Genomic DNA, 72,089 nt, shown 5'->3' with positions numbered 1-72,089 from the left:
CATCACTCCCAGCTGTGCCCTGTACAACTGCTCGTGTGTCCACCTGGCCAAAGTCTGTTCACAAGATGAAGCAGACATGTGGTTCTACTCAGCTTTCCCCATCCGTGGGGATATGTATAAAGGAGCCTATAGCAGGCAGAACAGTGGTCATCTCAAAGATATCCATGCCCTAATCCTGGAACCTGTGAATATGTTACATTACATTGCAAAAGAGACCTTGCAGGCATGATTAAGGTGTGGACCTTTAGATATTAAATTATCCTGGTTTACATGAGTGGGTGCAATCTAATCACATGAGTCTTTTAAAGTAGAGATCCTTTTTTAGCTAGGTCAGAGAGATGAGATGAAAGAAAAAGGATAAATTGAAAGTGTGAGAAAAATTCAACCCACTATTGCCGGCTTAAAGGAAGAGGGCCTCAAGCCAAGGAATGTGACAACTTATAGAAGCTGACAACAACCCTTAGCTTACTACAGTCAGCAAGAAAATGGAGACCTCAGTCCTACAACCCAAGGAACTGAATTCTGTCAGCAACCCAAATGAGCAGAAAATAAATTCTCTTCTAGAACCTTCAAAAAAGAATACAGCCTGCTGACACCTTGATTTTAGTTCAGTGAGACCCATATAGAATTTATGACTTCCAGAACTGTAAGATAATATATTTGTGTTGATTTAAGCCATGAAGCCTGTGGTAATTTATTATGGCAGTGGTATAAACTATCATGGAGCCTTCTACAAATGTCAAAGAACTGTCAACAAATCGAGGTGCTCCTGACATACACAATCCTGGGCATTTATCATGCTGGGCACAAGAAGCAGGAACATACACCCTATATCATCCAGTCAGATGCCACAGATTGCAAGATGCATCCCTACCTTATAGGTATGAAAATGTGGATTTTAAAATTGATGAAATTCTGTTTAAACTTGAAGACCAAAACAAATTCTGAAAAAGAGAGTAGAAGGGTACCAGGGATGACTTGAGGGGTGTCAGGCCCTGAGGATGGTCTGTCCTCCTGCCCCCAGAACTACCTTGCTCCTATTCTTCCTCTTCCAACTATTGAAGACTCCAGAACCTTTTCAGCCAGCAGAGGAAGATGGTAACACTGCAACTATTGTGTGCATTAGGTTTAATATCTTCCTCTCTCCCAATATCTCAACAAGCTGGTCAAAATCAAGAATCCGAAGCCAGGGCCAGCCTCTCCAGCATAGGTGGGGTTAATAATATAAGAGTCTCATGAAATAGACTGTAAATAAAAACAATTGAAGTAAAATGAAGGCAAGCTTCTTTAGCTACATAGAATAAAACAATTACCTATGAAGACCTGGTAGACAATTGAAATTTTGTTCTATCTACATGTTTTTCAACTTTATATTATGAAAATATTCAAACATGCACAAAATGCACAAAACATAGAGAGAATAACACAATGAACTCCCATATACCCATCATCCAGCTTCAATGATTATTAATAATGACCTGGTTTCATCTCTCTCTTCACAACTTGATTTTTTCCATGATGTATTTTATTTTTATTTTTAAATATTAAAAATAAAATTCTTTTGTTCTTTCTCTGTTTTTCTCTTTGTGTTTTTTTTCTTATTTTCACTGATATCTTGTGGCCAATAACTGGGAAGGATCCATGGATGTATTTTAAAGCAAATCCCAGATACCATGTAATTTCACCTATAAATACTTGAGTGTGCATTTCCATCAGATAAGGATATTATTGTCAAAAAAATTATTCCTGATGATGTGATGGCACTATGACACCTAACAAAATTAATAATGATTTGAGATGGACCATCAGGCATGAGGCTGCATGGCAGTGTTAGAGGAGAGAGACTAGCAGTGCAGTGTTCAATCCTGTATCAGTTTCCTATTGCTATAACAAATCACCACCTTTCGTGGTTTAAAACAACACAAATTTATTATCTTACAGTTTTGGGGGTCACAAGTTCAATACCAGTCTCAGCAGGCTAAAGTGCAGGTGTCAGCAGGGCTGCTTCCTTTCTGCAGGCTCAAGGGGAAAGTCTGCTTCCCTGCTTTTCCCAGTTGCTAGAGGCTGCCCACAGTCCTCGGCTCACAGGCCCTTCCTCCATCTTCAAAGCCAGCAATGTTGCATGCATCTCTCTGATCATTTGTTTGTGGGGTTTCCTATCCCTTTCTGACTCTCTTCTGCCTTCCTCTTCCACTTTTAAGGACCCTTAACCCTTTGCACTCACTTGCTTTTTTCTCATCATCCACTTGACATTATCCACACTCGACATCCAAGTGCAAAGGGTTGATATTACATTTAGTCCACTTGGATAATCCAGGATAATCTCCCTATTTAAGGTCAGCTCCAGCAACCTTAATTTTATCTGCAGCTTCAATTCTGCTTTGCCATATAACCTAACATAGCCACAGGTTCCAGGGACTAGGACATGAACACCTTTCCCACAGCCCCCTTCCTTAATAACATCCTCAGGTTTTAGGCCTGTGGTTGTGAGTAGGAGCCAGGAGAAGCAAAATAACAATGGGATCTGGGAAACCATGAGAAAAAGGGGTTTGAGTTCTGCCTCAGAAGCTTCGGAGGAAAATCCTCCATTGTCCCTATCATGAAGGAAAGAGATACGAAATCTTCACAGGAAAGATACAAGGAAAACCGAGAAACTCCTTTGCACGATTTACCAGTCTAGGCTGTGTTCAGAGTTTGTTTGGAGAAGGATGCATATAATCCCCTTCCTCTTTCTCTCTGAACACAGATTCATTATGTGAAATGGGCCCTCAGTGATGGGAAAAGTCACTGTGTAACTTTTAAAAATTATAGAAATGTAAATCAGTGATGACAACAAGCCTTTGGCCCGTCTGATAAGGTGGCTGGCACTCACTGCTGGCGGGCCTTTGCTGGGGCTCAGAGACAGAACAGCCATCAGGGTGACAGCAGAGTCCCCAGCGTCTCCTCTCTGTGTCCAAGAACAAAAGGCCACATTGACTCGGATGTGAAGTCTGCCTCTTCTGAACAAGAACAGAAACCCAAGAAAACATACTGTTGGGCAAGGTGTTTTATGACTTCTGTTTATTCCCTCTTTTGAAACATTAGGAAATGTCAAACTTAGTTTGGTCGGATTTATTAGGGAATGTGTGGAAGAGGGGAAAACTAAAAAAACAAAACAAGAACAAAAACAATTGTGGTTGGTTGATGCACAACTGTCTCTGGGGCATCGTTTCTGGGCTTGAACTGACTTTTTGTAAACACGGGTTTATCTCCAAGCTTTCCTTGTTCTAAGATAGCTGATTGCCAGACACTGCTGATGCCTGCACGCTCACACATCTATGCTTGCTGCCTGCTTGCTTGTCGTTCATGGCTAACGCCTCTTGATTGTGAGGTTAGTTTGCAAATACTGAAACTCCAGCGTTCCTAACTCATATATTTTCTGTATTCCAAAATTGTATTATTAGTGTGGTGCAACCCTCATGTTTAGTTTAATTAAACAGCAATGCTTTGCTTTTGTATTTCTTGGAGGGTGAGTGTGTGTGTGTGTGTGTGTGTGTGTGTATGTATGTGTATGCATCACACTTTTATTTGCATATGTGCATAAAGCAACCAACCTACCAAATAAACACTGTTCTACTTCTATACTAAAATGATTTTTTTTAAATTGTTCAATTATTTAGTGAATTTGAGTAAGACATTTGAGTGTAGGGCAAATTAGAGCAAGCAAAAAGTTTTGGAGCATACATAACTTTTTTATCTGAATGTTAACTTAGATAAACTATGGTGACAGCATGGATTATGCTTCTACATTTATTTGCTCAGCTTCAAAAGAAAGACTGGTGCAGCCTTTGCTCTGAGCACGATGCATTCAACCCGCTACCAACCGTGTGTGGGGCCATTATCAGAGGACCAGCATAGGAACCTCAGACACATACCAGGTTCCTCTCTCAGGGCTGCAGGCACCACATCCCCTCCTTTGGGCACTGGATGGCATTATCTTGCTGGGGTTCTCTTCAACTCCACCAAAAATATCTTTGAGACAGAGACTGATGGGAAGAAAGTGAGCGGAAATGGCTCCAATGGGATTTAACCCCAGAAGTTTCACAGTGTTGGTTGTGCTGTTAGACTTTGCTAAGAGCCTGTCCTCCAATTTCAAGCACTTCTCAGGACTTGTAACTATTCCTGAGTCTGGGACTCTAGAAAGGTTGAGTAACCACGCTGGGCACCTGAGGGATAATACAAAAGAAGTGGTGCACTCCTGCACTCTGAGCTCTACTGTCATTTGTTGCAAAAGTCTTCATTCTCTCCTATTCTTTTGTGGGGGTGAGGGTTGACAAAATATAAAAGTTCTCTCTCCTTATTTCAAAAGGAAAAATAGAATGCGGGAGGGAGAAGAAGGAGGAGAGAAGTCAGGGGGCTAGGGAGAAAGAAAGATCAATTCATCTTTGTTTGGGGAAAGCTTTAGGTCTATGACAACAAGCGTCAATTGTGGCAGGAGCCTCAGCCCTGCAGAAGGACAGCCAGCCCACATTAAAATCTGGGGAATTCGAAATGGCGTTTGTGGTGGCTTTCAGATTTCCACTGGTGATTTCTTTAAAGCCAAAGAGTTATAATTAAAATAGAAACGGATCCAATTATTTCTGCCTCCTGTCTGGAAGGATGTTGCTGGTAATGAGAATCACATGTCTAAATATCAGCTCCTTCTATTTCCAAGCAAGTTGCCCTATGAGAGAAATTCCTTCTTTTCACCAAAGCTCAGGAAACCACATTTCTCCCTCCTCCTTGGCTACCATGGTTTTGCATTGATTTTTACAAGTCCTAGCAATGGAGCTCAGTCATAGTAAATGTTCTCATTTCTGTCTCCTTATAAGATGTGTGAAGGTCATAGGACATATCTTTTTGTTTCAAAGAGACAGAGATTAGAAAAGTAAGAGTACTCACTCGGTCTTAAATAGGCAAGATGCACCTTATTTGGAAAGGTGCATCTTGGCTAGGTAGCTGGGCCATGGCTATCTGGTTGCTAAGTGAGAGACGTGGAAGGGGACTAGGTGACTCCCAGGTTGAGGGTAAGTGGCCATGGGAAGCCAGTCTTGGGAATGATTTTACCTACTGGGTGAGTGAGGCTCAGATAACATAGAGGCATCAATGTGCCTTCATAATGGCAGAGCCTATACTGAGGCAGAATGCCATAGTCACTAGGAATAAATAAACTGTATAATAGTGTTGTTGTTATCATTGTTACTCACCACTAATGATAGATTTAATCTGTGCAGTGCAGATTCATTCAAGCTCAGCAGGACATCCACCCCCCAACTCCTTCCACTGGCAAAGGTGGTTCCCAGTGTCCGGCTATACAAGTCTTTGTGTAGCTGAATGTCTCATGTGCTTATTAGTCATTTGACTATCTTTTTTTTTTCAGTGAAATATCTATAGAAATCTTTTGCTCATTTTAAAATTAAGTTCTTTGACTCTCTATCATTAAATTGTAAGTGTTCTTTATATATTCTAGATACAAATCCTTTATCAAACATAGAATTGCAAATATGGTCTCACAGTCTGTGGTTTGTCTTTGTTATTTTCTTAATGGTATCTTTTGAAGAGCATGAGTTTTTGTAATTTTGATGAAGTCAATGAATTTCTTCTTTTGGTAACATACTGTGCTTTTCATACCATACCTTAGAGTTCTTTACCTAATCCAAGGCCACAAAGATTTTTTTACAATGTTTTCTCCTAGAAGTTTTATAGTTTTTACCCTTGTTTTTAAGCCTATGATTCATTTGGGTTAATTTTTGCATATATTGTGAGGTATGAGTCTAAGTTCATTTCTCTGCATATGGATATCCAATTGTCCTGGCAACATTTGTTGAGGACCACTCTTTCTCAGCTGAACTACCTTGGCATCTTTGTGAAAATCAATTTAAGGATTTATTTCTGAACTCTAAATTCTGTTCCATTGATCTATATGCCTATCTGTATGCCAATACCACATCGCATTGATTACTGTGGCTTTGTAGTAACTTTTGAGATCAGGTAGTGTGACTCCTACAACTTCGTTCTTCTTTTAAAAAAAATTGTTTTGGCTATTCTAGGTCCTTTGCATTTCATATACATTTAGGATTGGATTATCAATTTCTAAAGGAAATTCTACAGAGATTTTGATAGGGATTCTGTTGAATCTATAAGTCATTTTGGAGAGAACTGTGATATTAATAATAGTGTCTTTCAATCCATAAAAATGGAATGTGTCTCCATTTACTTAGATCTTTAATTTCCCTTATAATATTTTATACTTTTTAGTGTCAAAGTCCTGCCTTTCTTAAGTTAAATGTACTCATAGGTATTTTATTCTTTTGCATGCATCTATTGTGAGTGGGATTTTCCTAATCTCATATTTGGACTGTTCATTGTGAGTATATAGGAAAAATTTACTTATTTATTTATTTTTTTAGAGACAAGGTCTTGCTATGTTACCCAGGCTGGTCTTGAACTCCTGGCCTGAAGCAACTGTCCTGCCTTAGCCTCCCAAGTTGCTGGAATTACAAGCATGAGCCACCATGACTGCAAAAAAATTGATATTTTATATATTGATCTTTTATCCTGAGACATTGACAAACTTAGTACCAGCATGTGTGTGTGTGTGTGTGTGTGTGTGTGTGTGTGTGTGTGTGTATCTATGTATACTAGGAAGATTTTCTACATATTAGATCATGCTATCAGTGAATTTCTTTAAAGTTTTGCTTTTTCTTTTCAAATTTGTATGCAATACATTTGATGTCTTTCTTGTTTTCTTGTACTGATCAGAAGCTCCAGAATTATGATAAATAAGAGAGGTGACAGCAGATATCCTTTGGCTTTCAACCTATTTGTATATTGTGAATTGAAAGTCTGTATCTTCTAGACAATATATAGTTGGATTTGCTTTTTTATCCAGTCTGAGAGTCTGTGATTTGGGCTGGAATATTTATTCAATTCACAATTAATGTAATTATTAATACAGTTACATTTATATATGTCATTATGCTATTTGTTTTCCATATCTTTTTGGTTCCTCTGTAGCTCCTTTATTCCCTTCCTTGTGTTAAGCAAATAATTTTGTACAGTAATTTAATTCCTTGGTTGATTTTAAGCTATAATTTTGAGTTATTGTCTTAACATTTACTCTAGGAATCACAATATACATTTTAACATATCACAATCTACTTCAAGCTAAAACTAACTTAATCTAGTAAAACACAGCAACTTTGTTACAATATTGCTCATTTCCTCTCTCCTCTCCCCTCACTTTTGTGCTATTAGTGTCATATATTACTACATTTATATATGTTATAAACCCAAAATATGCAGCTGATTTATATAATAGTATGCCATTAAAGAAATAATAGAAGAAAAGAAGGCCGGGCGCTGTGGCTCACGCCTGTAATCCTAGCTCTTGGGAGGCCGAGGCGGGCGGATTGCTCAAGGTCAGGAGTTCAAAACCAGCCTGAGCAAGAGCGAGACCCCGTCTCTACTATAAATAGAAAGAAATTAATTGGCCAACTGATATATATATAAAAAATTAGCCGGGCATGGTGGCACATGCCTGTAGTCCCAGCTACTCGGGAGGCTGAGGCAGAAGGATCACTCAAGCCCAGGAGTTTGAGGTTGCTGTGAGCTAGGCTGACGCCACGGCACTCACTCTAGCCTGGACAACAAAGTGAGACTCTGTCTCAAAAAAAAAAAAAAAAAAAAAAAAAAAAAAGAAATAATAGAAGAAAAGAGAAATGTGTACTCCTTAAGTCTTTTATAATTACCTACATATTTACCATTTCTAGTCTCCTTCATTTCCTCTTGTAGTTTCAAATTATCAACTGGAGTAATTTTCATTCATCTGAAAGGATTTCCTTTAGTATTTTTTGTAAGGCAGTTCATTCAGAATACATTATCTCAGTCTTTGTTTATCTGAGAACGTCTTTATTTCATTTTATTTTTGAAGGATAATTTAGCTGGATATAGGATTCTTAGCTGATAATTTTTTCTTTCTGCACTTTAACTATGTCATTCCACTGCCTTCTGGCCTCTGTTGTTACTAATGAGAATTTAGCCATTATTTGTATTGTTGTTCTGGCGTAAATAATTAGTATTTCTCTTGCTGCTTTCAAGATTTTCTCGTTGCTTTTTGCTTTCAATAGTTTAATGTGACTAAGTGAAGATTTCTATGTGTTTTTTTCCTACTTGGGGTTCATTGAGATTCTTAGACCTCTAGATTAATGTTTTTCACCAAATTTGGGAAGTTTTAAGTCATTATTTCTTCAATTTTTTTTCTCCTGCCCTTTTTGTCTCTCCTTTAATTCTAAAACTCTCATTACACAGTTGGTATGACATTGCCCCACAGGTCTCTGAGACTTTGTTCAGTTTTATTCAATATTTTTCCTCTTTGTTCTTCAGAATGGATAACATTCTATCTGTCTTCAAATTCACTGATTCTTTATTATGATATCTCAGATCTACCTCTGATCCCATGTAATCAATTTTTTATTTTCTTATTATGTTTTTCAACTCTAGAATTTCCATTTGGTTATTTTAAAAAGCTCCATTTCTTTATTGCTATTCCTACTTATTGAGTCATTTTCATAATATTTTCCTTAAATTCTTTAAACGCGGTTTTCTTCAGTTTTCTGAACATATTTAAAATAGCAGCTTTGAAGTATTTGTCTGTTACATCCAACATCTGGGACACTCAAAGACAGCTTCCATTGACTTTTTTCCCCACCAATATGGATCATACTTTCCTGAGTTTTTTACATGACTCATAAATTTTTGTTAAAAATTAGATGTTTTATTTTATTTATTTATTTATTTATTTTTTCACAAAGGCTCTCTCTGTCACTTGGGCTAAAGTGCCGTGGTGTCAGCCTAGCTCACAGCAACCTCAAACTCCTGGGCTCCATCGATCCTTTCACCTTGGCCTCCTAGAGTGCTAGGATTACAGGTGTGAGCCACCACACCCTGGTCAAAAATTAGATATTTAAGATAATATAACAACTCTGGACCCAGTTTTATTTTTATCCTCTCAGAGTCTGGCTTGTTGCTACCTTACATTTGTTTATAACTTGCTCAGACTTGATTTGCAGAATCTGTCACCCTGCAGTGTGCATCTGCTGACATCTCTGCTCAGCTTTTTTTTAAAAAACATATATTTTTTTAAAAAACATATTTGTATTTTGGGGGTTGACTTCTGTGCGTCACCTCTGTGTCTGTATAGCTTAATGGTCATTCAATGATCAGCCAGCAGTTGTGTTCAAACACCATGCTCTGCTAGTGGTAGATCTGTGTTTGCATTGAGGAAATATATCTAAATTTGAGGCAGTTTTCAACTCTCCCCAGCTGTTACTTTAACACTAGGCCCTCTTGGGTCTCCTAATATATGCACAGGCTCCCAGATAGCCAAGGATATGTGGAATGCTTATCAGCTTTCAATGGTATCTCATTTCCAGGATCTTCCTGCTATATTTTTGGCTAGTCGAATACTACTTATCTCAACCAGGATTGCAACTTCATGCTAGGAGATCTGTAAGCTGTTTTTCTTTGCTGCTGGCTGTGGGTTTCTACTCTTCACTCCAAATGAAATGAAAGCCAGTCCTGTCCTGGTAGAACAACCACGCTCACTGGGCTGGGCTGGACAGTGGAAGCAGTCTCAGTAAGAACACCATATGTTCCCACTGTTTCTATCTGAATCTCCAAACTTTTTTGTGAATATAAGTTTCTCTCTCAGCTCAGGAGTTTGAGGTTGCTGTGAGCTAGGCTGACGCCACAGCACTCACTCTAGCCTGGGCAACAAAGCTAGACTCTGTCTCAAAAAAATAAACAAATAAATAAAAATAAATAAGTCTCTCTCTCTCTCTCTCTCTCTCTCTCTCTCTCTCTCTCTCTCTCTCTCTCTCTCTCATTTCCAAAAGGAAGGCTGGGGGTGGGGAAGCAATCTAAGCTTCTCAATTTCTCAATGGGTTGTTTGCCTATGGCAAATTTCCAGAGCCCTGAGATGATTGTTTTTGACAATTCTGTCCAGTTTTATAGTTATTTAGAGGGGAGAGGATTTGTTGATGTCTTCACTTCTTCATAACTAGAAGTCTTATCTACATACAGTATATTTCCAAAGAAATGCATTTTATTATGTTAAGCATGATATCTTATTAATTTAGATATGAGTGAGTACTAATAAGTACAGCTAAATTTAGAAAAACTGCAGTCCATAATACTGTGGCTTTGACATTTCATGATCAGAAACAGAAAAGCTTTTTCAAAGGGCATTTTGAGATAATTCTTAAGATCTCAAGTCTTTGATTTGAAAAATCTATTTATCTGCATAGCAAGAGTCTCATATTTTCGCAGCAGGAAATTATTTCAAGCATTGAATTTAGCAACAAGCATAGGAGTGACCCAGAGTCTAAATTAAAGAATTCCAAATTTATTCTTGACCCTGGTTGTTGTTGAGGCATAATACAAATATTTCCCTGGTGGCCTGTGAGAGGTCAAGGGAATTTTGAGGTCATGATTTATATATTTGCCCTTCTCTTTTAAATGGATTCCACTGTAATGTCTGTGGCAGCAGGAGAACATAGCTGTCTCCCAGAGGGCCAGGACTGTGCCTGTGTCAAGCCTTCAGCCAGACCACTTTTCCTGGGTCCTTTCCAGCCTACTGCTTTGGCCCCTGGTTCTAACAAGGACTTGGCAAGAGGGGCTGCAGGATCAGCGGACATCTAGCCCTGGCCTCTGAGGCCACGTGGTCACCTGGGGAGACTGAGAGCTCTAGGACCTTGGAAGCAGAGCAAAGAGCCATCTCTGCAGAAGATGAAGAGGACACCTGGAGAAAGATGACTTTCCTACTAGAACTGCCACACACTAGTTCCTGGGTGAAGTCCAAAGCCATTAAGCTTCCCCTTCCACTTGAAGCTCTCCTTGCTTGTTTTTCCTGCATGCTCTGGTTTTCAACACTGATCAACACTTCTTTCCCTAAGTCTCACTGTCTCCCAGAGAGGTTCACCTGTGTCTGCCCAAATCCCCAAGTCTGAGAGCATCAGACTGTGCGTACCTTCATCTTGCGTATCTTCATCTTGACTCCTAATTCCTGATCCTTTCACCACCACCTCACTTCCAGATGCCTCCTGATTTGACACCTTCATCCTGCCCTGCCCAGCCCTGGGAGACACTGTGTTTCCATACCACTCCCCTGTTGGGGACCTCAGTGGCTCCCTACTGCCTCCTCAAGCCAGTCCAAGTTCTGCTGGCTTCCTCGGTCTTCCATGATCTAGTCTGGCCTTATCTAGCCCCACTTACTTCCCAACTGGAAGGTGTGGTGGCCAAGGGGTGAGGGCCTGCCATTCAGGCCTGCGTGAGCATAAGCCAATGCACCACTCACAAAAATGCCCTGGCTTTCAGGTCGTAAAAATAATTTTTGCACAAAATCAATAACAGAAGCACTCAAACTGAAGCCTGTTTTTAAAGGTATTAGTGGGAGTGATTCAGAGTCAGCAGACCCGGGTGTGGCCATGAGCTCAGAATGGCTTCTCTGGTGCAAAACTTGCAACTTGACCCTGCAGAGCAAAAGCTGCCCAGTCCTTGCTCGCCACTGTTCCTCTCCTGGCAGAGCATGGTTATGGGCTGAACTGTGTCCACCAAAAGGATCTATTGAAGTCCTAATCCCCAGTGCCTCGGTGTGTGACCTTATTCGGAAGTAGTTAAGATGAGGTCATCAGGGTGGACTCTGATCCAATATGACTGGTGTCCTTATAAGAAGAGGGCAGGTGACGTGACGACACTGAGACACAGACACAGAGGGAGGCCAGTGTGTGAAAATGGACACAGAGATTCCTTTTATAAGCCAAGGAATGCCTGGGACTGTCGCAGTCTGGGAGAAGCAAGAAGGGCCCACCCTGCCTAGAGACTTCAGGGCCGGCATGCCCCTGACAATACCTTGATTTTGGACTTCTAGCCTCCAGAACAGTAAAACAACAAATTTAAGTCATTTTAAGCAACCCAGTTGATGGTACTTTGTTAGAGCAGTCCTAGAATCAGATTAACATGGTGTGCATATTTTGTCAAAGTGTGTTCATTCCGTCTTTAACTCTCACAATTCCAAGACAGCAGGCCTCATGGATCCTGGGCCTGCTCCCTGAGACGCCAGCTCACCTGCCGTGTCTTCTTCCCCTGGGACATGAGGCCCTGCCATGTGTGGGCTTGAGGCTCTGGGGAGCAGGCACGTGTAATAGACTTCACATTTCCCACGATTTCTTACACTCCAAGTAAAGTAGAATTCGTGCACACTGTGAAGTCACAGCTGTCCTTGGGCACCAGAGAAGCACTAGCCAGGCCTGGCTCTGTGGCTGTGTGTGAGACACATGGGAGGAGTGTGAGGCCAGGGCCCTGGATGCAAAGTGTTCTCCTTGGGAGAGGCCAAGCAGGGACAGCTGAACAGTGGTGATGGTGGCAAGTGACTGTGTCTCTGGACACCATCTTTCCTCTTCCTCCCATATTCAGGGCCTTTGCACAGACTGTTCCCTCTGCTGGCAATTCTCTGAACTGGCTCGTTCTCCTGCTCCCCACCTGCATCTCCCAGCCTAGTCTTTGCTTGCTCCATAACATTCACTATTTTTTTAAGGGGGTAAAGTGATTCTATTACCTGGATGAACTGTGGATGAATTCTTTCGATTCTATGTACAAGTGAGATCTTGCAGTATTTGTCTGTTTTTTTTAATTTAATTTAATTTTATCATATTATGGGGGTACAAATATTGTTAGGATTACATATATTGCCCCTGCCATTCCTCCCCCCGCCCCCCCCACCTTACCAAAACATCAAGAGTGTCCTACCCCCAGGTGGTGTGCATGACACCTATTTCATAACATTCACTATTAATGCTCATGGTCTTACTTACTGGTCCACCCACTAGTCGTGGTGAGCTGTTCAAGGGTAGCAGCTATGACAGCTGTATCCCCTTGGCCTGCAGCAGCTCATCTCCACTCAGCAGCCAGAGGAGTCTGCTAGAACTGAAGTTGGCCCATGTCACTCTGCTGCTAAGAACCATCTGTGGCTCCCCGGACCATGGAGAGTGAAAGCCAGGAGCTTGCTATGCCTCCTTGGGCCCAGCTAGCCCTCTGATGCATCTCCTGTGCTCACCACACTGACCCCACGGTGCCCCCGAGCAGGGAGGGGCTCTTCTGCCGGGGACACTGCCTCCCGGAATGCAGTCATGGCTGCCACCTTAATCTCTTGCAAGTCTTAGCTCAGTGCGCCCATGCTGGCCACACTATTTTTTTAAATTAAACCTTTTATTCTGAAATGACCATAGAGTCACATGCAATTGTAAGATACAAAAAGGCTCCTGTACCCTTTGTCCAGTTTCCCCAAATGGCAACATCTTGTAAACTATGCACAATGGTGTAACCAGAATATTGACATCGATACGCTCAAGATACTGGGCATTACCATCACCACAATGATCCCCAAGGTACCCTTCTGTATCCACACACTTTCCCTCCATACCCCCTGCTAACCTCTCATCTCTTCTCCATTTCTATGGCTTTGTCATTTTAAGGATATTGTATAAATGGAGCCATGTAGCATGTAACTTTTGGGAATGGACTTTTCATTCAGAACAATTCTCTGGAGATCCATCATGCTGTTGCATGTATCAATAGTTGGTTCTTCTTTTATTGCATTTCATGAAACAGATGTATCAGTTTGTTTACCAATCTCCTATTGAAGGACTGCTAGATTGTTTCCAGGTGGGGGCTGTTACAAATAAAGCTGCTATGAAAACTCACGTGTAGGCTTCAGTGTGAACGCAAGTTTTCGTTTCTTTGCCATAAATGCCCAAGAGCACAGTTGCTGGGTCACCTATTTAGTTGCATATTTACTTTTCGAAGAAGCTCTGGCCATTCTATTTTGAACTGTAGTCTCCCCACCTCACAAACATCTGACGCCTTTTACCCTGCTTCCCTTTTAGGAGCAGTGGTGCAAACACTCCAGGGGAAAGCTTGCCGGGATCACCAGGGCACGTGGAGGCCAGTGTGCCCACAATCTACGTAATGTGGCGATGATGACAAGACAGAGCCCGTGCATGACCCTCCCACATGAAGCAGTCCACTGGGTTTACGAGAAAACCACATTGAGTTCAAAGACAAATTAGGGCTATTCTAAACAACACTTAACACTGCAGGAAAGTTTTAATGCAGAAACTTTCCCAGTTTATGAGCTGACCAAGCAGAGCTACAGTCCAAGCAGACTCCTGCTCCCCAAGCCATGCTTACAGGCACCCACAAGTCCCAGGGGAGCCAGTCTTTTTGCAAATGAGCAGAAAAGTTCTAGTTAGAAACATTCAGAGAGCCCCAGAGCCAGGGGACTCAAGACAGGACTGTATTTCATGCAGAAAAGTGAAAATCAAATAAACAAAGCTCCCTGTCACGGCAACCGGGGGCCAGCTCAGCTGTGTAAGTGAATGGCAAAAACATTCCTGGGCTCTGTGGAATCCCCTGGAAAAGATCCAGAACCTTATGTACTTAGCCTGGTGGGGGCACAAGGGCGGTGGTTATTATTATTACCATAAATTTGTTTATTTCTTAATATATTGGGTTCTTTCACTTTGAGCATTTGCTTGACATTTGTACTGATTAGGTGCATGCTCTGGAAGAGATGATTAAATAATATCATAAAGTAATGCTTTGGCCTGACTCAAAATGGAAATGTTTATAGTGTTTCCACTAACGCCGGATGATGTCAGCCTGACTATTGTGCTGCTTTTTAAAAAACACACTGGGCTGAAAAAAAAAATTGACAAACAACCTAAAATGAGTCAAGGCTCTAGGAAGCTTTGTCTCCATAAACTCTCTTCCTCTCTGCCACCTGGCCCGGGAGTAAGGACCCCGAGTGTGGAGGGGTGTGGCGGGTGTGCAGAGCGTGGGGGCTCTGAAGGCTGGGAGCTCGCCTGTCTGGTCATCCAAAGAGGAAACCAAAGACTGGAGCGACAGCATGGGTATCACTGAGTGCAGGTGTCCTTGTCCCCTCCCAGCCTGGCGCTGTGGGATTTGAAGGTCTCTGTGCTTTGATCTTGTCCCCTACTTTTCTTCCCTATGCCTTTATCTCTCCCACTTTATCCTTCCTTTCCTTTCCCCTTCTCCTGGACCCTACGCTAAGCCGATTAAACTAACTAACCAAACCCACGAGGCCTCAGCCCAGAAGCATCAGCCTCCACGGTGCAGGCAGAGCCGCAGCCTCAGTGCAGTAAACAGCCATCGAAGTGCAAGGTGAAGGTTCTGGCCAACTCAGTGTCTAGTGAGGGCTCTCTTCCTGACTTGCAGATGGCTGCCTTCTCCCTTTGTTGTTATATAACCTTTCTTCACTGCCTGCTCATGGAAGCAAGAGACAGAGGGGGAGAGAGACAAGGAGGAGAGAGAGAGAGAGACAACAAGCTCTCTGGTGTCTCTTCTTATAAGGACACTAATCCCAGCAGCTCAGCACCACACCCTATGACCTCACTTAACCTTAATTACCTCTTCAGAGGCCCTCATTCCAAATACAGTCACTTTGGGGGGGTTAAGGCTTCAATATACAAATTTGGGGCAACACAATTCAGTCCATAGCAGCCCCCCAGGAAATGGTGTTCCACTTTCCTAGCTGGAAGAAGACCAGGGATTCCCAGGCATCAGTTTGGTTAAGGTCTGCTCATGAACCACATTGGGTGATAGCCTACTGCCCAGGGCGGGGGCTGGAGCCTTAGGGGATCAGAGGGCCTTGAGTGCCCCTGCCCTGGCAAAGGCTCAGCCAAGAATGTGGGATGTTACGTTATGCAAGTTCCTTCCAAATCGAGCTCCAATCTCCACGGCTCTCAAGGCCGATGTGCAAATGCAGGAGCTGTGTGCCCGCCCGCAGTCTTGAGACCTGGACAGGAAGGAGGGCTGGACCACTGGTGTACTGTGGACAGCCCACTGGCCCGCATGCGAGAAGGCCAGGCGTCCTCTCTCCCCTTCCCTCACCCCTGCAAGGGGAATAATAAACTAGTGTCGACTGCGGCACTCACATGAGATCCCGCATGTGGACCTCTGCGAAGTGGAGGGAGAAGTCTCAGGAGGCAGAGGGAAGAAGATATCAGTCTCCTCACGTTTTCATGGCACCACCTGGGCTAGCGGCCCAGTCGCCATCTCTCTCCCTGGCACTGTGCCTCCCCGGTGTCTGTCTCCACACCTAAACTCCGAAAGAGCCATCACGTGTCTAGTGACCAAAATTAGAGGCCAAAATTAGATGCCTTTGCTGCTGTCGAATGAAGAGCAAACCAGAATGTGGCCCAGCAGTGCAGGGCAGCTCAGTCAACTTGGCAGCTGTCACAGACTAGAGGGAGAGCCACCTGCCCCAGGAAAGAGGACACGGTGTGTGTGTGTGTGTGTGTGTGTGTGTGTGTGTGTTGGGGTCGGGGGTTGTGGCCACAAGTCTTTCCAGCAACTGGTCATGCCCCTGGGAGGCTGGGAACATGTCCTATGCTGACGGCGAGGTTCGGTGCCTTGGGTCCAACTGTTCCCAAAGGCCTGTAATCCTGGCCCAAGACAATGCCCCTTGGTGTGGATGGGACAGGAGCCACAACACCTGTCCTTTTACAAGGAGACTTGGGGAACTGAGGCAGGTGACACTCACGGTGGCAGATGTCTGAGCAGCATGTCCCCAGAGCCCATGGCTCTCTGTGCAGGTGTGTGTAAGTGTGTGGTGATGGTGGGGGGGGGGGGGGTTGCTGTAACATCCATCTCCTTTCTCTCCTGTCCCCCTGAGAGGGACAACCCAAGAAGAAGCGTAAACAGAGACTTGTGAACTTCACTCATGGGCTGGGGGTGACAACCCAACTCCTCTGCAGCCAGCTGTCCTGGCCACTGATGTGGGATGTCTGCTTCCACCCTTTGAAGGAGGGAGCCAAGAAGACTCAGGCCTTTGGAAAAGGTCATAATATTTTGAAAGAAAATAAAAGTGATTTTGCTGGAGGCCACAACTAGGTGTCAGGATGCTCTCATTTAGTGTCAGCAGCTCTAACTTGAGTTATACGATGAACACTAGCCTCTCAGTCACCTAAACTGGTCATAGACTATGCTGCTGTCAACAGGATGATATCAGAAATGTGCATCTGGCCCATTCAACAGGTACCTGTGGAGCCCCAGGCTGTGCCGGGCAGGTGGAGTGCTAGAGACCATCAGTGTGCAAACCAGAGTCCGTGCCTCATGGAGCTTGCAGTTCAGTAGGAGTGGACAGACAATGAGCCACCGACAGAGTAAATAAAGAAATCACACTGTATGCCGGAAAGGCAGAGAGGTGCCACAGAAAAAGAAAAGACAGAAAAAGAAAAAGGAGAATGGGCAGTAGCAGTGTAGGTATAGCTGTGGTCAGAGAAGGCTTCATGGGGGGAGGTGACATACAAGGGAAGAAAGAAGAGCAGAAGTGAGTCAAAGGACATTTAGGGTAATAGCCCTCTAAGTAGAAAGAAGAGCCAGTGCAAAGGTCCTGAGGCAGGTAAGTGAGGGTCCATGAATAAAGGCTTCATGGGGCCAAGAAGGAAGAGTGAAATGCCCATATTGGGCTCCTTCTCTACATTTTTTTTTTTTTTTTTGAGACAGAGTCTCACTTTCTTGCCTAGGCTAGAGTGAGTGCCGTGGCGTCAGCCTAGCTCACAGCAACCTCAAACTCCTGGGCTCAAGCGATCCTCCTGCCTCAGCCTCCGGAGTAGCTTGGGACTACAGGCACGAGCCACCATGCTCGGCTGATTTTTATATATATATATTAGTTGGCCAATTAATTTCTTTCTATTTTTTTTATGGTAGAGACGGGGTCTCGCTCAGGCTGGCTTTGAACTCCTGACCTTGAGCAATCCGCCTGCTTTGGCCTCCCAGAGTGCTAGGATTACAGGCGAGAGCCACCGCGCCCGGCCTTCTACATTATCTTGAAGCAGTCCCCTCACCCCTCAGTTCTCCAAGCCCCAAGCCAGCCCCAGGCCACGTGGCCAGTGCTTTGTTGGAGACAGGCTTTATGACAACGGGCACACCCACAGTCAGTCTCTAGACTGGATTCTGGCTTCCGCCTATGGGTCCTGAGGACTCCTTGCCTTCCTCTCCCCCAGGGCACTCCTCTCCTGTCCCTGCTTTATGTGTCATTCCCCCAACGGCCAGGATTCACAGTCTCCCTCTAGTTGCTCCTCTGCTTCCCTCCCCAGTCCTGGCAAGGTCTCCCAGCTCAGTCCGGCCCTTAAAATCAAACACTTCAGAAACTAGAAGAGACACTCTGACCCCCACAGCTTTCCCTCTGGCCCTCACGGGGCATTAGCTTCGATGATTCATTAAATCCTTTTGAGGACTAGTTTCCCATGATTCTAAGAGAAATCTCTAAAAATGTAATGCAGTCTTCCCTGCCTTAGGATCTGGTGCAAGGGAATTTTTCTTTTTTTATCTTTCTGCAAACTACAAAGTCCTGATTACAATACTGTAGAATCGTAACACGTCTGGAATGCTCTTTGAGAACATGTGTTGCTCTTTTCCACAGGTAAGCAAAGGAGATGTATGTAGGGTTACACAGGTACTGGCCCTGGGGGAGACCCTGAAGCATACCTGCTTGTAGAAGCCTGTGCTTGCAGCTTAGTTTTTTTGTTTGTTTGTTTTTGTCATTTGACTAGTTCTTAAGAAAGTAAAATGAAGATGGCAGCTCTCTGCCCTGCTGAAAACCAACGTTCAACAAAACTCATTACTGATTGTCGTGAGTGGCACAATGTTAGACATAACCAGGTCCATGCACATTTATCTTTCCACAATGTCAGACTTTGGTTGATGCTCTTTCAATCACAAAAGCCACGAGCTACATGGAGCTCCCAGGAGGGATTCATTCCTTGGCAGTCAGAGCTACAGGAACACAGGCTCAAGCCACTGCATGAGTCAGTCAATATTGCAAACCATACATAGTGGTATACACTTAACCAATATCTAAGTGTTATAGATTAAAATTTCCACATCAAACAAAGTGACGTTTAACACCAAGAGAAAAGGGAATAGGAAGAAGTGTTAATGAACCAGTCGGAGGACAGTGATGTGTGCAGGAAGAGTGCCCTGGCTGATCTGGACGGTTGTCAACATCTTGCAAGGCAGAATCTCTGGCTTGAGCAGAGCCTTAGGCAGCAGAAGCCAGGTGCTGATCACAAGTGACAGCAAGATGGTGTCTATACAGATGGCTGTTTTTATGGGCCTTGAGTCCTCTGATGAGGACTGACAGTAAAGAGTTACACCTTTATCTGGTTCAGTGTAGTCTCTAAACACCTGGTCCCTGTAGGTACGATGTCTTTTGAAATGTAAGATGGAGTCTTTTTAAATATGGAGTTACTTATGTCAAGGGCACTCTATACACTGATTAAAAGAGGCTATCTTTTCTCAACAAGGTTTTTCCCATAGTAACTCTTCTTCACTCTTCTACCAAAGTCCTTTGACGTACTCTTAAATCCACGCCATCTATTGTTACCTGGGCCTCATGCCTCCAGAGTTTCTCCCTCCAATTAGACTGTCCCTCCCCAAGAAAAGGCACAGAACATCATAAATCTCTGCATGCACCCCTGTGGTACTCTGGAACCAACTTGCTGAACTAGCTCTAAACCATTTCTTAGATTCATGCCAGAATAGTCCAGTACTTCATCACTTCTAGGGCCTGAAAAAGGGTTCAGATTCCCCCTTGAAAATTGTTTCAAGTCCCACAGCAAAGTTGGATGACTAAAATTCTTTACATGTTATTTGATGATGTTTGTACTAACATGTAGTTGTGCTGTAAAAGCAAACACCTGCACAATTTCAGTTGCTTAAAAAGCAAAGCCTTATTTCCTACTCATACTTTAACTCCATCGCAGTTAGTTGGGGACTCTGCTTTGCTATGTGTCACCTGCGTTCAGGAATGTGGGCTGAAAGAGCCTTGCCCATCAGGAGCATTGCTGTGGTCATGACAGAGTGTATTAGCTTCCCATTGCTGCTGTAACAAAGTACCATACACTTAGTGACTTAAAACAACACAAATTTATTGTCTTATAGTTCTGGAGGTCGTAGTCAGAAATGGATCTCATTGAGCCGAAATCAAGGTGTTGGTAGGGCTGCTTCCTTCTGGAGGTTCTAGGGAAGGATCAATTTCCTTGTCTTTTCCACCTTCTAGAGGACACCTGTATTCCTTGGCTCATGACTCCTCCCTCCATTTTCAAGGCCAGCAATATAGCATCTTCCAATCGTTCTCTTTCTCCAACCTTTGCCTTCAAGGTCACACCTTCTCTCATTCTGACCCTCCAGCTTCCTTCTTACAAGGATCCTTGTAATGATGCTGGGTCCCCTTGGATAATGCAGGATGACCTCCCTACCTGAACATTCTTAACTTAATCACATCTGCAACATGATTTTTGCCATGTAAGGTAACATATTCACAAGTTCTAGGGATTAAGGTGTGGATATCTTTGGGGGTCATTATTCAGCTGACCACACAGAGAGAAGTGCTGGTGCCCAATCACATTTACAAGGCTTAAATATTCTGCCTAGAAGGAGCATACTTCATACCCTTCACATTTTGTTGGTTAATCAAGTCATATGGCCACACCTAACTTTTATAAGACAAAAAGTACAACCCCTCTGTGTGTACAGAGTTAGGACAATAAGAAAACACCCCACGGGACTGCAAATTAGTACAACGCCTTTGGAAAGTAATTTGGAGATATCTCAAAGAGCTAAAAATAGAAATACCATTTGATCCAGCAATTCCACTACTAGGCATCTATCCAAAGGAAAAAAAGACATTCTATAATAAAGACATCTGCACTCAAATGTTTATAGTAGCACAATTTACAATTGCAAAGATGTGAAAACAACCCAAATGCCCATCAATACATGAGTGAATTAATAAAATGTGGTATATATATACCATGGAATACTACTCAACTACAAAAAACAATGGTGATCTAGCACCTCTTATATTATCCTGGATAGAGATTAAGCCCATCCTTCAAAGTGAGGTATCACAAGGATGGAAAAACATGCACCACATGCACTCGCTATCAAACTGGCACTAATTGACCAACACTAAGGTGCTCACATGGTAGTAATACTCACTGGGTGCTGGTCAGGTAGGAGGGTAGGGGCTGAAGGATAGAGGGGGTGGGGTGGGTAAACCCACAGCTAATGGAGCACGGGTGCACTGTATGGAGGAAGGACACGCTTGTGGCCCTAGCTTGAGCCAGGCAAATTCATTTCGTGTAACCAAAACATTTGTACCCCTATAATATCCTGAATTTAAATAAATAAATAAAAAAGAAAACACCCTGAATTCTGCTTCAGGATCAGGATGAAGAAGAATGCAAAAGGCTTTCACCATTATGGTAACAAGATATAGTGGAAATAAAAATCATTCTTTTCTATTCAGTAAATGAGCGGTAGATGCAAAGAAGCTCTGATTAACTGAATTTCAGGCAGGTATGAGCCCCTTGTGGTTGAGTCAAAAGCCCCAGCTGAGGTGAGCACCTAGTCCACTATAGGTAGGTAGAAGAGCAGGTCTGCCATAGAGGAAGATTGTGTGGGTGGGAGGCAGTCAAGCTTCTAAACAGTTAGCTTATAAAAACCCACAGACCCAAGAAGCTGAGCAAATCAGAAGCATAATAAATACAGAGAAAGTCATGCTCAGGCACTTTGTAGTAAAAATGCTGAAAAGCAAAGTTAAATAAAAAATCTTTGACCAGGTTCAGTGGCTCATGCCTATAATCCTAGTACTCTGGGAGGCTGAGGCAGGAGGATTGCTTGAGTTCAGGAGTTTGAGACCAGCTTGAGCAAGAGTGAGATCCCGTCTCTACTAAAACTACGAACAGTTAGCCAGGTGTGGTGGCATGCACCTTTAGTCCCAGCCACTCAGGAGGCTGAGGCAGGAGGATCACTTGAGCCCAGGAGTTTGAGGTTGCTGCGAGCTATGGTGACACCACTGCACTCTAACTGGTGTGACAGAGTGAGACTCTGACACACACACACACACACACACACACACACACACGAATCTTTAAAGGAGCCAAAAAAACAAAAACAAAAACAACACAACAACACAGTTTATACATACAAAATTAAAGCTGACATAGCCTCAGAAACAATAAAGGCCCAAAGGCAATGGAACAAAATCTTCGAAGTATTAAAAGAAAAACGTTTACAACTTAGAATCTATAATCTTCCAAAATGTCTTTTACAAATCAAGGCAAAATAAAGGCATTTTTTGGTAAACAAAAGGAAAGAGTCGTCCCCAACAGATTCACACTACAAGAAATGCTAAAGAAAATCCTTAAGGCTGATAGAAAATAAGACTAGATTGAGCAAGTTAACAAGAGAGAAAACACAAATTCCAAACGTCAGGAATGAAAGGAGGCCATCACTACCAATCCTGCAGACAAGTGAAAGGTAAAATACAGGATTTTCAAACTTTATACTGAAAGATATCGACAACTTAGATTGTGCTGTGATTTTTATTGTTATGTTTTCTTTCTAATTTGGCCTTGAGGTGTCTCTCTTAATAGCCACTCTCTAGAAGAGCCCTGACTGGGGGAAAGTTAAGTTGGGGTGTGTGAGTCAGGTGAGACACAATGAAGAAGTGACACCAACATGCATGAAACAGAAGGAATTTATTACTTACAGGTCCCAGAGAGGTTAGGGATGCCAACAGGAAGATGATGGCAAGTCTAGAGGTAGCAGGGAGCCCAACCAGCAGGTGTGGGGGAAGAGGACCTGTGGGAATATGACTTTATTAAGGTCCATGGCTATTATCTCTTAGGCTTTCCTAAGGGGATAGGCTAGTTTAAAGAAAAGATATTCAAAGAGGGAAACTTATTTACATGACCTCGATGTTGATAATTAGGTGGTATCATGATCAGCAGCTATGAGGTGCATTGGATTTGGGGTCGTGGGATGAAGAACAAGTGGGCTATATCACAAACAACTATACATGGAAGGGAAGTTTTAACTAGGCCAAAGATAATGGGGTACAAATGGTTTCAAACAACTAACAGCAGGCCTGAAATGAATGCTGAGACAGCAACTATATTAAACAAATACATGACACCTTGAAAAACACAACTTACCAAAACTGACATGGGAAGAAATAGAAAATTTGAAGATCTCATGTTGGTTTTAAAAATTAAATATGCAATCTCTTGTAAAGTAAACCTCAGTCACAGACGTTTTTACTGGTAAATTCTATCAAACTTGTAATGAAAAAATTATGCCAATTGTCCATAAGCTGTTTCAGAAAATAGAAGAGGAGGAAAGTATTTCCCAATTTTTAAAATTTTTGGCCAACACAACCCTAATACCAAAACCAGACAAAGACATTACAAGGAAAGAAAACCACAGACCAATAACCCTCATGAATATAGACACAAAAATCCTTAACAAAATATTATCAAATTGAACCCAGCATTTTTGAAAAAAGGGTAGCACAACATGACTAAGTTTTTCCCAGGAATTCAGGGTTGTTTTATTATTTCAACATCAATCAATGAATATAATTCATCACAATATAAGAATAAAAGAGAAATTCATAGAACCATCTCAGTAGAGGCAGACACAACATTTGACAAAATTCAATATCTCTTCATGATACACACTCTCAGCACACTAAGAATAGAAGAGAACTTTCTCAACCTAATAAAGGGCATTTCAAAAAAAAAATGTATGGCTTACATCATAATGAAATATTCAAATTTTCACCTTAAGATGGAAAACGAGGCAAGAATGTACACTCTCACCACTTTTATTCAACACTGTACTGGAGATCACTATTCACTGGGACAATAGAGCAAAATAAAGAAATAACAGGTCTACAGACTAGAAAGAAAGAATTAAAACTGTTTATAACTAATAAGGGAATTTCCAAGGTCTGGGCATACAAGGTCAACATACAAATATTGATTGTATTTCTATATGCTAGCAACACACAATTGGAAAATTAAATTATAAAAAATACCACTTGACTACAAATAATTCAGATCGAGGGGATATTTTGGGGTGTTGAAATCACAAATATGGTGGTAGTTATGCATGATCTGCAAATGAAATTAAGAAAACAATTCCATTATAATAGCATCAAAAAGAATAATATACCTAGAAATAAATTTAACCAAGGAGGCAAAAGACTTGTACTCTAGAAACTACAAAACGCTATTTAATCACAATAGCCCAAAGGTGGAAGAATCCCAAGTGTCTGTTGATGAATGAATGGATAAACAAAATATGATGTATCCATACAATGGAATACCATTCAGCCATAAAAAGGAAACATTATGCTACATGAAAGAAGCCAGAAGCAAAAGGTCACAGAAGATTCCATTTATATACAATGTTCAGAATAGGTAAGTTCATAGACACAGAAAGCAAATTAGTGGTTAGCAAGAGCTAGGAGGAAGGAGAAATGGAAAACTACTAATGGATGTGGGATTTCTTTGTGGGTATCATGAAACTGTTCTAAAATCAGATAGTGGTGACCATTGAGCAATCTTGTGAGTATACTGAAAATGCACTGAATTGTACATTTTAAAAGTCTTTTCATTGTATGTAAATTAAATCTCAATTTTTCAAAAAAAAATATAACATAAAATGTATACCAAAAAAGTGACTACTACTGTGTGTAAATAAATTTTTAAGGGGGAAGGGTGATAGAGAGCACTAGGCTATAAAATCTTGCCTATTGGGTACAATTTACACTATTCAGGTTAAGGGCACACTAAAAACCCTGACTTTAGCATTATATAAATCATTCATGTAACAAGAACACTTGTACTCCCTAATATTTTGAAATAAATATTATTTTTTAAAAATCTGATAACCATAAAAAAAGAAAAAGAAATAATAGAGCCAGTCCTGGAGCCAGAACATGGAGCTGCTGAAGACTCTGGGAAACCTGAGGTTTTCTGTCACAGAGGTGAACACCTCCAAGTATGAGCTGCCCAGTTGGCTTTTGCTTAACTTGGGGATCTATAGACAGATTCGCTAGTTACCACTCAAGGAAGAACGAAGTAACAGCCCAAAGGGATTAATCTCATCAAGCCATTGCTCTGAGTATGAGCCATGCTCAGAAGTGAGTTTTGAGACGTTGAAGTCACTCGGTTGCTCTGCAGCTTTTTGATTGATTGATGGTAGTGGGAACCCTCTAATCCTTGTTTCCTTTTAAAATGCCAAAACCATTGCTAAGTTACCGAGACAAACCACAAGGAGCACTTGACAAAGGACTGGGCTTGCAGGGACTCAATCAAAGTGATGCCGACATCTCCCTGCCCCCGGCCCTCTTGGGGCAGGTGTTCTGGGCTGACTCATACACAGGTGATAAATAGAGAAGAACATGAAATCAGGAAGGTGCTGGCAAAAGGTAGAAAACAGGGGCCACCACTGAGATGTGAAGAAGCCCAAGACACAAGAGGGACTAGAGAGATGTCGGGTAAAACAGCACGGGGAGATGCTGGCATTGCAACGACGGGCAGGCCTGCATGACAGGGTTCGTGGTGTATATTTCAGTTTTTCAAAGACATTTGCCAGCTTGAGTTTTTTTTCCCCCATTTATTTCTTTCTATAGAAAGTCTTTCATAACTTGGATGGTATTATGTAATGTCTTGTGTGTCACAAGTAGGCAAATCAAGACGCTAATGTTACATTTGAGATATTTCTACTGAGAACAAGAAAAGCATCTTCCCAAATTTCCCTTTGATAACATCTCTCCTCAATCCTCCCTTTCCCCATAAAACAGCAGTGCAAGTAACGCAGGATGGATAAAAATCAGAGTAACATATATTTATAACCTCACAGATGACTGCAGGAAAGAACAGGGTAGACTTTGCCTAGGCACAGTGAGCTACGGAATCTACCTGGTTTGAGTTTAGCACACCTATCGCTGGAAATCACTGCTTCGTTTACCACCGTTCCCACGGGGCAGAATGCGATGGAGTGAGTGGGCATTCTGAGTCATTTCCAAAAATTCTTTTAAGGGAAGTTCTGCAAATAATACTATTGCTTAAAGTAGAAACAATTTGACAACAATTTCTTCTTTTCAAGTCCTACTAAGTAACATGTTATCTTCTGAAGCAGAAATAAGCCAAACTGAGACAAACCATATACATATGAATAATAGTTCTTGTGGGTTGTGTAATAGATATTTAAAATAGCAGTGAAAAAGGCTAACGAGGATGAGATCTCACTTAGCAACTAGTTGATACTTACTTGATCGTGCCTGTAGTTTGAAAGGCAGCATTTGGGATTCAGAAGCAAGATTTTCTTCCATGATCTCTGACCGAGCAGCCGCTGCTCCACTGGGAGTTGTAGGTTGTAGGGCTTTTAGCCCTTTATTATTACATTTTTTAATACACTTTAAATTTTTGAACAGTTTCAAATTTATACAAAAGTTGCAGAGAGTTCTCACATCCTCAACACCCAGTGTTTCCTATTAACATTCTAGCATTAGCATGGTACATTTGTTAGAAGTAACAAGCCAGTATTATTATTAACTAAAGTCCATAGTTGATTCAGAGTTCCTTAGTTTTGCTTTATGTCCTTTTTCTGTTCCATGACCCCATCTAGGACACCATATCACATATAGTTGTTATGTCTCCTTAGGCTCCTCTTGGTTGTGACAGTTTCTCAGACTTTCCTTATTTTTGATGAACTTGTCAGTTTTAAGGAGTATAGTCAGGAATTTTATAGAATGGTCCTCAGTTGGGGGAATTTGTCTGATGTTTTTCTCATAGTTAGAGCGGGCATATTGGGTTTTCGAAAGAAAACCACAGAGGTGAAATGCCATTCTCGTCATGTCCTATCAAAGGTACAATGCCACCAACATGATTGAGGTGTTAACAGGGTGATTTGGGACCTCACTGGGGAAGTATGGAGCTCCCTGAAGGATGGGCCAGACCCCAGTTCCCAGGCACGTGGGGGAGAGCTGTAGGGTCAGGGACTCCAGCTCCAGAGTCAGACGTGGAAAAGGAGGAGAAACTGGACCAGTCAGAGACCACATCACGTGCCTCCTGGGAAGCCACAGTGACCTACACTGACGAGCGAAGGAGGAGATTGTTTCCAAGGGGAATGAAGTGCCCTGCTGCCTGGTCCCACCCAGTACCTGGAGCAGGGGTCCTCAAACTGCGGCCCACCGAGGACATTTATCCAGCCCGCTGGGTGTTTTTGCCACTGCTGCCTGTCCTGCTTAGCAGCCGACTGGTCCCGGGCCGCAGTGCGCATGTGTGGAATGTGCGCCGCACTCTCCAATGGCCCTCCAACGGTCTGAGGGACAGTGAACTGGCCCCCTGTTTAAAAAGTTTGAAGACCCCTGGGAGAGTAGATGCCCACTAAGGCTTTTGACTATGCTGCAAGGAAGCCCAGGAAACCTGTGGGTGGTGGCAGCGGTGGTGGTTCAGGTGGGAGTAATTTATGAACATGGGCATTTGTTTGGGAAGCAGAGGTTCTATTTAAAATGAGAGCCCATTTAAGGGAACAAGCGAAGTAAAATGAGGCATAAGTGTTACACAGATATGGCACTAACCGAGCTGGTAGGAGAAACGTGCCTGAGATTGAATCCACGGGTTAGGAGCTGCAGGACCTGGCCACACCCAGGCTAGTCTGGAAAGGGTTCAGCACAGCTCATGGGCTGCAGAGCCCCAGAAGGCAGCAGCCAGGTGGGCGAGGAATGAAGCTATCTGTGCAGCTCAGTAGACATTGGCCATGTCCCCTCCCCAACCCCCATTGTGCTTTGCTGATGGGGGAATAGCATTTTCAGTCTATTCTTCCTGCTCACACTCAAGGACTCTGCCTGGCATGCAAGCCACAGTCCTCTCAGGCTGTGGCTTTCCACGTGTGCTCCCACATGGAAAGTTCCCAGGCTGCTCCAGGATGTCCTCTGCAGAGCCCCATCCTGTCCTTCTTATCGCAGCTGCAGGCAGCCTGAGCTGCATTCCTCTTGCCTGAGTCACTGCCCCAGGCCACGGCTGCCACAGCTTGGCCTAGGGGCCAGGCACTGTCCATTCCATCATTCGATTGTTCTTTCGTTATCCCCAAACACTACAGATGTATTTTTAATGTCTACATGGAATAAAACTCTTTGTTATCCAAAGAAAATATTTCATCCTTAAATTATCCCCATCCCTGTGGGCCTCACTCTTAAACTCCAGCATTATTTGGTGCACTTTTTTTGCCTAGTTTTCCTCGATTGTTCAAACACCATCTTGGTCAAAAGTCTGCCTAGCCCTTTTGGTTCAACCCATGCACACCCCCGCCCACCTCTTTGGTGCAAGTCCCTCCTATGCCAGGAGGCTTCCCGGCGTCCCCCACGTGAGCAGATGAATGAATCAAAAGTGAAAGATCACAGTGATGTCCAACAGCCAAACCAAGTGATTTTGCATTTGTTGACTTGACCGGGAATTTGGAGACCAGCTGGATCTGATTTATCCAGAATAAGTGGCAGCCCCCTGCAATCATGTCATACTGAATTTCAAGTTTCACGTACCCACAATACGTAATTTGGGGCTATATGTTGTGCTAATTACTAGATTCCAGATTAGTACTAAGGAATGCCAATGGTTTTGGAAAACTTTTATGGGAGGAAAACTTAAAATTGAACACATTCACTATATGGCCTTTCGTGTTTTTGCCTAGAAGTGACAATGACACTGCCTCGCATCCCCACAGTACATCTTAGGCCAGCGGGTATTTATTCTGAGCTCAGCACTCCCGCTTTTCAGAACCACCCACTATTCTATAAACATTGCGTCTGCACTGTGTCATGCAAGATGATTAGTAATTTCTAGTCACTTTCCCTTGTAGAAAGGAAATATTCAGTAGTTTACTAACTTATGCTATCACACAGCTGTTAACCGCTCTCTGTGGTTTGGTCAACAAATGTTTACGGAGCACTACCAAGGGTCAGACGCTGCTGGGTGTCAGGTTCCCTGCTCTTGAGGGTCTCAGCCTGGTGACCATGAAAGGCAGCCACTGTGGAGGGGAGGACTGCCAAGGTTCCATGGGAGCGCTCGCCAGTGGGAAGGCAGGGCAGAGGAGGGGACCGGGTAGCTCCTGGAGGTAGTGACTGCTGAGCTAAGTGTGAGGGATAAGGGAGCCCTCCAAGCGAAAGGGGACAGAGAAGGAGCTTGCCACGTTGTGGGAAATGAAATGTTGTGTTGGACACAAGTTCTTTGAGAAGGAGGCATTAGGCAGGGTGTTTTAGTAGGAATGAAGAAGCACTCTTCCAACCCAGGATGGGGTTCTGAGGATACAAAGTCTCAATCCCTTCGTCACAATCTTCTCTTCAAAAAGTGGCAAGGCTGGGTGAAGGGGATCCCTAAGAAGGCGGGGTACATCCGCCCAGACATCCCCCCCCCCCCGTGGCCTCAGGACAAACTTAGAATGTGACTTTTGTGCAGCTTGGACAGACAACCCAACATCACCAAGCCTCAGTTTCCCTCATGGTTAAAACAGAAGCAATAATGCCTGCCTCAGAGGGTGCTGAGGAAGTCCTGAGGGAACAGTGCAGGGCCTGGCTCACGAACATGGGCAACACGTGTTCGTGACTAAGGACAGAATGGGATCAGTCCCCTCCCTAAGGAAGGATCTGCACAGCAAGACTCTCAGGGCAGGTTCTGAGGATTGTGGGAGAGAAGCCCATGTCGCCTGCCCTAGAGCTCTCCTTCTGGCTCTCCCAGTCCCCACTCATTCTGACTAAAAAGACAAACAAAACAAAACAAAACAAAACACAACACTAGAGTTTCCGGAATGATGAAGGGTCACAGAAGCTTCAGAAATGGAAGACACCTCACCACCCTTCGCTCCCAACACTCTCCACCCCTCCGATTTCATCGAGGCAATTTCTCTTCCTTTCCATTCAGTGACTCATCAGGGAACATAACAATAGTTAAAATAAATATCACATCTGGCAAAGCCATTCAGCATTTCTAGTCTGTTGGTTTGCACTCAAATATTTACGAAGCACATAAGATGTGCAAGGCTCACTGTGAGGCATGATAATGCCAACGAAAGATAGTTTACATTAAATCTTTTCCTTTGAAGGAAGTTGTATCGGTCAGGCTGCTCCAGAGGAACAGAGCCAATAGGATGTGCATATATTTACAGAGAGAGGTTTCTCTTAAGGAATTGGCTCGAGAGATGGCCAGGGCTGACAGGTCTGAAAACTGCAGGGCAGGCAGACAGGCTGGAGACTTGGAGGGAAGATGCAAGTCCAAGGGCAGCCTGCAGGCAGGACTCCCTCCGCTTCAGGGGACCTCAGGTTTTTATTCCTTAAGGTCTTCAACTGTTTGGATGAGGCTCCCCCATACTATGGAGGATAATTGCTTTACTCAAAGTCTACCGGTTTAAATGTTAATCTCACCTAAAAACACCCTCCCAGCAACATGCAGACATGTTTGAGCATACATATGGGCACCGTGGCCTGGCCAAGTTGACACATCAAATTAACCATCCCAGTACACAACATGGGAGGACGCACTTCTCACGTACGTCCAGGTGGGGTCCTTCTGCGCACGCTCCTCAGGCAACTCCAAGCCAACCCTCAACTGCCAGAGGAAGCAGGGGCTGAGAAGGCGCCCTGGGTGTGCATGGTGAATGGAGGGCCTGGCTCACAGCCTTCCCTGTCTTCAGTTTCACTCTTGAACTTCGGGTTCCTTAGGTATACAGTGAGCATGAGGCTACACCTACCTCGCAGGGTTGTTGTGGGCATTAGGTGGAGATAATGCATGTGAGGTGCTTCGTATTCCACTAGATACAGTCAGTGCACTATGAGGAAGGGCCAGAGAGACCCCATGTCCTGATGGAGGGGGTGGGCTTCCTTATGGACTGAGACAGCAGGGGAAGGATGGTCCAACCTCAAGGAGTTTTCCCGAGTTCCCCTGGAAAGCATCAGTAATCCTCCCAACCCAGAGCTCCCAAACAGAGTCTCTTTTTAAATTACTATGAGCTGTTTGCAAAAATTCAAAGTAAAAAGTTTAAGTTCCCCTTCTTCATCACCCCTACCCAAATCCACTCCTTTCTCCAAAGGAGAGACAAATATTAACTCCTTGGCATGAATCATGTCATGTCCTTCCTGTTTGAGGTGTTTTTTTTTTTAACTACAAAAATGGGGTTTGTCTATGGTTTTATGATTTCGTTTTTGTTGTTGTTGAGTTAGCAACATGCCATATGTGTTTTTTCATGTCTAAATCTGACTTTTTAATGTACTGGGCTTTTTAAACTTTCTATTCACTTAAAAGAAAGAAGAAACATAAAGAAGAAAAATAAATAAAGGGCTTCTTGCAAATAAAAGATGAACTTTGCTGTAGGCCAACAACATCAGTTTTCTGTCCACACTGCTTAACCACAGTTTCTCTGAGAAGGGCCTTGGCCCAGGCAGTGCTACCACCAGGCCTTGCCTTTGCTCTCCAAGAGCCAACATGCACCCAAAAGTCCCCATTTACATGTTCCATTCTTAGAGGGTTCTGTCTTGCCTTTCTTTCTCCTTGGCTCCTGTAGCCATGTTTGCCTCTGAGGCTGAGCCAAAAGCTGTTGGCTCTCTGCCACTCCATAAGCAAAGAGGTGGCAGCATCGAATTTCAGAGAAAATGGTAACGACAAGTGGGCACAAATCCTTTGGTTACTGTTTCTTTACAAAACCTTCCAGACAACTCCTTCCAGCAAGGAGTTCGGGGAAATTGCACAAATGTATACTTCTGGGGCACCTTGTTTTGGAAGTCTGATGTTTTTGTTGATATTTTTCTTTGAAAAGCACAGAGACACTCATCTTTATCTCTAGCTAGCAATTTCCTCTCCAGTTGTTATTAGGGGCGATACCTGTCACCAAGGCCTTGGCTGGATCCCTGAGAAAAGCCCATGTGATATTCCACAATCGCAAAACCCCAGGCCATGCCCTCCTGCCCTCGCGCTGGAAAGATCCAAGGCTCTGAGCCACCAGGGCCAGTGGATGTGACTCATCTTCCTGAGCCCCAGTGGAGGAGAGCGGTGTGTTTGGTGCACACTATGCACCTGTCAGCAGTCAGCATCCTGTAGGCCAGGAAAACACTGACTCTTCCCAGGAAAGGCCTTGTCTGCAGTTGGAACACAAGTGCTGGTGGACAGAGGCCACCGAGTCATGGAAGAAAACCAGGCTGGATCCAAGAGTTCTGTGTCTGCAGCGAACTCATTTTCCCACTCAACCTGGTCATCAAAACAAGTACACAACTAGCCCTCTTTCAGTTTCTAGGCTCGCTATTACACAGGAAATAAACAATGGCAATACACACGGTGAATACCAAAGGCAGAAAGCAGTAATGCTCTGTAAGAGGTCTAATGAGTGGTTTCTATTGGCTCCTCCTCACCCTCATTCATTCCGGGGAGCTCATCTATCAGAGTCCTCTGCCATTCACCCTCACAACTCCCTCACCCCTTCTCGCCCTCTTGCCCTCGATCACAGATCCTTTGCTTATTTATTTAGCTAGTTATTTTTTACTCCTTCCCTTGTCCCATAAAAAAGTTGAGCTAGCTTATTAAACCACACAGAATACAGGAGAAATAAATGATTGAAATAAGCAACAAAGAAGAGAAGAAAAATAGTTGATAAAGACAGCAATAAGATGAGTGTATAGAAATGTCTATCATACGATGTTGTTCAGAGGCTGGGTGCAGTGGCTCACGCCTGTAATCCTAGCACTCCAGGAGGCCAAGATAGGCAGATCGCTCAAGATCAGGAGTTCAAGACCAGCCTGAGCAAGAGTGAGACCCTGTCTCTACTAAAAATAGAAAGAAATTAATTGACCAACTAAAAATATATAGAAAAAATTAGCCAGGCAAGGTGGTGCATGCCTGTAGTCCCAGCTACTCTGGAGGCTGAGGCAGGAAGATTGCTTGAGCCCAGGAGTTTGAGGTTGCTGTGAGCTAGGCTGGTGCCATCGCATTCTAGCCCAGGCAACAGAGGGAGACTCTGTCTTAAAAAAAAAAAAAAAAAAAAAGGATGTCATTCAGTAACCAAAAATGGGCTGCAAATTTAGATCTAAGAGTCCTAGGAGCCAAAGAAATAAGAAAAAGAATCAAGCATAAGATGCAGGTCTGGAAAAAACACCTTTTTAATGCACAGACGGGATGGAGGTGGGTGGTCACAGTCCACACGGCAGGAGACTGAGTTAAATGTTCTCCCGACATTTTCTCATTTGATCTTGACAATCCCAGGGCATGGATGCTATTTGGGTGCTCATTTTACAAATAAGGAAACTAAGAATTCGAGAGTTAGTAACTTGCCCAAGACTACAGAGTTAGTCCACTATAGAACTAAGATTCAAACCCAGGCTGCCCAGCTCCGTGTCTGAGTGCTGAACCAGAAATTTCCCCCTTCGGGACAGTGAAGGGTCCTTTGGGGGCCATTTCTGCAATGGATGCAATAGGCATGTTTGTAGGGCCATGTCTCCTTGCCTCTTTCAATGGAATTCCTTAATGTGGGCACAAAAACACAAACCCAGGTGCAATTCAGTGAAAGCAATTCCTTGAATCCAGCTTGTTCATGTGCACAGATCTTTGAGGATCTAATTTCCTTTTCTGTGTGGATGAATAAATATTGCCGATTCTATCAGGAATTATATCGACAGGTATTTTCTCAAACCGTGGTCAGTCATTGTAACACAACCCAAACCCTCTCTAGTAAGATTTATTTATATCCTACGAGAAAGTCAAAGCTGATGTCTTTGGTCTCTTGCCTCCCACACCTTCTCCCCTCTGCAGAGGAAATACTCTTACACTCCCATGGCCTTCCAGACAACACAGAACTCGCAGTGAAGACCTCTATTAAGTACATCTAAAGGGCAGTGTCACCTGCCTGTGGTTCTTTTCTTCTAACCTATTCTTTGTGAGATGCTTTAGGAATGGGGTGTTTCCTCTATTAAAGACATCAGACTATTCATTCAGGCAGCATTTCTCCAGATTTTAACATCCCACAAGCCAGTTCAAACCCAATGCAGATCACCAATTTTAGGCAAAATTTCATCACAATTTTTAGGAATAAAAATGTCATATTCTTTTAAAAAAAAAACTTTTTTATGATGGAAAAATTCAAACACATACCAATAGTACAATAGTATAATGAATCTCCACATACTTACCATTCAGCTTCAACAATAATTGACTTATGGCCAATCTTGTTTCAACACTATTCTCATCTACTTCCTCTCTCCCATATTATCTGGAAGCAAATCCAAGATATCATACCATTCCATCCATAAATATTTCAGTCTGTGTCTCTAAAAATATGAACCCTTTCTTTTAACAGTACAATCTCATCACCCCAACTATTTGTAAGAATTCCTTAATATCATCAACAATCAAAATATACCAAATTCCAAGTTGCCTCAAAAATATTTTTTTTTGTTTGAATCAGGATCCACAGAAGGCCATATGTTCCCATCAGATAGAACAGTTTTTGTAAATAACACTAATTGTTTCATGCATTTGTAAGAGAATATCATTTGCAATCTCTCCCCAAGATATCTGTCCTGTTTGATAATGGATCAAATTCCATACTTTACTTTTTTTATTTCCTTACTTTTTATTTTTACTAATTTAAACACTTCCAACTCACAGTTATGGTCACTAGAAACAGCATCAAATGTCTGATATCTCTTTCCAATGACCATGGATTCAAAAATTAGAGATTTCTCATTGCAAACACTTTTGGCCCTCTACCAGGTGCCAAATCAATTACAAAACACATTCAAAATCTGGATGGATGCATGCTTGAACTTGGGAGACAGGGGCAAATGGGTCCCCCTCAGGTACAAGACTGCCCCCTTGGCTCTGGAAAGCATATCTTTAACATTACAGGGGGTTCTAAACTCTGCCCAATACTACATTGCTCCCCTCCTCTTAAAGTCAAGGTAAGTATCAGATACTGAGAAAGAGTCTAACTCCAGTCAGAGCAGATTGGACCTCAGATTGGTCTTAAGAAGAAAACCTGATGTCTCAAATTCAGCAAACTATTTTTTCCTCTTAAGGGGCTGGCTTTATCCTTTGGACCCTACTTACTGGCAAATGCCAGAATTAACCATGTTATCAAAGACAAATGACCAGCAGACATGCCGAGATGGGCAAGTTGTGGAAAGGCCCTCTGACAGCAGAGTAGAAAGTGGAGGAGAAGAGATCAGGGTGTTGGAAAGAACAGTTAGAAGGACATCAGAAGTGTCCAGACAGGAAGCTTCTGAAGTCGGGTTGGAGCAGGGCCAAGTAGAAGAGAAAGGGGATGATGTGAGACAGCAGGAGCAATAAACTTGGGGGCTAATTGAGCATGGAGGGTAGAGACAGAAGAAGGAGGAATTTGCAATGACGTTTATGTTTCAACTTCAGCATGGGATGCCATATAAAAAGGAATCCTAAATATACACACACATGCACACAACACCTCAAAGGAGCTCCCTTGCAAATCGCCCTTGGCCCTGGGATGGAAAGAGCCAACTAATTTGGGAATAAGAAATATAGCTTATGTGAAATACTCCCTCCGTGGTTACAGCAGCACTGACTCATTCATAGACTCATCTGGGGAGAATAAAAAACAGTATGTCTGGGCCCCTGCTCAGGCCCCTTGAATCCAAATCTCTGGGCAGTTTTAAACCTCCCTCATCTTTCCACCCTCCCACCCCCCACCCCACACGCAGGTGATTCCCATGTGCAGCCTGGGCTGAGAACCACTGGGCTACAGCAAGACACTGAGGGCAATTTTGGCACCAGACCCAGGACCTGCTTGTTCTGAAACCACGGAAGACAATTTTTCCAGGGACCTTGGGGAGACTGAGCTCAGGTGGTGATGCTGGCGATGGGGAGTGGCGGGGGAGTGGCTGTAAATACAGATGAAGCTTTGCTCACTCTCCCGGTGTGGCTCAGTGTAGACTTCTGGGGCCTGGGGTGAGAAATGGCTTGACCTTCAGAACTCACAGCTCTCCAGGGAAAAGAAGTCAACAAGGAAAGCCCGGCAGGGGAACAGGAAAGAAGGGAGTGAGGGATCCGGCACACTAGCTTCCCTTCTGCAGGTGGAAGGTGGCGGTCCCCTCAGTCCTGCATGAATCATGATCACACGGGGATATGTTTCAAATGCAGCTTCCCAGGCCCCACTCCCTGAGTCGGTCAGGTCTAGGGTATAGCCCAGGAACCTGCATTTCAGCAGGTCTCCAGGTGACACTGACAGAGGGTTCGTGGAACACACACCCAGAAACCTTGAGAGGCCTGCAGGAGCAAGTCTGTGGGCCCTCCCGGTGGACAAGTGCAGGGCAGGGCTTTTCTCTTTTTTTAATTTATTTTTATTTTTATTTTTTTAATTTTATTTAATTTTTTTTTTTGAAAGAAGTTTATTCTGAGCCAAATTTGAGGACCATGACCCAGAGCCACTCTCAAGAAGCCTTGGGCAAGTGGACTCGTTGTGGCTGGGTTACAGTTCAGTTTTTTTGTTTGTTTGTTTTTTCCATTTTTTTTCGGCATATTATGGGGGTACAGATTTTAAGGTTTAAATAAATGCCCATTCCCCCCTCCCCCCATAAGTCTGAGTCTCCATCATGACCCTCCCCCAGATGGTGCACATCTCACTCATTATGTATGTATATAGGCTTTTCTCTTTAATCAAGGACTCTGCCCCTACCCCTGCCCCTGGAGGGTCTGAATAGGTAGGTCTGAGGTGGCGCCCGGCATCAGTGTTAGGAATGGTTTCAGGACACTGCCCAGTTGGGGGCCATCATGGAAAAGAAGTGGGCCTGCCCCAAGTTTCCTTTGTGTAATAGATGGTGAAGTGAAGCAGGAAGGATCCTTGGCTCCGTTACTCCTGGTTTCTACCGAGAGGGAAGCTGGGGGTTTTCCTAGGCCGACTGCTGGCAGGAAGTGAAGGAGTGAGGGTGGGAAGCAAGTAGCAGCCTCGAGTCTTTCAGAGTCCTTCGATTTCCCCGGAACAGTGGACCTCAAGGCATCGTTTTTCAGGCACGCGAATTCTTGAGCCCCACCCCAGGCCACCCATGGGATCAGACACTCAAGGCACAGGCACCCAATCTGTGTCACAACTAGCCCCCAGGTGACTCTGACGCTTGCTGGGTGACCATGGGCTTAGGAAAGGTCCCCACCTCTCCTACCCATCCCCTCAGGCCCTTCGTCACGGGGCAGGCGGAGGCTACACACCCCTTTCACAGCCCCTCTCCCGCCCTCACTTCTCGTCATTGGGAAGGGGCTGAAGGACGCTGAGGCTGCGACCTGGAGGAAGGGGAGCCAGGTTCCGGGCAGCTGCCACCTGCCCAGCTGCTTGCCAGCTGACTCACTTTGTTTTCCTTTTCTCTAAGCCTGGAGGGGGTTGCGGGAGGGGCTTCCCCCAGCAGGAAAGGGCGCCTGGGTGCCTTCTCCCCCGCAGAGGCAGCTCTGGCCCAGAAGCCCCAGGGCCTGGTTCCACTGTGGTCCCTAGAGGAATGTGGGAAGAGGGCTCAGAGGGGCCCAGGGCTCATCTCCACTCTCCTTTTCCTGGCCCAAGGAAATGCTTCCTCTTGTCGGAGGATGGGCACGCTATCTTTCCAGAGCAGGCTGCAGCCAAAGGGGCAGCATCCTGTACCAAGACAAAGCCTTTCTTGGGCACAGAGAGTGCCCGTGTGGGGACCCACACTCCCAAAGACGCACTCCCTCACCACACCGAGGCACAGGTGAGGACTGGCCCGGTGGGGCAGTACAAGTGACTCAGCTCTTTCTTCTCTGGACCCAATTGCGGACAATCCCCAGCATTCTGATCAGAGAAAAGACTAACATGCTCAGAAAAAGGAGACACCAGGATCGGGAATAATCCAGACCTGCTGTGGATTCAATGTAGAGTCTTCAATCAAATGTGTTAAATGAGAGTTCACAGCTTTGAAACAAAAATTCAGGGACTTCCTTGAGTTGAATTAAAAGTTCAGTTTTACCGTATTTTCTTGTCAAACAACTTTATTCGAAGCAACAACTGAATTATAATTTAATTCAACAGGAAATATCACACTTGTAGAGAAAACATAGGGGAAAAAAAAAACCTTAAATTAAAGCCAAGCATTCTTTCCAAGGCCCGGCACTGGCATTTTCAGATTGACAGCAGAACGAGTTTGTTTCCCTGAAACAAAACCACGAGTCCAAAGTCTGCCTTTGAAATGGTTTTCCACTTCACCTCCGTGTCTCAGGCTCAGGGAACGATGCTTGTGGCCTTCCTCAGGGCCAGGTAGCCGGTGACGACATCAGATGGCAGCCTTCGAATGTAGGAAAACTCCTCGATGGTGCTGAACCGCAGTTTGCTCTGAGGGTCCGTGTAATTGGCCTGCGTGAGAAACAGGCACAGGGAAGGGCAGAGAGTTGGTGGCGGTGGCGATAGTTTAAGTTCAAGTGCAAATCTGAACATTTTGTTTCTACTTCACTGAAAGTGAAATATGTCTTCATTACGTCTTGCTCTGTCACCAAGAACACTGAATTGCTCACGGTGGCATGGACTCATTCACCTCCTCGGACTTGAGAAACACGTCAGCGTGTGGACGGGAGGAACGGGTTAACCACCAGAGTCTAGGACCCTTCTTCTTGGCACCTCAAGGGCTGCAAGCAACAGGCCCAAGACTGAATTTATGATGGTCATCCCTCCTGCCTTCAAACTCCTGCCTCCTTCCAACAAGCGCCCCAGGTCTGTGTCCCTCCAGGCAGGACTGACCCCGAGCACACTGGGCATGCGCCCCTCTCCTCTGTGCTCCTCCCCCACTCATCTGCTAACCACACCATGCCACTTCCATGCCTCCCTGGGCCACGCCACAGTGCAGCACTGGCCACCCATCCCCCACCCTTCCACCGGAAAGGACTGCCATCCTGCAGCTGCAGCCAGGGCCCCCTTGGCACTTGCGACTCTGACCATGCATTCCTCCCTCAGCATAAAACCTCTCGGGACATGGCTCCTCTGCTCTTGGGACAAAGGCCCAAGTCCTCAGCTGGCTCCTCAGCTCTGGGCCCTCCTCCCTCCTGAGCCTCCTCTCCTGGGTCACACATCCCCACTCTCCAGCTGCCCCGCTCTCTAAATCTCTCCCTCTTGTCATGCGCCATCTGCCCTTTCCTAGGCAGGGGCCCCAACCCTGCTCAGTAATCACCTGCTCACTCTTCAGGACTCAGCCCCAGAGCCACTGCCCCAGGGAAGCCTGTCTGTATCCCCACGGGGGTCTGGTCCCCCCTCCACTTACACTGCACCACAGAGCTCCGAAAAGGATCCTTATCTCTGTTGCTTGGCAGTTTGTTTATCTACGTAACCCTAGGCTGTGAGGCTCCCTGAGACAGGAACCCTGTGGTTTGCTTATCATCATAGACTGGCTGGGGGTTTGTACAAAGAAGGATGAACGACAAATGAATAAATGAATGAACAAACAAACAGATGATTGGGACCATCCCAGAAAAGAGAACTTGTTTCCCAGACACTTCAAAATTCTCTTTTGGTCTCTGTTTTTCCCATGTGCAAAGGGGAGAAAAAGAATTCGTGTGCTCGATTCCTCAAAGCACATGGCTTCTACAGAGTTTGCAACAGAAAGCATGAGGGTGAGTCATTTTGAGCTCCTTTAAAAAAATTATAAAAGATGCCATTAAAGTCTAGACAGATAACACTTATTCAAGTGCAGACTGTCTACTGCAATGCCGATCATCTTTGTGTGCAGCTAGACGCACGGTAATTCTGTGGTTTAATAAAAGAGGCCAGTCGCAATAAAGAAGCAACAAGCTGAAGGGAACTTAGTCATAGTTTTCTCATGCTCGAAAAAGCCTTCAATTTTACCACCGAGGATCCCCCTAATGTATTTAACTGCTGTGTGTTGGGAAAATGGGATTATTCCTTAAAAGCTAGGATCAATTAAAGCTCTACATAAAACTCTGATCCTTTGGCGTGATCTAGATGTTACCTTTCTGTACCACATTTCCTTTAAGGACGGTGATAGAAGGAAAGGCTTAATTAGAAAAACAGTGATATGTCTCTTTTGAGGGCTCCTGGCCGTGAGGAAGTTAGATTAACCAGCTGGCAGGGGAGGCTGCCCTGCAGTTCCCAGCAGAGCGCGGGCATCTGGCTTGGATTTTCTGGCCTCCATATCGGAACCAGCCTCAGCCTGGCTCCATTACTGTGGCCGCCTCCCTCCCACCACCCAATTGCGCTGAGCCAGCCCGGCCGAGTTCAGATCTCACTGCCAAGGCTGCTGGATAAACAAGGCAGAATTCAGAGATCCCCAGGCACCAACAAAAAGGTTACCAACAAAAACTCTGACAGACTGGACCTGGCCCAGGGGCTAGCATCCAGTATTCTGAACAGAAGAAGGGGGATGCCAAGTGACACCCCAGAGTTGAAAAGAACTTCATGCCTACAGTCCACCCTCCTCTGGATTCATCCCTCGAGCCCAAAGGAACAAGCAAAGGCTGTGTTCCCAGAGGGCAGTCAGCAAGCAGTGGGGTGGCAGGCGGTATTCACGGCTCGCCCATCTCACCCAGAGTCACCGCACTTCCCGGGCTTTGTAAGGAGGGCTGGACACAGGTGTGACCCTGCATGCCTTCCTGCCAAGCCCAAGCACAGTCCCGTGGCTGGCTGGGAACAGGTGTGTGTCAGTGTAAACATCAGCTGGGCTTTACTTTTTAATTATGTAACTTTAAATTATACAGGTAGCAGATGAACATGTTCTCCTCTTAAAAAAAAAAAAAACTAAAAACTAAAAGAAAACATCACAGATCAGACTAAAATCTCCCTTTACTCCCTTCTACCATCCCAAAGTCCTCTGCCTTCCCTGGAGGAAACCACTGCTAGGTAGGCATCCTTCTAGACGTTTACACACAGATATAAACACAGCAGAGAAATTACTCAATTTTTTTGTGTGAGGGTATATCAATTCTCATGTATGTGGCACCATGCTGTTTATACTATTTTGCATCTTTCAATCAAATATATATCTTAGGAATTCATCCATGTGATTGTATATGCATTGAGCTCACAGAATAGTGGGAAAATACCCCCAGTAATAGACCTTTATGTTGTTTCCAACACTTTGCTGATACAACAGTCTCTCATAAGCATTTCTGCATGAAGTTTTTCATGCATACTATTTCTCTAGGGAGCTGCCTACGAGGCAAATTGCTGGGCCATAGGCTTTTGCTTTTTTTGTCTCAATAGATAGTGCCAAATTGTCTTCCAAAGAAGCTGTGCCAATGTACATTCCCACCTCAAAATAGCAATGTATGAAGATATTTATTTCCCTATGTTGATGCCAAATGTATAATCAAACATCTTAATTTCTTCTCTGTTTGATGTGTCTTTTTCCTACTTACCAGTGAGGTTAAATACTCATTTATTGGTCATCTACATTTTCTCTCTTGTAATTGCCTATTCATATCCTTTATGCTGATTCTTCTATGAGATTGTCCTTCAATGCTTTGGTGGAGTTCCTTGTACATTGATAATTTCTTAATTCTTACATACAGTGGGTAAGAGGTTTCAGGTCATATATTTAAGCCATGACAAGTCCTTTGGCGATGGCACAAAGGGGCCTGGAACAAGGTTTCCCAAAATGATTCTCATGCCTCCTAAAGTGTGAAAACAATTGTATTAGCAGATGAACTGCCTGCGATGGTGAGGAGAAAGTTGACACACTAAGGAACCACTCTCCAAGTCTGGCCATAAACCGTGGTTTCCACAAGCTCAAAATGATACAGGAAGTGATTTCCACTTTGGGCCAAAGCAGAATAACTGGTGCCAGACTAGTTCTCTTACCATAAACAATTATTAAAATGGGTCGAATATATGATGCAACTATTTTCTGGCAATAGACAAGAGGGAGCACAAGACTGCAATATCTGAGAAAAGAGAGGCTCACAAGGTAAGCCCGGTGATCACCCAACTCTGCCCGTGACCATTTCCTGACCCCGGGGCAAGGAGCTGGAGCTCGAGCAGAGCACAGTGGACCCACTGAGTTGTGGAGGCAGAGACCAGAGTCAGGGGCTACCGAAGTAGCTGGAATCGGCACCGCTGGGTACCAGAAGAGGGCACTGCATTGGAAGTGAGGCAAAGTGCTTGCTTGGGATTCCCCGTGAGTCCAGAACCATGGGCTGGGCTCTGTATGTTCAAGGCAAGACTACACAAATGTTGCTGAGCAGTGCTGGGAGTTGCTGAAGTTCCAGCCTGGCCAGGGTGGAAAGATCTCTATAACACCCCAGGCACCCAGCTAAGACACCAGAAAGGCCATAGCTTAGGAGTAAAAACCATGCCCTTGAGTAAGGCCTATTCTGTTCCCACCAAAACAAAGCCTAACACCAAACTTCAATAGGATTGGCAGAGGATAAAGAGCTTAGAGGTTAAGTGCAACTAAGTTAAAGGAGTTTGGGAAACATCTTAGGCTTTCCACAGACCTGTCCTAACAAAGTATAAAACCAAGCCTACACCTATTCAAGGTGATGAGTCAGCAATTTAGCTACCTACAGGGAAAAAAAATCAATACTTTTCACACAAAGAACAGAATCTTGAGTGGTTACCATGTATCATCCACAATGTCCAGTACACAATAAAAAACTAGTAGATGTGCAAAGAAACAGGAAAATGTGATCCATAGTTAAGAAAAAAGCAGGCAATAGAAACTAGCCAAGATGAATCTAATGTTGGAAATAGCAGATAACCACTTTAGAGTAGCTATTATAAATAAATATGTTCAAAGACTTAAAAAAAATATGCATATACATATGTGTGTGTGTATGTATATGTATATAAATGACTAAATAGTCTTAAAAGACAAGCAAATGACCAGAACCAGACCAGAATATGACAGTGGAAATTATCAGACAAGAAATTTAAAATAACTACAATTAATATGTTAAAGAGTTAAAGGCGAGACAACATGCAAAACTAGAAAGTTATTACACTAGAGACATGGAAACTATAATAATCAAATGGAAAAGCTAGAAATTAAAAAACAGTAAGAGAGATGCAGAATGCGTCCAGTGGGCTCATTGGTATACTCATTACAATAAGGAAAGAACTCGAAGACACATCAATAGAAATCACCCATACTGAATCAAAAGAAGTAAGAGTTAAAAAACAAAAATAGAATAGAGCATCCAAGAGTTATGGGATACTATTAAATGGTTTAACACAATCATAATCAGAATCTCAGAAGAAAAGAGACAGGGCAAAAGAAATATTCAAAGAAATCATGGCCAAGAATTTTTCAAAATTCTTGACAGACACCAAACCCAATCCAAATCCAAAGAAACTCAGGGAACATCAAGTGGATAAATACCAGAAAAATACTTACAGTCCTATTCAAACTGCTGAAAACAAAAGACAAAGAGACAATCTTAAAGGCAGTCAAAAAAAAAGAAACATTTGTAGAGAGGAACAAAGGTAAGAATTACTAAACTTCTCATCAGAAACCATGGAAGCGGCTGGGCACCGTGGCTCATGCCTGTAATCCTAGCACTCCGGGAGGCCGATGCGGGCGAGGCTGGAGGTCAGGAGTTCAAAACCAGCCTGAGCAAGAGAGAGACCCCGTCTCTACTATAAATAGAAATTAATTGACCAACTAAAAATATATAGAAAAAAATTAGCCAGGCATGGTGGTGCATGCCTGTAGTCCCAGCTACTCAGGAAGCCGAGGCAGCAGGATTGCTTGAGCCCAGGAGATTGAGGTTGCTGTGAGCCAGGCTGACGCCACGGCACTCACTCTAGTCTGTGCAACAAAGCGACACTCTGTCTCAAAAAAAAAATTTTTTTCTAACTTGCATGTGCCCCCCAAAAAAGAAAACAAATTTTTTAGTTTAAAAAAATGAATACAGACTCAGATTATTTTAAAATGTACATTGTAAACATGAGGGCAACCATTCAAATTTTTAAAAAGAGATATAAACAATAGGAAAATAAATAAATGTTCAATTTATTGTAAATGTTCAATTAACTCATCTTATCATGAGAAAAACATGATGAATTCCAATAGTGGAACATTCTACAAAATACCTAACCGTACCCCTTGAAACTGTCAAGATCATCAAAAACAAGGACAATCGAAGAAACTGGCACAGCCAAGAGGAGCCTAAGGAGACAGGATGACTAAATGTGACACAGTATCTTGAATGAGATTGTGGAACAGAAAAGAGGACATTAGGTAAAAACTAAGGCAATCTGAACAAACTATGGACTTTAGTTAATACTCTATATCATTATTGGTTCATTAATGGTACGAATATACCACAGATGTTAATAGTAGCAGAAACTAAGTTTGGTCTCTATGGGAACTCTCTGTAGTATCTTCTCAATTTTTCCCTAAATCTAAAACTGTTCTAAAAAATAGTCTACTTGAAAATGCTCAATAAAATCTGAGGGCAGAAAAAGAGGAATAAACAAGCACACATGGAAGAAATGAAAACAATTAGCAAGATGGTAGATTTAAGTCCAATCATATCAATGATCACTTTAAATGTGAATAACCAAAGGACAATAGTTGAAAGTCAGAGCATGACCCAACAATATGCTTTCAACCACAAAGTCACTTTAAATATAAAGATATAGGTAATGTAAAAGTAAAAAGGTCAAGAAAGATATACCATACCCACATGAACAAAAAGGAAGCTGGGGTAGTTGTATTAACTTCAGACACAACAGACTGAGAACAATGAACGTTCTCAGCGGTAAAGACAGATATTACATGATGACAAAGGAGGCAAATCTCCTTTGTTCAATGCATTGCATATAGTTAAATAATTTGGTCAGTTCATTACAGAAGTTAGAGTCATACCTTTTCATTAAAACATAAAGTAGCTAAATGATGTATATATGAGTTTTAAAAGTGGTATGCTTCATTAGTCTATAGTTATGAGGAAAAGCCCATCTTCCAAATTTACTAGAGATGAAAAAAGGATTAAGAAGGTGAGTTCAGGCCCGGTGCAGTGGCTCACACCTGTAATCCTAACTCTGAGAGGCCGAAGCGGGTGGATTGCTCAAGGTCAGGAGTTCAAAACCAGCCTAAGCAAGAGCAAGACCCCATCTCTAATAAAAATAGAAAGAAATTAATTGGCCAACTAAAAATATATAGAAAAAATTAGCCGGGCATGGTGGCACATGCCTATAGTCCTAGCTACTCAGGAGGTTGAGGCAGAAGGATTGCTTGAGGCCAGGAGTTTGAGGTTGCTGTGAGTTAGGTTGATGCCATGGCACTGTAGCCTGGGCAACAGTAAGACTCTGTCTCAAAAAAAAGAAGGTGAGTTCAAAGTGTGTTACAGGTTCTGCACTGTATCCACATTCTGCAAAGAAGAAAACGGGGTGCTCTGAGGTTCCGGAGCTTTAGTAACTTGCCTACTTCCCACTCGTCCAGCCACACCAGTAGTTTCCAAATTGTGCTCCCCAGAAGCACTTGAGGGTAACTGTGGTGGTGGGCAGTGGGGCAGGGGACAGAGGACCAGATCCACCTGGGACCACAGTGGGCAGGTGGCTCCAGGCTTTTTATGTGTTGGATTCTATAAAAGATTTCATTTGGGAAAGGGGTACTAATGGTTAAAAATAAGTCACTGCATTGACCAAAATGCCTCTTTATGCATATTTAGAGAAGTTTAAATATTTTTTTTAAAGTACAATCATCATCTAAAACACAGGTTTTTAAAACTTCAGCAGTAAAGAAAGAAATACATAGTTGGTTTCTTTCATGTTATCTCATATATTAATAGTTAACTAGCAGAGGAAAAGGAAGTGAAACTCAGGCCTCCTGCTTTCTGGTGCAATCGTCCATCCAGGCTGCCCACGTGGACCCATCAACAAGCAGCGTGGACCTGCCATATAAACGCATTCACTGTATACGGGCTCCAGGCGGGACTAGCATGGCTCACGTTCAACCCTGTCTAATTAGAAATCTTCTTTTCAATTGAATGTTGCAAGATACAGAGATATAATCATACTCACAAGAAGACCTGAAACATCAGAATACTTCTTGGCTGGTTTAAAAGATGGAGGAGCATCAATACTAAAGTCTGGGGAGCAAAAAGAGAAAAACAAAAATATAACTAAACTGGCCTTAAAACATTCAAGTCCTTTTTCTTTTTCCCTAAAATCATGCTTGATAATATTCATGAAATTTTCCTTTGAGATTAAAGTACTCACAGACTTCTCTGGGGATTAACCAGAGACACAGGGGAGGAGTCTTAGAAATAATGCAGTAATATTGCATAGACCAAGTGCAGGCTCCAGATCTAGCCCTGCCCTGTCACCAGGGACCCCATATTCTTACACAGCCACCGGAAAGATCATCTGCCCACAAGCTATTTTCACAGTCTCATGCTACATGGGCTGATGGTGATGAAACCCATTAGATCTGCGTATCCAGACACTGCCATGTCCACACCCAGACGACTGACTAGCTCACTTGTCACCCAGCTGAGTCACCCCCATCTGAGTCACCCCCATGAAAGTACAGTGGGACAAGGGACTGAGGGAGCTTTCAACCTGTACTTTCCAGCGAAGTTGAACAGAACATACAACAGTGTTTTCTGTAAATTTGAACAGAGCACAGCATAAAGTATTTACTCTGCAAAACACTGGCTCAGAAAATAAAAGAGTTGGCTTTTAAGCTTGCTCTTAGGAACCTTCCTAAATCTGGCATTATACTTGGGCTACCTTGTTCTTGGAAACAAATTTTAAAAGTAGATTTTCAAATAAGATGTTTGTCTAATAAAAACACCAATATTATCCTATCAGGAGCTATTTCCCCAGTCTGAAAGTTAACAATGACACTTAAAACCACACATCCAAGATAACAGAAACAAAAAGGTTCAATACACATACAGTTATGAGAAAACAGACACATAATATCCCCAGATTGTTGCCACTATAAAATTCTCAAGCTAAACATTGTTTCCTATAAGAATGCAAACACAATAAAATAATGTAGGTTTGTTGTAAGAAAGTTCCTACTCTGAGCACTATAAACACATGGAAGGCTCTAGACAGCTCACAGTTAGGATCGTTCAGTTGCCAAGGCAATGCCCTTTCGGAAGCGAGAATTTGTTTCAGGTTCTTCCAGGTTCTGTTCTTCTTGCCAGCTACCGCACCACCATGGCCAGAGTGCTTGAATTAAAACATGGATTAGAAGAAACAAAAATCAATGGAGACTGCCATTTCAGAATCTGACATTTATGCTTAATCACAAGTGTAATGTACCTCATTCTGTCAGCAATCATTTGTACCCTTGAGACATTTTTAAAAAGTATTTCACTGTACATGTTAATCCTAGTTAAAACAAAACAAAGATTTTGGACTGTCAAAACCCTGGAGTGAGTTAGTGTTGGAGTAGAAATAAAAAGCTACTTTTTTACACACACATAAAAACCAAATCCTTTATTGTGTCTAACTTTGTAGAATTCACTCACGAATTTCTCATCACTTTGAAATAAGCAAATTTACTACCCAGTCAGATTTAAACTCATGACTGCATCCCTAAACCCCCTTCTGAGGGTAAGTTTCTGCCTTGCAAATTACTGATGATCTAGGGAAAGTCGAGTAAGCCCCAGACATGGCATGGCAAGCCTTCTGGAAATTTTGGTTTTTCTCTTTTTTCCCCCATGAAGATGACAAAAGAAAAGGGGAAAGAATACCAAAATCTGTCACAGACACTGTAATGCTGTATTCCCAAAACTGATTCATTAAAAATATACTTTTAATGCTATAATCTGAATTGCTATAATTTGCTATATCCCTCAAGAATGAAAGGAAGAATATCCCATTTCCATGTGCTGGATCTAAGCACAGCAACTTAAGTTTACTTAAACTAATGAGGAAGCATTCTTCTTTTAGTTAAACATGGCAAGCTTCACATGAAACTTATGCAAGACCAGAGAAAAGGCAAAGGGAACAATCATCATGGAAATGACCCCACCCTCAAGAGAGTACCCTTTAGTGAAGCCCACAAAGGGCACCAAATCCTTGAGGGCTGGCACATGGTGAGATCAGCAGAAAAGACCCTTCTCCAGCCCCATCCCTCCCACGACAGCCCACGGGAACAAGGTGGCAACTTGGACCAAGGGGGAACACGCCAGTGCCACTTTGGCCACAGGCCCAGCAAGATCAGAGTGCAAGGTGTGGCTGTGTGGCTTTTTATTTATCTAATATCTTAGATGCTTACCACAAAGTTGGGATCCTTAAATGGCAAAGGTTTGGCAGCTTTTTCCACAGGTCCGGTGCTAAAGTCAGAGGCTACCATTTTATTCTCACTCATGGCATCTATGCCGATACCCTTAAAACGTAAAAAGAACAGTGTGAAGTTAGTTCCTTCTAGCTGAGTTCCTCTCCTCTGCTCTCCACAGACATAAGATGCTATTTGCTATTGCAAATAAATACATTTACTAAAGAATGAATGAATACAGCTAGTAATAGATTATAACCCATAGAATAAAATAAGAACCCATGATAGGAATACTGATTTTTAAAAATGAATAAATGTCCTATAGTCCCAGCTACTTGGGAGGCTGAGGTGGGAGGATTGCTTAAGCCCAAGAGTTCGAAGCTACAATGTACTATCATGGCACCTGTGAATAGCTAATGCACTCCAGCCTGGGCAACATAGCGAGACCCCATCTCTGCAAAATAAAATAAAAATAGAAATTTTTTTAAATGAATAAATGAATGGGAAAGAAGAGAAAGTTCTTCCTCACAGTAGGATTCTAATTAATAAATGTAGAAGGAATGAAGATTTGAATTAGAAAAATCACTCTTTGGCAACCATCACAGTAATAACTATTTCAGACAAAAGGCATCAATGGCCATTACAAGTGGTAGGCAAGAGTATGAAGGCAAATGGGATATTTACATAGTCTCAAAGTATCTCCCCACAAGATGCTTCAGTACAAACAGAGAAAGAATAGCTTTACCATGGAGAAACCTGGCAGACACCACCTTATAAAGTGCCCAAAGCTCACACCACCCATGACAGGCCACACTGCCACTGTGTGCCACAATGGGATGCCTTGAGGAGAAGACAGCATCACTTCCCAATCCTGCCAAAAATGTATAACCCAGATCTTGAGGAAATGTCAGAGGGGCTCAAAATTGAGGAACATTCTATAAAATAAATGGCTAGTACTCTTCAACAGTATCAAGGTCATGAAAGATAAAGACAGAAGAACTGTGCCAAATTATAGGAAACTAAAACAATGTGACAATTAAATACAAAGTGTGACCCTGGGTTGGGACCTGGACCAGATAAGATCTGTATATAAAGTGTCGGTGTTGCATCAAAGTTCATTCCCTGATTTGATAAAATTCGGAATGGTCTCTCCATAAGCACCTTCCCAGACTGCTCTCCAGGCCTCTGCACGTGGACCTGGGCTGCCTCTCCTCTGTTCACAACCTCCCTCAACCTCCCCCATGCACCCTCTTTCCCAACAGTTGTAGGTAAGAGAATGCCTTTGGTTTTAGCAAATTCACACTGAAATATTTAGAGGATTGAAAAAATAATAATAATACAGTGCTCTGCCCTGGGGCACACCCAGCTGTTAAGACAGCAAATGAGCCTGAGGCTGTGATTTTGTTCAAGAGGAGGTGGTGCATGGGGTGAAGGAGAAAGCCCAGGCCTACTGGCTGGAGGGAACATAAGGTGAGCTGGTCCCAGGACAGCCACCAGCAGTTAGAAGAGGGAAGGAGGCCATTCTCTCAAGGAATCTAACAACAGTTCATGGGGCTGTGTCACAAGGCTACTCCTGCCCGGGGACTGTCAGGAGGCTGGGCCTACAGAGTGGCCTAAATTAAATAAGAGAGAGGGAGAGAGAGATAAACAACACTAAGAACTACCCAGCTGGCAGCACATCAAAAGAGAAAAACCAACACGGCTGGGAACAACTCAAGAGTCTAGTCCAGAGAAAACAGGCAGAATATGAAAGAGATTTCCTGGGGCCAGATATGCTTTAAGTTTCTACTTTATTGTCTGAGTTTTTCATAAAGAATATGACTACTGATACAATACTGTTTCCACCTGGGAGAAAAAAAAAAAAACTAAACTGCTAAAGAAGCAGAGAAGATTTTACTACAGGGAAAGGCTAAAGCCAGCCCCGAGGCCTCTGCCAACGATGACAGAATATCCACAGACCTGCCCAGCTCCCAGGGCCCCGTCCCCCGGGCAGCAGAGTTAGCTTTTTCTTCCACTCCAGAAATGCTCAAAGACCGTATTTCTTCCTTTCTATTTATTCCTCTTCACTGACTCCCAGTGGGGAAGCTCAAAGATGGTGTGTGCCCTTTGAAAGGAAAGGAATACAGCGATTCTTTTGACATTGCCTTTTAGTTCCAAGGCCCCAGGGAGATCCACGAGGACACTGGCAGACACAGGCACCTCAATGAGGTTGGCGCAGGTGGAGTGTCCCCAGAGGCCACTCAGGAAAGCAGGTACCTCGGCAAGTCAGCGGGGGTTGGACAGTCAAGTTCTGCCAGGGAGAAAGGCCGTGGGACCAGCGCATCTGCTGAGAGCAAGGGGAGGGTGGTCTGAAGAGAGTCAAAAGTCTGCAGGCAGCCAGCTAGAGAAGAGTCGAGAAGAGAATGAAAGGGATGAGCTAAAGCAATGATTTTCAAAACAGACCCCTCCTGCTGGCTTCTTTCTCCGTCTTCTGCTCTTCCCTTGTCAGCAGGGCCAGACAACCCCTGAGAGGTCAAGCAGAAGAGGGCCAAAGACAGGAAGCCACTTTGACATGAGCTGAGCCACCCCCAATTCCAGAGCTGCCTCCTGCCTCTGGAATGGTGGAGGGCTCCCTTCCCTCACTAGCCAGACACTGCCACCTAGACCAGAACTGCTTTTCTGCTTTTCTTTCCTGTCCCCCACCCCTCCCCCATGTTACTACCCCCTCCTTCTTCCCTTCCCCTAGCATCAGCCCAGCTGAGACCCCTGTGTCTACCAATGACAGGATGAGAAGGAGATTTTCCCTTTATTCAGTCAAAGGGAAAATCAACTCTGTAAGGCACAGATGCAATAAAATAAAATGTAAAATGATGTATAGTTTCCATATTCCTATTAACACCAAGACACTGAACTGTCCCACCCCGAGAAATGAACACCCTTAAGGAGAAGAGAGAAGAAAATGCCTAGCTCAGGGCTTTCCCCTCCTTGCAGGACTAAAACAGCTGATTTAAGTCCCAGAGAACAGAAACCCAACCTGCTACTAACGAAGCACATGTCTGTCACTAACAGACCGGAGTCAGCAAGGCCTGGGGTCCCAGCCATTCTGCCCAACTGTGACACCCAAATAAACGGCTTCATTTCTCTAGGCAGCAGGCTGCTCGACAATGACTCAGACCTAAGGATAATTTGGGCATTCTGTCTGTGGTTAAAAAGAAAGGAGAAAAATGTCCTTTGTCTTATCCCCCAAAAATCAAATGCCAAGCTATATCTATCTAAATAATATTCTAGACTCAAATAGCTGACTGTAGTCAAAACTGCAGAGTTACTATAGGGTTACTCAAAACAGCAAAAATGCAAGATGCAACCTAAATATTCAATAAAATCAACCTAAATATTCAATAAAATACATTAATTAGAACACTTTCTTCCTTGGAACATAATATAGTCAATTAGTTATGAAAGTCTATTAGACTTTTTAAAGTCTAATGAGAAGATTATCAACAGAAAAATGTTCACAAAATAATGCTAAGTAAAAAATAGGGTACACGATGTTATACACCAAATACGATTATGAAAAATTATATCTACATCTAAAAAAACACAAATTATAGTAGTTATTGGGGAAGGAGACTGAGTGACTTTTTATGTCCACTTTAAATATGGAAAAAAGTAACTTTAAAAATAGAAAAGAATAACTTTTAAGACTTAAGATTAACATAATTTTTTTTTAACAGAAGTTGCAGTAGAATGATTATTTTCTTGAATGAATAAACCAAAGCAGTCCAGCATCCTCTGGTTGTCTCCAATTATAGAAGATTCCATCCTCATCTGCACTCTGCATTATCCTTCTAGAGAGACAACTACTGCTTCTCAACTTTAGATGTTTTATTAACTGCTTATTAACCATCACAAATCAAAAGTCTATCAAGTAACTGTCAGTCTCAGGTTAATTTGGTTTCTCAGTAAATTTTAACAACTTTAACTGGCATTTGAAAAGTCTAAATTGCCCTACAGTGATCCAGTAAAATTCCCTCAAAAAGCATTTCTCTGTACCATGAATTTGGTTGTATCACTGATCCAATTGGTACATTTTCCAATGCAGAAATTGATGGAGTGATATCAAGAAAGGCGGTTAGGGAAAAAGAATGTAGACTCTGGACAGCCTACCTGGCTTCGAATGCTGCCTCTACCATTTATTAGCTGTGTGACCTCGGGCCAGTTACTTAACCTCTCTCTGCCTTCAATTTTTTAATCTGTAAAATGAGAATAACAACTCACAGAGGGTTGTCTGGAGGATTAAATGAGACAGTACTTAGAAAGTGCTTAGAACAGTGCCTGCACATATAGTAAATGCTCAATAAATATTAATTTATTAATAATTCATTGTTATTTCTTTTACTTTAGCATAGTTATCTACTTCCCAACCCACCAACTCAACATTAATCCTTTCAAAGTAACACAACCAGAATGAATGGAGGACTGCACTTTCATGACATTATTAATCAACACTTACAGCAGTTACACCGGAAATATAAATCCACACACAGAATTATAATTCTAAGACAATCTGTGCAATTTAGCATGCATAAACACTTAACAGTAATTTCTGCTGAACTAAAGATCCATCTTGATGGAATAATAAAACTAAATTGTTTTTGTACTTTTAAAACTATTTAATAGTATTTTCTAAGACTGATGTAAAGGAGACTTCCAGGCCAGGTATGGTGGCTTATGTCTATAATCCCAGCACTTAAGGAGGCTACGGCAGGAGGATTGCTTGAGGCCAGGAGTTTGAGACCAGCCTGGACAACACAGTGAGACCCCATCTCTAAAAAAAAAAAAAAATTATCCAGGCGTGATGGTGTGCACCTGTGGTCCCAGCTACTCAGGAGGCTGAGGCGGGAGGATGACTTGAGCCCAGGAGTTTGAGGTTACTACGAGCTATGATTGTGCTACTGTACTCCAACCTGGGCAACAGAGAGAACCTGTCTCAAAAAAAAAAAAAAAAGAAAGAAAAAAAAGAAAAAGAGACTTCTATAAATACTTTCCTCAGAATACTTTTAGATCAAAAATATTCCCTTCAACTCCTAAGGAATTCTAAACATAAATTTCTAAGCATCCTTAAATTTCAACTATGCACTCAATATTACTTTAGAAACAGCATGCATATTTCTGGGAAGTAAAACTCACCTTAAGAAACCATTATATCAGTTATTTTCAACAATCTTGAAGAGTACTCTAATGTCCTATATAAAAGCCCTTTGTAAATTTTAAATCTCCATGAAAGTTTTACATGCTTTGCTTTTCTTTAAGAAACAATATAGCCGAAATTATGAAAGTAGGGAAACAGGTGGTGAAAGATCTATAAAATCTCTTCTAACTCAAGAGAGACAATCATTTGTAGAAAAACACTTAACATCCCCACTGATGAAACCTTGGGAAATCTGAGTTAATCTTATACATTTACAGCACTGAGCTGGGATGCTTCCCCATATAAACCCTCAAACTCAACCTCAAGTCCCTCTGCCTCCCCACCTCTCCTTTGACTACCATCACCACACTGAGTACTCATCTCCCTGCCACAATAGGGCACAAACATGAGACAATACCTATAATTAGCTTTGGTTCAATGTTAGAAATTACTATGTCTTCTTGATTGTTTCATATGTGTGATAGATAGAATTCCCCCCCCCAAAGTTTCCCACCTCTGGTGTACACACATCTTCTCCCAGTTATTCAAGCCAACACTAATCTAGGCACAGCTATGAAGGGGTTTGCAGATGTAATTAAAGTCTCAAATCCACTGACCTTAAACACAGGCAATTATCCAGCTAGGCCTGCCCTAATCACTTAGTCCTTTTTTTTTTTTAGAGATGGAGTCTTGCTCTGTTGCCCAGGCTGGAATGCAGTGGTGCAATCATAGCTCACAGTTAACTGTCACCAAAAGCTCAAGGCACTTATCCCCTGAGGCTGCATCAGAAAAAACAAGAACAAGTGGTTTGAGGAGAAGGAAAGAGAAGTTTATTACTTTGCTGGCAAAGGAGGAGGATGGAGACTCTTGTCTGAAATGCCATCGTCCTAATAATAATAAGCAGAAATGCAGAGCTTTTAAAGGCTGGGTTCTCAGCTTCAGGCAATTGCTGTTGAACTACAGTTGGTGATTCTGATCATCCCATCTCTGCTGAAGACAATCCCGGGACCCCCACCCAGGATCTCCCTCTACCTGTCTGGGCTGAGCCACCACCTGTAGCACAAAGAACAAAAGACTTACCCTGCCCCTCCCAACCACTGGCCTGAGGCAGGGATGTAGGTTTCAGGTCTCCAGGAGTGGAAGATGTTTTAAAGAGACAGAAAATATTTTTGCTGTTTTTTCAGGCCATTCCCTCTGTTATATATACCCCACTGTGAATATTTCCTTCCATATTTATGGGAGAAGGGGTGACTACTCTGTTATATAACCACAAATTTGGGGCTCAAGTGATCTTCCTGCCTCAGCCTCCTGAGTAAGCTAGAGGCATAGTAGGACTATAGATGCATGCCACCACATCTGGCTAATTTTATCTTTTTGTAGAGATGGGGGTCCCACTATTTTGCCCAGGCTGGTCTCAAACTCCCAGAAATCCTCTCACCTTGGCCTCCCAAAGTGCTGAGATGGCTGGCCACATAAACTCTTTAAAATCTAAGTCCAGAAGTCAGCAATAAGAGAAGTCTGAGATATAAGCATGAGAAGGACTGGACACAAGGGATATTCTCCACAGCCAGCTTTGAAGATGGACAAGGCCATGTGGCAAGGGACATGTGCAGGGTCTGGCAGCCAGCTAGCAGACAGGGACCCGCAGGCCTACTGCCCCAGAAGAACAGAATTCTACCAACAACCTGAATGAGCCTGAAACTCAAATTTCTCCCCAGAGTTTTCAGCCCAGCCAGTACACTGATTTCAGCTTTGTGGTATCCTGAGCAGAGTATTATGTTATGCTGGGATTTCTGACCTACAGAATCATGAACTAATAAATGGGTGTTATTTCAGCCACTAAATTTGTGGTAATTTGTAATGGCAGCAGTAGAAAACTAATACAATGTATGTAGGTCGTTCTCTCCTCCTGGGAGAGTTTTGGTAGGATGGAGACAAGCTATAACCCTTTGAAATGTCTTAAGTATATTGCTGGGGACATGACAGAAACACAATACAATAAATTCTTGCTGATTGAACTGAACTGAAACAGGGAAAGCTGAGCAAGGGACACAGATGAGGGTCACCTCAGGAAGATTCCAGGCAGCCCACGGGGCAGTACTGTGCTAATGCATGCATTTGCTGTGTAACAGGGAACCAGGGTGGCAGGACTAGAGCAAGACAGAAAAACCTAAGACTCCTTCCTGGAGACAGAAGCCAAGTTTTTTACTTCCTCATAAGGGTGGAAATGGGGTGACTGGCTGTTACACATCATTAGCTAAACACCAGCTGGTTTTAAGACGAGAAGAGAAAAGACAAAAGAATTCATTATTTCAGGAAATGTCCTATTCTTCCAGCCTCTCCAGAGGCTGCAGCTCAGATAAAGAAGACCTCAAGGGAGCGTCTAACCTTCCCCTCAGCAAGAGCTCTGAGGCCATCAGAGTCGTGACTGCCACCATATTGATTAGGAATTTCCAGCCTGTTGAAGGCCTCTGGCTACTCTCTGAAGCTTGTTGTAGGGGGATTTGATCAATGTTACCTTTGGGGTCAAAACAGAGGTCCCTCCCAATATGTATGGGCTACATTCTTTGGTCCTGAAACAACTGGATATCAAAACATACCATTTGCATACTGGGAGAATGTACTCAAATGTATTTACCTGGCAAAGGACTCCAATCAAGAATAAGAAAGAACTCCTACACATGAATAATTTTAAAAAGCTCTATTAGAAAAAATAATCAAGCACTTCACAAAAGATTTTGGATTGGTCAATAAGCATACAAAAAAGTGATTGATATCATTAGCCATCCAAAAAACAAATTAAAACAATGAGATACTACTACACACTCAATGGAATGGCTAAAATTTAAAAAGACTGACAGTGCTGTGTATTGTTGAGGATATAGAGCAACTAGAACTCTCATACTTTGCTGGTGAGAATGCAAAAACAGTACCACCAATTTGAGAAATACTGTTTAATAGTTTAATACTGAGTTAAATGTGTGCCTACCTCTGACCCAGCAATTCCACTACTACCCAAGAGAAATGAAAGCATATATCCACTACTTACAAGAATAAGAATGTTTGCATAAGAATGTACACATAAGAATGTTCAGAGCAGCTTACGCATAAAGCCAAAATCTATAAACAACTCAAATGTCCATCAGGTATGGTATGTTTATACAATGCATCAGATATACTGAAAGAATGACTCTCAAAACATTGTTTTTAAAAGGGACCCAGACAGACACAAAAGAGCATGTTCTGTATGATAACTTACATTATGTTTGAAACCAGACAAAGTCAATCTATTGTGAGAGATGGCAGAACAGTAGTTACCTCTGTCAGGGAGGTAAGAGAGTGCTGACAAGAAAGGATCACCAGGGAATTTTCTGGACTCTTAGAAATGTTCTATCTGGGTGATGGCCATATGTGTATACATATGTTACTCTTAATATATGTGCATTGTCCTGTATGTAATTGAGTACTGCAGTACTCAATAAAGTACTACAAAGGAAAAAAACTCGCAATTACCTATGGAAGGACAGGTAGTTAACATTTCTAGAACAGCTGCTGGCTAGGTGAATGATACCACACCATATGCACAATGTAACAAAGTAACACAAAGTGTGCACAAAGTAACACACTCCATCTACGCTCTTTTATTGCTTTGAATAAAATACAGGAGCCAGAGAAAACGCTAATCTAATCAAGTCACTCTGCTTAAAATCTTTTGCAGGAATTGTGGAGCCTCGATTACAGATGCCCTGACGCCTGAGCCAAGCGCTGACCTCAGTGCTTTACAAACATTATTTCATATACCTTTAACAACCCCATGAGGTAAGACCAAACCCACTTTATTGATTTATTTTATTTTCTGTAGAGACAGGGTCTCACTCTGTTGCCCAGGCTGGTCTAGAACTCCTGGCTGCAGGCAATCCTCCCAAAGTGGTGGGATTACCGGTGTGAGCCACTACATCTGGCCCAAACCCACTTTAGGATGGGGAAACCGAGGGTCAAAGAAGCACTTTGCTCAGGATGAGAGAAGTCATACGAATCAACACATCTTTGTGTGCATCCACGTAGGACATTAGGGCGCCACGCACGTCTAAGACACTTGGTAAATGTCTGCAGGATGGAAGAGGGGGGTACAGGCTCACTTATGAATGACACTCAGCAACGTCCTGGGCGTCGCCCTAAACGCGATTTCGATGGGAAGAGGCGACCCTTCTACTAAGTTCCCCACCTTCTTTTCTCTCTCCTCCCCATAAAAGCCGGGAAATTCTTTAACCGAAGCCCCAGTGTCCAAGGTAAGGAAAAAAAACTACTCATTTACACCATGTGCCATCACGTAGCTAGGCACCAGAGCCCGCAAGCCCCACTCTCGTCCCCGCGCACGCGCCCTCGCTTGGCTCCGCCCCACCCGGCCCCGCGCACGCGCTCTCGCTCGGCTCCGGCACCGGCTCCGCCCCCGCCCCGCCCCGTCCGCTCCGCGCACGCGCTGGGGCACACTAGGAGCGCGATGGCGTACCTGTGCAAAGCTTGAGGCGGACGTTTTTTTCTTCTTACTGGCGCTATAGCCGCCGCCACTGCTGCCGTTGTGGGAAGGACTAGCCGGCCTCTTCTTGCTGTTCCGGACTATCCCGGGAGTGGAAGTGGTGGCCACGATGGGGATTTGAGCCGCCATCCCACCCGTAGTCTTTCTCCGGTTCCCCCCCACCTCTTTCCCAGGGCGGGCCCTGGAACTTCCGGCTCGCTGTTACTTCCGTCTCGGCGCTTGAAAACCCGGCCTGGACTCGCCACTCTCTCGCTGACTTCTCTTGGTGGCATCTAAAAGGCGGAGGTCGGAGTATCCTATTCCGTCAGGGAGGGAAGGTGTCAGCTGGGCGGCGTCTTGATACTTTTATGCGCTCGGAACCTGGCCCCGGGGCACGCGCTTGGAAATGCCCAGTGGTAGAGGAATAGAACACCTCCCGATCATTTTAAGTAACTACGTTTTTTATAATTTATAATCATGCTATCTTTTCTCACATTAAAGCAGAAGATTGATCATTTTTTATGTCTGTAAGAGGAACAGCCGGGTATTTCTCAGTGGACTAGACAGACGGCCAAGCTTTACTCTTGGTCGCTGCCTTCCCACGCGGAAGAAGTTTATATATAAATAGTAATTGCCACCATTATCCACCAGTTGTTCAGACAAAAACCCTGGAGTCGTCCTTCACTTCTCCCCTTTATCATAACCCTGTTCCAGCCACCATCATCTCTCTCCTGGAACTTGCACGTTGTCTGTGAGTTGTCTCCGTGCTTTCACCTTTGGTCTTCCAGCCCAATCACTACAAATGATTTGCGATGATCTCTTTGAGGATACAAATGTGCGTTTGGAGGATCCTATCCCCTTCTCGAAACCCTTCAGTGGCTTCCCATGGTTCCAGAGGTCTTCAGAGACCTGCCATCTCTCCAGCCTTGCCTGTGCTCCTGATCCCTGCATTCTTGCTCAATTTTCACTTGTATTAGTTCCAACAACCAGCTGAGCCCCTCTTCCCTCGAGGGAAGCTGCTTTTCTCCCAATATCACCCTACTCCGGTCTCACTGACTTCCACACAGCCTTCTTATCTTGGCTGACACTGACATGCTGTTTTCAGTGTTCCCTATCCCTCTGGTGTGGTTTCATGTTGCCATAAGCTTCGGTCATCAATACCTATTGATTGCCTTTTTGGTTTTGGGGGTATCTTTAGAGAGAGGATCTCACTATGTTGTCCAGGTTAGACTCAAACTCCTGGGCTCGAGATCTTCCTGCCTCCACCTCTGACTAGCTGGTACTACAGGCAGCAGTTGCTGTACCCTGGCATATTCATTGCCTTTTATATGGACAAACAAAACAGAATAGTCCCTGCTCTCAGTGAGCCCCCAATCTGGTTGGGAAGGAAAGACATTATATTTGTCTTCTCAGCTAGACTTAAGCTTCCTGTGAGCAGTTGCCAGAGTCATCAGGGATTACGTGGCAAAGCATCAACAAATGATAGCAACAAAGAGAGTGAGAGAAATGCTGGAGGTCATCCACTGAAGAGAGCAAAAGCTTTGGGCTAAGGAGGAACCTGCTCCACACCCATCTCGGCAGCACCAGTCATTGCCCAGTGTTGGCACATGTGGGGCCTCCATACACTTTGCTGCATATGTAACTCGGGTTTACATATCCATTGGCAAAGATAAATTAACACTGATGACCTATATTCTGCTAGCATATGTGTTGAGACAGGGTCTAACCCTCCCCTAAATCCCCTCCCCAGTTAGTCCTGAGAACTTGCAGGGTGTGTCTCACCTCTGCTATCATGTGAGCCCTTTCAGGCACTTCCTCTTCAGCATCCTTGCTGGCATGTGCAGCTCCTGTGTGCCTTGCCAATGCCACACTTCCTTTGACAAAGGCTGCTAGGGCTTCCCCTGGAATGCTAATCCCCTCACTGGGGTGTACCAGTTAACCAACCTCAGCCAGAGTTTTCTTTTCTTTTTTTTTTTTTTTTCTTGAGACAGAGTCTTGCTTTGTTGCTCAGGCTAGAGTGAGTGCTGTGGCGTCAGCCTCGCTCACAGCAACCTCAAACTCCTGGGCTCAAGCGATCCTCCTGCCTCAGCCTCCCGAGTAGCTGGGACTACAGGCATGTGCCACCATGCCCGGCTAATTTTTTCTATATATTTTTAGTTGGCCAATTAATTTCTTTCTATTTATAGTAGAGACGGGGGTCTCACTCTTTCTCAGGCTGGTTTCCAACTCCTGACCTTGAGCAATCCGCCCGCCTCGGCCTCATAGAGTGCTAGGATTACAGGCGTGAGCCACCGCGCCCGGCTCAGCCAGAGTCTTGATCCCAGTTAAAACTTAATGACCAAGAACAAATAATGTGCTTGCTAAGTAAGCTACCCCCTATCATTTGAGACACAGAGTGCCTAGTTTATTGTCTCTCGAAAATCTCAGGAAAACACAGTGGATATTTGGGATCATGCTGCCACTGAATGGAAGATGACACACTGCTCATCTTCTCTGATACCTCCTGTGAAATATGCCAGTCATGTTCACTATAAGAAAAATGGCCATTCCAGGTTTTATAGGACTTCTTGATGACAGAGAAATATAGAAACTGCTACAGTCAAAACCCTCAAAATCTCCAACTCAGATGTGCATTGCAACTTCTGAGCTATGGGGCTGTGCAAACCCACTGCAATGAGGAGCTGATGGAGATCCTCAGAGACCAGGCACAGTCTTCTCGAGAGTGTGAGAACATCACTCATTCTTGGGATACCATCTCTATAGAACCTTCTGGAAGTAGCCTGTTTGCTTCATCCCAGTCCAAAGTATATCATGTGGTAAATCCCTGTGGGTCATAAGCTCATTTGGGCAGAAACAGTTTCTTCTTCATCACTGCTTTCAGAGCATTGCAAACCCTAAGTGACAATCTGCTGAGAGCCTCATTATTTAAACAATTAATCAGTATCTACAAGAAGAGAGCTCGGGCCAGTGGGGGCTGGGGAGGGGCCTTTGCTCCCTTAGTTGCTTGCTTATTTCTCGCCTGACAGATGCATGGAAATATTTAAAGGCTGGAGAGAAAGAGTGATTGAAAATAGGCCTGACCCTGCCATTTGCAGGATCCAGGGCAAGAATACAAGCGGAGGCCTACCTACCATATGCCTTGATATTTAAATGTGCAAATCAAGCTAATAAAATGTAAAATAAAATATGTTCTACCCTCCTAGCTTGGCAAATGTACCTTCATAGGTCAGGGCCAGAGTTGGATTTAGAATGTTCAGATTTCTTGGAGTTCTGCTCAGAATGTGGTAGCGTGGAGAGAGCCGTCCCAGCCCTGAGCCCCCACTTGCCACCTTGCTCCTCAGGACATCAAAAGGGGACATGTGTGCACATATGTGGAAACCCCAACCCACACATCCAAGCTTCATCCATCTTGTCCTCCACCCTCATAAACTGCCTCCGTTGACCACCTCTCAGGCCTTTGGGTATACACATCGAACCCAAGGGTGAGGTCTACGGAGACCCTGCCAGAGGGGCATAGGGCCATTGAGCAGGAGATTCTGGGGTCCCCAGTACCCAGAGAACATTGTAAAAGCGGGGAGCATGGACCTGAGTGGGCATGTTTCCCTGTCCCGGCAAACTCCTCGCTCGGTGCAGAAGGGCAGAGCCAGAAGAGGGCCCTCTTGCCCCGGCTGGAGAGTCACCTGTAGCCTGAGTAGGAAGACACCAGATGAGGAGCACCAGTGAGGGATAGGGAGCTCAAGCCTCCCTGACAGCTGGAATGGGACAGGGAAAGCCAGGTCCTGGAAGAGACGCAGTTGAAGTGGCAGGAAGCCAATATGATTTCCGTCTTTAGCCTGGGTTTCCTCTCATGGGGGAGGTAACATCACCTGCTAGACGGAGGAGAGTGGTAGAGTTTTGGGAAGGGTCCTAGGAAGATTTGGAAAAGCCACTCTTTAAAGGTACCATGAGAGAGAGGCCTGAGAAGGGACCTGTGAGAAGTTTCCTGGCAGTGCCCAATGGCACATGAGCTCAGGCAGGCTGGGCACAGCTCAAGTCCAGAAGCACCCTTTAATGCCCGCGACCACACTGTGAATGGCGACCCTCAAGTCGGACATCGTGCTCCTTGCATAGACATACTTGGTACACAAAGGCCCATGCAATCTCTCTAAATTTTGCCCTCAACAGGTAATATTGCTTTGCAAAGTCTGAATGAGAGAAAATAGATTTAAGGGCCATTTTGCTTACTGGGATTACTTCTTAAATCCATGCCTGCTAAGTAAACAGCAATTTAGCATTACAAATATGGCCCAAAAAGGCTGACACAGGACTTCCAAAATAGTGGGGTACTTACCTTTCATTGAGAGAGGCAGGATCATGCTCCCAGGATGGTATTTTCCTGGCTTTTGTTACCCAGCTCTGGGAACCCCCCTCTGGGCACTGGCCCTTCCCTCTCTGCTAACAGAGGCCCCACCCATTACTTAAAATGAATTATTATTTTAACACTCACTCTTTGTGCATACCATAGAGAAAGAAAACAATTATAATTACTATAATCTTCCCATCTCTGAGATTCTCTCCTTATTTTGCTCTCCTAAAACCATAAATTTGCTAATCCCCGGGCTGTGACAACACCTGCCTTCTGAAACTGTCAGCCTGCTTTGATTTTTGCCCCTTGTATCATGCCTCCTAACTCTGCTGCTGTCTTGCTTGTTTTTGTTTGTTTTTATTCACATGTGACACTTTGTTTCTGTCAGCCATGCTTGCACAGTGAGCTATCAAGCCAAAAAGCTTTAGGGACCATTGGGTGTGGAATAAAACAAGAGATGACAGGGTGGCTCAGAGATGCTCATTTTCTAAGCTCATGAAGAAATCCCCGAAAGGCTCAGAGAAACTGAGGCTTCCTCCATAGTATCCCTTACTCCTCCCTCATGAAACATTGCTGCTCTTGCTCTGAAGTAGGTGAGCCAAACAATCCAACTCCTAGAGTGTGACCTGGCCTTGGGGACAGCAGAGGGCATGGCTGAGGGAAGGAGACCCATTCTGGGCTGAGGACAGGTGTGAGGCAGGGCTGTCCGCAGTCCTCTTCCTCAGCATGGCACTGGAGAGAACCCAGAGGATAACGGGACAAAGAGGTCCCCATCCCCCACCTTTTCCAAAGAAGATGGCCATTGCTTGGAAGAGCAAGAAATGAAACATCCTCATAGTTTTTTAGAAAATCATTCATTCTATACAAACTCAAACTGCTTAAAAGGCCCTATGACCTAGCCCTTTATGTCTGCTTTTTAACCTCTCGCACTGGGGCTCCTGAATGGTGAGTGGGTTCTGCCCCAGTCCAGCTGTCCTGCTCCCCATCCCAGTTCACCCCCAGCCAGGCTCAGCCCTGCCTCAGCTCTTTGGATCCCTGTCCCTGGACTTGCATGTGTGGCGGCTTCTGCCTTTTGTGGTACTTGGTACCTCACATTCACTTTTTTTTTTGAGACAGAGTCTCACTCTGTCACCCGGGCTAGAGTGCCATGGCGTCAGCCTAGCTCACAGCAACCTCCAACTCCTGGGCTCAGGCAATCCTCCTGCCTCAGCCTCCCAAGTAACTGGGACTACAGGTATGCGTCACCATGCCTGGCTCATTTTATATATATATATTTTTTAATTAATTAATTAATTAATTTCTAATTTTAGTAGAGATGGGGGTCTTCCTCTTGCTCAGGCTGGTTTTGAACTCCTGACCTCGAGCGATCCTCCCGCCTCAGCCTCCCAGAGTGTTAGGATTACAGGCGTGAGCCACGGCGCCCGGCCTCACATTCACTTTTGTGACTCCCTGACGCTGTTGAGAAGCTCTTTCTGAAAGGTTCTAGTTGGTTCCCCACCTACTCACACTAAGGATCTGAACTCTTTGTAAAGACTGGGGATTGTGGCCGGGCGCGGTGGCTCACGCCTGTAATCCTAGCTCTCTGGGAGGCCGAGGCGGGCGGATTGCTCGAGGTCGGGAGTTCGAAACCAGCCTGAGCAAGAGTGAGACCCTGTCTCTACTATAAATAGAAAGAAATCAATTGGCCAACTAATATATATAGAAAAAATTAGCCGGGCATGGTGGCTCATGCCTGTAGTCCCAGCTACTTGGGAGGCTGAGACAGAAGGATTGCTTGAGCCCAGGAGTTTGAGGTTGCTGTGAGCCAGGCTGACGCCACGGCACTCACTCTAGCCTAGGCAACAAAGCGAGACTCTGTCTCAAAAACAAAAAAAAAAAAAAAAAAAAAAAGACTGGGGATTGTCAGTGTGAACTGAGGTCCATTTTTATACTCTGTTCCAATACAAGGAAGCATGAGCAGGCGGATAAGGCATTTTTCTTTATGCTGAATGGTGCTAGTATACAGTTTGAGTTATTGCCTTCTGATTTTCTTTCTATATTTAAAGGATTGCTTTCATACATCTCCCATAGCACATCCATATACATAACAGATTTTCTGTTTTTAATATGCTGTGGACTGAAATGACAAACCACCACAGGTGTTAGAAATGTGTCTAAAATAATCACAGATGCCCATGAATGAGACCTTGGTGGGGACTGGGTGAGTGTTCAGAAACTAGAGGCATGTGCTTCAGTGTGTGGACTCTGGGGGATTTAGTTTGGCTGATTAATGGCTTTTTTTTTTTTTTTTTTTGGTAAGTCTTGTAACCTTTTTTGGCTTCAATGTTCTTATCTCCCAAGTGAGCTAGCCAATTTTGTCTACCTGAGTTATCAGATTTTTTAAAGAAACATTTTATTAAAGCATAACTCTTATACAAAAAGTACACAAATTGTAAGGCATTTTTAAAAAGTAAACACACTTGATAATTCAGCTTAAGAAGCAGAACATTCTCAACACCTTAAAGTCCTGGCTTCATCCCATTGCCAATCCCAAAGGCTATCATACCCCAAAGCTAACACTTTCCTGGCTTCTACTACCAGGGATTAGCTCTGAACATCATAGATATGTAATCATATACATACTGTATGTATGTTTGTGTGTTTGTCTTTGGTGAGACTCATTTTTGTAGCATGCAGCAGTACTTCATTGTCACTGCTGTACAGTTTTCCATTGTGGGAACATACTGCATCGTTCTACTTGACATTGAGGTTGTTTCCAGGATCTTTTGGCTTTTTTGAATTAAGCTGATTGGAGCATTGTGCATACATATCTTTTGGTGTGCACATCTCTGTTGGGTTGTACTAAGAATGGAAGGGCTCGATAACAGAGAACGGTTTAGTAAATACTCCTAAACAGTCTTGATAATTTACCTTCCCACCAGCAGCAAATGAGAGTCCCAATTATTCTACATAATCAAAGACTTTTTCGTGGAATGTTGTAATGAATAATATGTTTGCCAAATATAAATGCCCCCGCAAGGGGGGAGGCAGTAGGATACAGCAGAAATCACATGCGAGTGGAACTTCAAGTGAAGGATGAAATTTTTTAAATCACAAAGTCCTCATTTCTAAAGTAGTGATGACGTATGAGACCACGTCCATCTATAAAAATCTTGGCTCATTTTGTGATTTTCATGAGTAGTGCTTCCTCTGTCACATACTTCCTGATGTCTCCCTGTGACAAGCCCAGGACAGCTCTGAATGGACACTAAATGACAGATGTACACGTGTTTGCCATAGATACACTGCTTTATCTGTTTATTTATTTATTTTGAGGCAGAGTCTCGCTTTGTTGCCCAGGCTAGAGTGAGTGCCCTGGCATCAGCCTAGCTCACAGCAACCTCAAACTCCTGGGCTTAAGCAATCCTGCTGCCTCAGCCTCCCAAGTAGCTGGGACTACAGGCATGTGCCACCATGCCCAGCTAATTTTTTCTATATATGTTAGTTGGCCAATTAATTTCTTTCTATTTATAGTAGAGACGGGGTCTCACTCTTGCTCAGGCTGGTTTTGAACTCCTGACCTTGAGCAATCCTCCCACCTCGGCCTTCCAGATTGCTAGGATTACAGGCGTGAGCCACTGTGCCCAGCGGATACACTGCTTTAAGTGCAGAGATTGAATTGGTGCAAAGACACTGACCAGATGAAGAGCTTAGAAAGTAAGAGTGGGAAGTGAGCAAGAGAAATATGCAAGAAGAGTCCTTGGCCCCAGAATGAGATTATTTTGTCCTGGACAGTAAGGCTGAGCTGGCAGAACGGTCAGAGTCTGAAAAGAGCTGATGGCACAGGCAGTGCTATGGCCAGCGTGGGCGACACATACCTCCTCCTCCATACCCCAGCAAGGCGAGTGGGGTGCTACTGTCTCTGCCAGCCTCCTTCCCACAGAGCTCTCTTAAAGGAAAGTTTGAGGTGGAGCCCTGGGTGGGTGGGTGGATCCTGTGGCCTGTGCTCGAACCATGCATAGGCCCTCGGGCAAGGGAGACTTGGAGAATGCAGATCTGGCATTTTTGGCTTCTTGCAAGGAAGGGGACTCCAAACCCAAAAATGGGTTCAGGTATTGGACCAAGAGAGCTATGGGAACTGATGATAGCTAGAACTAAAGTGATTGCCAGTTGTTCACCTTTCCTGGATTTTTAAAAAAATCACAACTAAAGAGCATGAAAATACTATTTTGTTCCTTTTTGTTTTCTCCAGTTAAAGCTCCCAGGATCCACAGCTTAAACTCACCTCACCCCCCAGGTACACAACCCTCACGTGTCCAGAGGTGAAATGGCTTCTCGAAACCATGCGGGGTAAACAGGAGGACTTGCCAAACCAAGTGGTGGCCAGAACAAGCCATTGTAGTTTCCCATCATCTGAAGCAGCCATCTACAAGACAAGTGTTTGTTCCCAGACCTGGAACATAATGGTCCGTGATCCCTCAATTAAAGATTTGAATGCTTTCACTCACTCCTTACAGCAAAGACCTGATCAGGTATTTGTTCTAAGAGCAAAGGAAATCTGCTTCCTCCCACCCGGCCAGATGCACGGACACACACTAACAAATCCACACACGTCACAAACACACCCACTGCCATCCTCCTTAGCCCTCGGCCCTCCTGGCAATCCCCTGTGACTGCCCAGACCAGCTGGCTTTTGTATCACTGAGTCGACTTCCTGGGGCCAGATATGGGTAGATTGTGAAACCACCGCAGTTACTCTTCCTCTTCCCATTCTCGGCCAGACGACATGGTGCTTCCTCCTGAACCTCATTCTCTCATGAGGTCTCTTCCTCTCCTTCCCCCAGCCCCTCCTACAGGGTAAGCAACTCATCAACTCAGTCTGGGAGGAGGGGACTCTGTGCAGAAGAATATGACCTGAATTATCTCCTGGGTAGGAGCCCCAGCACCTCTCCAAACTCCTGGAAAGCCATTGTAGATGCAGCCTTGACCCTGGGACCTCTTTTAAAAGGCAGATTGCTCCCCGAAGAGGTCAAGTGTTGAGTCATCAATCCCTGGTGCCCCACTGTGGGTTATTTTTTGTCAGATCATATTCCTCTGAACCAGAAGTCTTTAGGATGGAGAGAGCTTCTGATGGTCAGCAAAGAGAACAGACAGGATGGAGGGGACCTGCTAATGGATCTGATCCAGGGGCTCTTGTGTCCCCCTTACTCCCACTAACTACCATACCCCACCTTTGCCCCACTTGATAAAAAAAGAGACGCAGCCCGGCATGCTCTGGGGTTTGGTCCTCCCACCCCTTAGCAGGTGTTAGTCCACACCTCCGGCCCGATCCCCAGCTTCTCCTGAGCAACTAGGGTACACCTTGCTCATCAAATCCCAAACCTCACTGCTGCATCCTCAGTGGATTTCATTGCTCCCCTCATCACTCAACATGAATGCAGCAAATCCAGATGCCGGGATGGCCCGTTACAATTTGCAAGCACCTTCACACATGTACTTATTTCATTTAATCTTCACAACAAATCTGCTAGTAAGTTGCTATTATGCCCATCACATCTCTTAGGAGACTGAGGTTCCAAGAGGTTAGAGGATGTTTTAAGGTCACGTAGCTATACTGTGGCCACACTGGTGGCATCAGCAGCGTATCTAATGTCCTGTCGTGTGCTGGAGAACATCAGAGGCATTCTGGGAGGACCTGCCCTCTTCTCAGGGTCAGGCCTGAGCCAGTCAAAGCTTCCCTCCTTCTTTCTTGCTGTCTGCTCTGGCCAGACTATCCAGTGCAATGTCAAACAGGAGATGAGCACAGATATGCCTATCTTCTTCCTGATCTTAGAGCATTCACCTGTGACCACTAAATATGATGTTAGCTGTGGATTTTTTTGTAAATGTTCTCTATAAAGTTAAGGAAGGAGATTCTCAGCAAACTACTCCTAGTGTGCTGAGAGTTTTTAATCAGCAATGGAGGTTGGATTTCATAAAATGCTTGTTCTTTATCTACTAAGGCCAACACATAGTTTGTCTTTTTAGTCTATTAATACAGCAAATTAGATTGGTTTTTGTATGTTAAACCAACCCTGAATTCCTGGGTTAAATCCCACTTGGTTATAATATATTATCCTTGTAATATTGGACTTGATTTGCTATAATTTTTTTAATCAATGGAGGCAAAATATTCAGATTGATTAAAATTAAATCTAGAAATTGTCAATGCTGAACTGGATGATATACCCATGAGAGTTAGACAACCTAATCTCCTATAATTTTATCAAGAATTTTTGCATCTATGTTCGTGAGAAATATTGGTCTGTAGTTTCACTTCATGTCATGTCTTTGCCTGGTTTTGCTATTAGGGTAATGCCAGCCTCATAGACTGAGTTCAGAAGTACTCCCTTCTCTTCAGTTTTAAGACTTTGTATATTAGTTCTTCCATAAGTGTTTGGTTGAATTCACCAGTGAAACTATTTGGGGTTATTTTGAGTTTCTCTGGTTGTTATTTAAAAACAAAAATAATGATGATCCCAGAAATGTCAACAACTAACAATTGCAACTGCTGTTGTTAGCATCAACATCCTTACCCATAGTAGATAGTGTCATTGTTTTTAATCATCCCTACCAGCTCACAGGAAGAATGAAGCTGGCATCTGAATAGTGTTCTGGTGGTACCTTGTGGGCTGAATTCACAAAGAGCTTCTTTCTCATTTAACCCAAATATTTCAGAAACCAGTGGTTTCTGAGAACGATTACTATTCTAGATGCCTGGGTGATGTTTGCAGCCCCCTCACTCAGGACCCTCAGCCAGGCAGGTGCGTTTGGTGCAGTTGGCTCTCACCACTTCCTCTGCACCCATGGTTTTCCCCCCTCAAACAGCAGGTTCTCTCTCAGATTGGCTCCATTCTTCCAGGCCCAGCCGATGTTCAACTTGACTTCCCTAAGAACCTGTCAACACCTCACAGACCTTTCCTTGAAATTCTGTCACTGTGACAGCCAGAACTACACAACTGAGCCCCTTGTTAAATCCTACCTTATGCTATTTTTCACATTGGTTCCTCTATATTTTTCAAAGTAGATTATAAGCTACTTGTTTTATATTGCCTGAGAGCACCTGATAGGCAGTCGACTGCTTTGAGGGCAGTCATTATAGCAAATTGCACAAGAATTCTAATTTCCCAATGTCTACTCATTCTGCAACAGCTCCACTAAAAAGCAAATACCAGGGAGAACATCTTTTCATACACAACTTTCTCTTATAAATGATTGCACGGGTTTTTTTTGTTTGCTTGGTTTTTTGTTTTTTGTATTTAGAGACAAAGTCTCACTCTGTTGCCTAGTTGCATTATCATAGCTCACTGCAACCTCAAACTCCAAGGCTCAAGCAATCTTCCCACCTCAGCCTCTGGAGTAGCTGGGGCTTAGGTGCCACCATACCTAGCCTGATTGTGCATATTATCTGTCAGATCTTTGTATCTCTTAAATATTACTTGGCTGTCCTATTGGCAAAATGACTGACCTGATTTTTTCATGAAAAACTTAAAAACATATATAAAAAAAGTTGCTATCTCCTAACAACTTTGCCTACATTTCATTACACTGTATCATGAGTAGAGAGGGCAAGTATCCTGTCCACACTTTACAAGGCCCATCTTTTTATCCTTGGTACTGCCAGGCTTCCCCTGGGCCAGGGCTTAGTCTCACTGCTCACTGCCTGGGCCCCCACTACACCCACTACTCCATGCTGTTCCATGCCCAGGCCTCAAGCTATTCCTTTGGCCTAGAAATCTATCAGAATCTAATTCAGATATATCTCTCCCCACCTATCTACTTCCACCCTAGGCAGAATTCATCATGCTTGAATATTAATTTAGGTAAAAAATCACATTTTTATTTGCTTTATCACATGCTATTTTAAAAAAAAACCTTTAGAACTCACTGACAAAATATGCCTTTATTTCAAAAACAAATATTAAGGTTGAAAGTCATTTTCATTGTTGGTGGGTTGGTCCGTATTTCAAAGAGCAGTGAGTATTTATTCTGATGGCCCAAACCCAAGCTAGCAGCAGTTATTAAAATATGCATGTTTACCATCAAAACCCATGAGGTCTCTAAATATTATCTACCTTTTTTCCAGTTCCTCCTTCTTCTGACCCTTGTTTCTTCATGGGTATGTCCTTGAACGTGTCTTTGTATCCGCTCATGGCCCTGCCTTGGCCCTGGTCTCCTGGGTATTTGGGTTTTCCTGCCTTCCTCTGTTGCCTTTCAAATCTTTTTATTGTTGTTGTGACCCGGGCTGGCTCAGCACTGGGTCACACCAGGTCTTGGCAATCAAGAGTCAGAAAGGACAGCAACTCTTGTGGTCAGAGAGAAAAGGCAAAATGGAAACTTGCTCAGCCCTAGTGAGGGTGTTGGGGACAACATCACAGTTTCACTTCCGGCCCAGAGAAAGCCACCTCAACCAGGTGCCTGCGTCATTTTCCCCTTCTTACCTAATCTCTGGAGACCAAGTGTTAGCCCGTATCTGAGCACACACAGGCAGGTGGCCCGAACAATTCTGAGCAGAAGACGACCCAGTTTACTCACACCTCCAGCCCCCCTGGGCCACCCACTCCACAATGCAGATGAACTGAAAGTACGTTCATGTGGATTTTACATGATTAAAATTTTGCTCCTGCTAGATTAAAAACTATTTCGAGATAAAAATAATACTTAGCCTTAAAAGTCCATTAGTACATTTTTGCAACTCTTCAGTTTACCTACACTCGGGTTATTTTGTAGTTTTTCTTGAAGGTGTCAACACCTTGTAGTTTACATACCTGAGAGAGCTCATTCAATTCTCTATCCCAGGTGTTCATATCTGAGGAATGATCTTCCAGATCTACCCTTTGCTCTTCTTCTCCTTTCCCCTGTTTTCTGCCCAAGGGCTGACCAGATGAACAGATCAAGGGCTCTCTTGACCTCTGGCACCACAATGGGTTCCACCAGTGAGGAACCACAGCAGGAGATAGGTGAGAGAGAGCGGGATCAGGGTATTTATTCTTCTAGCTCTTTCTGAGCACCCTGAGTGAGCTACATTCCTCAACCAAAAGGTCTGGAACCTTCTCTCTTCCTATGTGGGTTTCTCCTTCCAGGTTCCCAAAACAGCCCTGGGGAGGCCACTATTCCTTGTGGCCTCCTGACACTACTAGCCCACACCTTTCTAAACTGTTACTTCGTTAAACCCTCCACGAATTTTCCTTATTTGAGTATGCCATTGATTCCCTGCTGCTGATGGACTTTGAAGTATTTAAATCCACATTCAAAAGCAACAGCAGGTTAAAACATCAACACCACACTGGGGTCGAGACACCTTGAAATAATCTCATAACAAGGAGAGCCACCAACGTGGGGGAGAAACCCTTTGATTTCTCTCAAGGCAGTTGCATCTCAAATGTATCACTCCTTTCATGCAAAAACATGTTTTACATTACACCTAAAACTTGGAATCATGAGAATTCTTAAACTTTTTTCCTGCTTCTCCACGAAGGGTAGGCGAAGTCATGTTTTTGTGTCACTGGCATAAGCAACTCCACAATTACAGTGGCCCAGTCAGGTAGGTTTAGGTGAGGCCCAGGTTAAGGCCAAAAGCCAAGCCTGCAGAAGTGCCCAGGTGTTCTATGTCCTGAACATGTCCTACATGCCACTGGCATGTCACATGCATTGCCACATTCATCCTCAGATCAGTCCTAAGGCGGGGCCCAAAGTGCCCTGTTACAGATGAGTCCCTTCCACTCACTGGCACCTGCACCCCAGCTGTGCCGGGGTTCCCCAGTTCCGTAATGTTCATGCAGACTGCAAAGAAATACAGCCCCTCTCTTGGGACTTGAGAACTCACACGGGCTTTCCCTCAGTCACCTCACCTGACTAAGGTCACCAAGTTTGAACCTAGGCCTGCCTCATG

The 72,089-nt window shown here is 43.8% G+C and overlaps 1 protein-coding gene across 2 annotated transcripts; it reads right to left on the bottom strand.

Annotated features, from left to right (window-relative positions):
- Positions 1 to 37,937: 37,937 nt before the first annotated feature.
- On the bottom strand, positions 37,938 to 70,494 carry INO80C (INO80 complex subunit C). Of its 2 annotated transcripts, none has more exons than XM_012742143.3 (5): positions 70,273 to 70,494; positions 48,149 to 48,259; positions 46,983 to 47,094; positions 45,934 to 46,001; positions 37,938 to 38,316 (listed from the first exon to the last, which is right to left on the bottom strand). In XM_012742143.3, the coding sequence occupies exons 1-5, from the start codon at positions 70,348 to 70,350 to the stop codon at positions 38,185 to 38,187; spliced, it is 501 nt and encodes a 166-aa protein (XP_012597597.3). In that variant the 5' UTR covers positions 70,351 to 70,494; the 3' UTR covers positions 37,938 to 38,184. The 2 variants fall into 2 exon arrangements, with proteins under 2 accessions (XP_012597597.3, XP_012597596.1); XM_012742142.3 differs by lacking the exon at positions 70,273 to 70,494 and adding an exon at positions 57,829 to 58,279.
- Positions 70,495 to 72,089: the final 1,595 nt, after the last annotated feature.

This window comes from Microcebus murinus, chromosome 17 (genome assembly GCF_040939455.1).
Source record: "Microcebus murinus isolate Inina chromosome 17, M.murinus_Inina_mat1.0, whole genome shotgun sequence".
NCBI lineage: Eukaryota > Metazoa > Chordata > Mammalia > Primates > Cheirogaleidae > Microcebus > Microcebus murinus.
This window is presented reverse-complemented; position numbering and strand designations above follow the sequence as displayed.

What these genes read in the sequence shown, in the direction of transcription:
- INO80C (XM_012742142.3), bottom strand. Translation starts at nt 57,984, where the DNA reads ATGGCGGCTCAAATCCCCATCGTGGCCACCACTTCCACTCCCGGGATA. An exon ending in TTAAGGATCCCAACTTTGTG is followed by an intron (nt 47,095 to 48,148) that starts GTAAGCATCTAA and finishes TTTTAATTCAAG; the next exon opens with CACTCTGGCCATGGTGGTGC. An exon ending in GCAACTGAACGATCCTAACT is followed by an intron (nt 46,002 to 46,982) that starts GTGAGCTGTCTA and finishes TTTGCTCCCCAG; the next exon opens with ACTTTAGTATTGATGCTCCT.